Source organism: Salvelinus namaycush, unplaced genomic scaffold (assembly GCF_016432855.1).
Source record: "Salvelinus namaycush isolate Seneca unplaced genomic scaffold, SaNama_1.0 Scaffold7, whole genome shotgun sequence".
Lineage (NCBI taxonomy): Eukaryota > Metazoa > Chordata > Actinopteri > Salmoniformes > Salmonidae > Salvelinus > Salvelinus namaycush.
In genome coordinates, this window is record NW_024061419.1 from 663,583 (window position 1) to 729,539 (window position 65,957).

General features: G+C 42.1%; 3 protein-coding genes across 3 annotated transcripts in view; all 3 read left to right on the plus strand.

Moving 5' to 3' along the window:
• Nucleotides 1-476, plus strand: part of LOC120042513 (gastrula zinc finger protein XlCGF17.1-like) — a gene marked incomplete at its 5' end in the record, with an annotated part of 8,936 nt that extends 8,460 nt beyond the window's left edge. The window contains one exon of the mRNA XM_038987345.1: nt 1-476. This exon is cut by the window's left edge and continues 1,114 nt beyond it.
• A 26,282-nt stretch (nt 477-26,758) lies between these two features.
• Nucleotides 26,759-28,699, plus strand: LOC120042512 (zinc finger protein 135-like; the record flags this gene model as incomplete). The annotated part of the gene is made up of 1 exon (XM_038987344.1): nt 26,759-28,699. A coding segment is annotated over one exon (1,161 nt), but the record flags the coding sequence as incomplete, so codon positions are not given.
• Nucleotides 28,700-37,999: 9,300 nt separating this feature from the next.
• On the plus strand, nt 38,000-56,304 carry LOC120042494 (zinc finger protein 501-like). The gene is made up of 4 exons (XM_038987327.1): nt 38,000-38,005; nt 38,379-39,000; nt 54,324-54,391; nt 54,461-56,304. The coding sequence occupies exons 1-4, from the start codon at nt 38,000-38,002 to the stop codon at nt 55,295-55,297; spliced, it is 1,533 nt and encodes a 510-aa protein (XP_038843255.1). The 3' UTR covers nt 55,298-56,304.
• Nucleotides 56,305-65,957: the final 9,653 nt, after the last annotated feature.

A 65,957-nucleotide genomic window follows, 5' to 3' on the forward strand; every position in this document is an offset into this window, starting at 1 on the left:
AAATTAAATGGTACAAGGTATACTCAAACATATATTTGTTTGTTTTTATTAGAAAACATGACTTTAATATGGAGTCTGTCATTTTGAATATAGAGTAGATCAGATTCCATGTGTTTAAATGGTCCTTTTAAAACTCTGACTGTGTGTTTATCTGGGTGTGTCATTCCTCCAGCACTACAGATAATCCAGTGATATTTGGATGTGATTCTTTTGCTCCATTGTTGACATTTGCATTGTTGGCCCACTGATGATTTAATGACATGAAAATATTCAGACTATAATGGAAAATGTTAATTGTATGTGTCCACATAACTGAGTATGTGACTAACCTTGTGAAACGGTCCTATTATAATCTCCTGTTCTTGGGAGTATCATTCTGTGTTGTAAACCAATTTGCACCTGGGTCCTTGTATGAATAAAGTCCCTCCCAGGAACAGGAAACTATAAAGATATGTGCTCATCACCCAATGCTTCAGGAATTCAGACTGTCTACACTGCGCTGTGTAACTGTTATTCTCTCTGAGCTCAGAAATAAAGAATCTTGGTTTGACTTGGACTCCAGCAGATCCTTATTTTATAATATCCACCTCAACTCTCCCACGGATTGCTGTTTATCATTGTCTCAATGAAGAGTTCCTCGTTCCACTTTCCTGGGGTCAATTACAAGCCTCCCACTGGTTGAATAAACGTTGTTTCCACGTACTTTCAACAAAACAAATCCATGTGATTATGATAGATGTATAAAACTGATTGGATTTGTAAAAAGCCATCAACATCAGTTATTTTTAGTTATTTTTCATCCAACTGGCAACCTAAATCCAATGACAGGTGACATTTTGTGTTGATTTCATGTTGAATTCACTTTAGTTGACGACTCAAAGAAATGTAAATAGAAACTAGATGTTGAACTGACGTATGTGCCCAGTGGGCTGGTTTGAATACGTGGCAGGTGTTGGATCAATATCCACCTTAGTAGCTGAGTTTCCATGTAATTTGCGACAGATTTTCATGTGAATATTCTAAAATCTGCATAAACCAAATATGCATTTTCCCACCAGAAATGTTTCTATCAAACAGACTCATTGCAGATAAAAGGCTTTGCGTGACAAAACTTAAATATAAATATTTGAGCATAAAGGAGTTTCCACGCCATTTCTCGCTTAAACATTTTTACTGACACAAAAAGACCCCACCATGTCAAACGAACTAACATATCGTCTGTCGGCTTTTATAAAATTGTAAAGGCATATCCTGTTTCCATCAGCCTGGTCATTACTTTTGAAATGGTTGGATCAATATCCACCTTCATAATATGGATGAACCTCTGATAATCAAGTGATATTTAGAATGTCTGAGTAGTTCTATATGATGTCATAATACACCCCTCTGACAATAGGTTGACTGGGGAGGTGATGTACCACAGTCAAAGTCCTGCAATAAGAGCTAAGAGACTAATATTTGTGTAAACTATAAACTGTTTACAATTTGGCTCATGCATCCTCCCTTCTCTCCCCTGTAATGATTCCCCAGGTTGTTGCTGTAAATGAGAATGTGTTCTCAGTTGACTTACCTTGTTAAATAAATAATAACCATGTTTCCGTCCAAAGTTTATTCATTAGGATATATACAAATATGATGATGTCATAGTGATTTCATGACATGTGAATGAACAAGCCTTTTCATACTTTATAACATGGCTATATACAATGCCTTCAGAAAGTATTCAGACCCCTTGACTTTTTTCCACATTTTGTTACGTTACAGCCTTATTCTAAAATGTATTAAATCATTTTTTCCCCTCATCAATCTACACACAATATCCCATTATGACATCACAATATCCCATAATGACAAAACAAAAACAGGTCTTTAGAAATTGTTGCAAATTTTATTTTATTTTTTAACAACTGAAAAATAAAATGTTCATAAGTATTCAGACCCTTTACTCAGTACTTTGTTGAAGCACCTTTGGCAGCGATTACAGCATTGAGTCTTCTTGGGTATGACGCTACAAGCTTGGCACACCTGTATTTGGGGAGTTTCTCCCATTCTTCTCTGCAGACTCTCACAAGCTCTGTCAGGTTGGTTGGGGAGCGTCGCTGCACAGCTATTTTCAGGTCTCTCCAGAGATGTTAGACCGGGTTCAAGTCCGGGTTCTGGCTCGGCCACTCAAGGACATTCAGAGACCAGAGACTTGACCCGAAGCCACTACTGCATTGTCTTGGCTGTGTGCTTTGGGTTGTTGTCCTGTTGGAAGGTGAACCTTCGCCCCCAGTCTGAGGTCCTGAGTGCTCTGGAGCAGGTTTTCATCAAGGATCTCTCTGTACTTTGCTCGGTTCATCTTTCCCTTGATCCTGACTAATCTCCTAGTCCCTGCTGCTGAAAAACATCCCCACAGCATGATGCTGCCACCACCATGCTTCACCCTAGGGATGGTGCCCGGTTTCCTCCAGACATGACACTTGGCATTCAGGCCAAAGCGTCAGGCCAAAACCAGATAATCTGGTTTCTCATGGCCTGAAAGTCCTTTTGGTGCCTTTTGGCAAACTCCAAGTGGGCTGTTATGTGCATTTTACTGAGGGGGGGCTTCCGTCAGGCCACTCTACCATAAAGGCTTGATTGGTGGAGAGGTGGAGAGATGGTTGTCCTTCTGGAAGGTTCTCCCATCTCCACAGAAGAACTCTAGAGCTCTGTCAGAGTGACCATCGGGTTCTTGGTCACCTCCCTGAACAAGGCCCTTCTCCCCCGACTGCTCAGTTTGGCTGTGCCGCCAGCTCTAGGAAGGGTCTTGGTGGTTCCAAACTTCTTCCATTTTAGAATGATGGAGGCCACTGTGTTCTTGGGGACCTTCAATGCTGCAGAAATGTGTTGGGACCCTTCCCAAGATCTGTGCCTCGACCTAATCCTGTCTCGGAGCTCTACAGACAATTCCTTCTACCTCATGGCTTGGTTTTTACCCTGACAGTCTCATAATAAAGGGTCTGAATACTTACTGTTTTGTAAAGAAGGTATATTTTTTATCTTTAATAAATGTTTCTAAAAACCTGTTTTTGCTTTGTAATTAGATGTTTTATATTTAACTAGGCAAGTCAGTTAAGAACAATTTCTTATTTACAATGACGGCCTACCGCTGAACAGTGCCTTGTTCAGGGTCAGAACAACAGAGTTTACCTTGTCAGCTCAGGGATTCGATCCATCAACCTTATGGTTACTAGCCCAATGCTCTAACCAATAGGCTACCTGCCACCCCAAATGATGGGCTATTGTGTGTAGATTGCTGAATATATATATATATTTTTAAAATCCATTTTCAAATAAGGCTGTAACGTAACAAAATGTGGAAAAAGTAAAGGGGTCTGAATACTTTCCGAATGCGCTGAACAAACATCACATTGAATATTCACCTCACTTTTGAAAAGCTCCATGAGGAAGAAAGGATTCCCAGATGATCTTTTAGATGTTCTGTCTTCAGGATGTTCTGGGTTGATGGCTGTTGGAGAGGGGAGGGGCAGTTGAGTGAGCTGGGGCCTTTTATGGCCCTGCCTCTGGGAGCCTCTCAGCTGTGACATGATGAGAGAGAGTGAGAGAGGGCCGACTTGTAAGATATTTTGTGCTATAAACGTACTTCTATTTGAAGAGCTTTTTGACCATTCAGGGACCTAATCTCAAGCAGTCATGAAAACATGAAAAAAATATTGTCCACACGAAAGACTGAATTTGGTAATAAAAATGATTTTTGACAAGTTATATGCATGAAAATAAAGATGTTAAAAAAAAATTGACATTTTGGAGAGTTTTTTGCAGACTATATGAGAGGCCTAAGCCTTGTTGTGGATACATGTCTATAAAGATAGACTGGTATTAGATATCTGATCCATTTTTGGGGCACATGTTGACAAGATGTTGGGGAATCACTGGAGGGGAATGTTGACCAACTGAGCATCTCAGTGTACAGCTCAATAAACACAATAGTAGTTTTGTTACATTTCAGTCTTCTGTGATGAAGTGTCATATTGGGATGCAAACTCAAACATGAATACATTTAATCTGTATCTGACATGGTACTGGTGTCTTCTTTTTTAAGCCCATAACCATGTGTGTGATGTGTAAACAACAAAGGGCACCCCCCCATAAAAAGATCCTGCAACAGAAAGCTGCACAATATGTTGAGAGAAGTATTTTGTTAACCAATAGTTAGTGATAGTAATAGTGATAGTGGGAACACATGGAGTAGGGTTTGATATAGTCATGGTAGGATACATGATAGAGGCAACACATGGAGTTGGGTTGGATATAGTCATGGTAGGATACATGATAGTGGGAACACATGGAGTAGGGTTTGATATAGTCATGGTAGGATACATGATAGTGGCAACACATGGAGTTGGGTTTGATATAGTCATGGTAGGATACATGATAGAGGCAACACATGGAGTAGGGTTTGATATAGTCATGGTAGGATACATGATAGTGGCAACACATGGAGTTGGGTTTGATATATTCATGGTAGGATACATGATAGTGGCAACACATGGAGTTGGGTTGGATATAGTCATGGTAGGATACATGATAGTGGCAACACATGGAGTTGGGTTGGATATAGTCATGGTAGGATACATGATAGTGACAACACATGGAGTAGGGTTGGATATAGTCATGGTAGGACACATGATAGTGGCAACACATGGAGTAGGGTTGGATATAGTCATGGTAGGATACATGATAGTGGCAACACATGGAGTTGGGTTGGATGTAGTCATGGTAGGATACATGATAGTGGCAACACATGGAGTTGGGTTAGATATAGTCATGGTACAACAAATATTGTGGTTAAACTCAAATATACTAATCGATAAAAAAATATTTTTTTTCTAAGAAATGTAAATTTAAAAAAAGGTTTAATTTTAATGACTGATATCATAAATAGGACTGGTGGAGTTATATCACACATACAGCTAACACAGACATATGGAAATGTCTGCTCTACCCAAAATTACAACCAACTAATTGCAGCATTACCACACAAATGGTAAAAAAGTAAGGAGTTTGTTTGTCGGTCTCTGTATTAAAGAACATAAATGGTTTAAGAAAAGTATGATAAATAAAAGCATATACCAATTTCATTTCAGGACCAAAAAACGGACAGCTGTGCCATATACATTGCAAAATAGTTGGGAAGAGATTTTCCATGGCACGTGGTTTATGAATTGATACGCAAAACAACGCCGGATTCAAAACTTCAAAGTTTTCAATTTAAAATACTATACAAAATTCCTGCAACCAACAGAATGTTATGTATATATATATATATGTCATCATATATACAATCATACATACATACATACAATCTTTCCAGCTCTGCAGATTTTGCTGTGAGGAGGCAGAGTCATTAGATCATTTATTTTGGTATTGCCTGTTTCTGTTCTCAGGTTCAGGAAACCTATAAATAGTATTGTTGGGAGAATCTGGAGAGAACGGGTATGTCAATTACTAATATCCCATATATACTATATCATTCTTAGTAAAGTAGTTATCTTCAACTCACAATCTGTGGATTCTATTCGATTGTATGAAAAGTTGTAGAAACATCTCAAGGATGATCAATGGAAACAGGATGCACCTGAGCTGAATTTCGAGTCTCATAGCAAAGGGTCTGAATACTTATCTAAACATTTATATTTTCAATATTCAAATTTTTCAATATTCATAAATTCATATCAGAATTGTTTGAATTAAATCAAAATACTACTCGTATTACAGAAAAGGTGGTAATGCTTCATGCCACCCATTGTTGGAGGCCTGTAGCATCTGATGTTTAAACATTATGGAGTCTAATGATTAAAAGGGAAGGGAAAGGGGATACCTAGTCAGTTGTACAACTGAATCCATTCACCCTAAACGTGTCTTCCTCATTGAACCCCTCTGAATCAGGGAGGTGCTGGAGACAGCCTTAATCGACGTCCACGTCATCGGCGCCCAGGGGACCACTTATTGTTGGGGTTATTTGCCTTGCTCAAGGGCAGACCGGCAGATTTTTCCTACTTGCCGGCGTGGGGATTCGAACCGGAGACATTTCAGTTACTGGCCCAACACTCTTAACCGCTAGTCTACAAATGTTCCAACTTTAATTAATTATTTCTCAATGATGCTTTAAAGGAGAAGTTTACCCAACATCCAGAAACTCCTAAGTGATTCCATACTATGAAACTCGTCCAGTGGAGTTTGTCCTCTCCCCCTCTCTCTCCCTGTAGTGTTGTACTGAAACAGCTGCAAAAATGGGACTTGTGACGTTTCTGGGTGCGGCCTTCGCTTTTCTGCTTTGCCAGTTAATTCATGATTCAGAAATCCACAAAGTGTGTGGACAAATTTGTTTTATTAAAGCTATTGGCCTTTGTCTTTCACCTTGAGAAAAAAACACCTTTCAACCCATATGATCTATTACATAATAAAAGAGAATGGCGTCAGAGATGACGGCTGCCGTTTTATGGGCTGCTAATCAACCGTGCTATTTAGTTTTGTTTTTTCACGTTGTTTGTATCTTATTTTGTCCATAATGTTGCTGCTACCATCTCTTATGACCGAAAAGAGCTTCTGGACATCAGAACAGCGATTTCTCACCTTGAACTGGGGGAAGAATTTTTCTTTTTAATGATTCAGACGAGAGGGATTTACTCCAGACACCCGACAAGGCCCTCATCCCCATAATTCGCAGGAGAAAGAGACGGAGATATCGTGGACAGAGGTCGGAGTGCCTTGTAAGGATCTGGGGACGAGTGGGTAATCTGCCTTTACCATCGGTACTATTAGCCAACGTACAATCATTGGATAATAAAATAGACAAACTACGATCACGTATATCCTACCAACGGGACTTTCAAAACTGTAATATGTTCCACCGAGTCGTGGCTGAACGATGACATAACACTGTATCAGCAGGATAGAACAGTAGCCTCTGGTAAGACAAGGGGTGACGGTCTATGTATATTTGTAAACAACAGCTGGTGCACAATATCTAAGGAAGTCTCAAGGTTTTGCTCACCTGAGGTAGAGTATCACATGATAAACTGTAGACCACACCATCTACCAAGAGAGTTTTCATCTACAGTTGAAGTCGGAAGTTTACATACACCTTAGCCAAATACATTTAAACTCAGTTTTTCACAATTCCTGACATTTAATCCTAGTAAAAATGCCCTGTCTTAGGTCAGTTTGTTACTTTATTTTAAGAATGTGAAATGTCAGAATAATAGTTGAGAGAATAATTTATTTCAGTTTCTATTTCTTTCACCACATTCCCAGTGGGTCAGAAGTTTACATACACTCGATTAGTATTTGGTAGCATTGCCTTTAAACTGTTTAACTTGGGTCAAACGTTTTTGGTAGCCTTCCACAAGCTTCCCACAATAAGTTGTAAAATATATTTTGATTTGTTTAACACTTTTTTGGTTACATGATTCCTTATGTTTTTTCATAGCTTTGATGCCTTTACTGTTATTCTACAATGTAGAACATAGTAAAAATAAAGAAAAACCCTTGAATGAGTAGGCGTGTCCAAACTTTTGACTGGTACTGTACATTAAATTCCCTGGCAACAGCTCCAGTGGACATTTCTGCAGTCCCTCTGAGACATCTGTGACATTGTGTTGTGTGGCAAAACGTATTGTCCCCAGCACAAGGTGCACCTGTGTAATAATAATGCCCAATTTGAGAGAAATAAGCTTTTTGGGGCAAAAAACTATTTAGTCAGCCACCAATTGTCCAAGTTCTCCCACTTAAAAAGATGAGAGAGGCCTGTAATTCATCATCATAGGTACACTTCACTACGACAGACAAAATGATAAAATAAAATCCAGAAAATCACATTGTAGCATTTTTAATGAATTTATTTGCAAATTATGGTGGAAAATAAGTATTTGCCTCTTTGATGTCATAACTGTGACCTTTAATTCCGTCAGCTGTTTGTGTCTTAACGACCGTTCCACATCAAAGAGGCCTTTCTACGGACTCTGAAAAACACCAAAGGAAAGATGCCCAGGGTCCCTGCTCATCTGTGTGAATGTGCCTTAGGCATGCTGCAAGGAGGCATGAGGACTGCAGATGTGGCCAGGGCAATAAATTGCAATGTCTGTACTATGAGACGCCTAAGACAGAGCTTCAGGGAGACAGGACGGACAGCTGATCGTCCTCGCAGTGGCAGACCACGTGTAACAACACCTGCACAGGATCGGTACATCCGAACATCACACCTGCGGGACAGGTACAGGATGGCAACAACAACTGCCCGAGTTACACCAGGAATGCACAATCCCTCCATCAGTGCTCAGACAGCCTATGGAGGACAAAGAGAGAGTGGACTGAGGGCTTGTAGGCCTGTTATAAGGCAGGTCATCACCAGACATCACCGGCAACAACGTTGCCTATGGGCACAGACCCACCGTCGCTGGACCAGACTGGACTGGCAAAAAGTGCGCTTCACTGCCGAGTCGCGGTTTTGTCTCACCAGGGGTGATGGTCGGATTCGCGTTTATCGTCGAAGGAATGAGCGTTACACTGAGGCCTATACTCTGGATCGGGATCGATTTGGAGGTGGAGGGTCTGGGGCGGTGTCACAGCATCATCGGACTGAGCTTGTTGTCATTGCAGACAATCTCAACGCTGTGCGTTACTGGGAAGACATCCTCCTCCCTCATGTGGTACCCTTCCTGCAGGCTCATCCTGACACGACCCTCCAGCATGACAATGCCACCAGCCATACTGCTCGTTCTGTGCACGATTTCCTGCAAGACAGGAATGCCAGTGTTCTGCCATGGCCAGCAAAGAGCCCGGATCTCAATCCCATTGAGCACGTCTGGAACCTGTTGGATCGGAGGGTGAGGGCTAGGGCCATTCCCCCCCCAGAAATGTCCGGGAACTTGCAGGTACCTTGATGGAAGAGTGGGGTAACATCTCACAACAAGCACTGGCAAATCTGGTGCAGTCCATGAGGAGGAGATGCACTGCAGTACTTAATGCAGCTGGTGGCCACACCAGATACTGACTTTTGATTTTGAACCCCCCTTTGTTCAGGGGCACATTATTCAATTTCTGTTAGTCACATGTCTGTGAAACTTGTTCAGTTTATGTCTGTTGTTGAATCTTGTGTAAATATTTGTATGAACACATGTTTGCTGAAAATAAACGCAGTTGACAGTGAGAGGACGTTTATTTTTTTTGCTGAGTTTATATATAGTTACTATCAGTTTTAGGAACATCTACCCAAAAAATGTCACCCTATTTTTTACTTTACCCAAAAAGTTCACGACATCAGCGTTTAGTAAAAATGTTGAACATTTGTGAACGTCTAAATAAATTGGACCTTTTAAATAGCGTTTCGAACCCTTTCGACAACGGGGAGATGTTACTGATGTGCTTTGTGTCTTCGACATAAAAACTAGTTTTGGACTTCCACGCAAAATTACTTTACTTATTTTTGGTTCAAGGAAGTGTATAGGTCGGATTCTGTATCATATAGCTATGAAGGTTATATATTTAGAACCACCTGCTCGACTGGATTCCAGCGATGTCTGTCTTGAGTGTCCGAGAACTGTTTATTTTTTGTTTTCTGACTTGTAAAACAGGATGAATAAAATAAGTAATGTAAACATATCAGTAATTACCAGGAAGCTCTACATTTGTTTTAAAATCACACCAAGATTGTTAAAACTGGCCTCAGGTTATTGAGAGATCTGATTTACCCTTGTAGCAAGGCTGTTTTATCATGTGGAGGTTTCATTCAGGTCTCTTTAAATAAACACTCTGTTTGTCTTTGACAGGAGAAAGACCAGACTCCGAGGAACCAGAGCCAGAGACGTCCAAACCAGCAAGAGGACACCACTGCTTCCACTGTGGAAAGGGTTTTAAACAGTTACGGGACCTGAAACAACATGAGAGAATACATACAGGAGAAAAGCCTTACCACTGCGCCCAGTGTGGAAAGAATTTTAACCACAAAGGATACCTGAAACAACACGAGAGAATACACACAGGGGAGAAGCCTTACCACTGCTCCCAGTGTGGAAAGAGCTATAACCAGAGAGGATACCTGAAAAAACATGAGAGAATACACACAGGGAGTTTTAACCAGAAAGGACACCTGATCCAACATGAGAGAATACACCCAGCTGTGAAGCCATACCACTGCTCACAGTGTGCAAAGAGTTTTACAAGGTTAGGGGGCCTGAAGATTCATGAGACAATACATACAGGAGAAAAGCCGTACCACTTCTCCCAGTGTGGAAAGGGTTGTAACCACTTAAGTGGCTTGAAAAGACATGAGAGAATACACACAGGGGAGAAGCCTTACTACTGCTCCCAGTGTGGAAAAAGTTTTACCCAGTTATGTAACCTGAAAACACATGAGAGAATACACACAGGGGAGAAGCCTTACCATTGCTCCCAGTGTGAAAAGAGTTTTAAGGAGTTAGGTAACCTGAGAAGACATGAGATTAACCACACAGGAGGTAAGGATGTAGGCTGTTGAACAGTAGGACATACGAAAGATGTAGGCCTCTGAACAGTAGGACATAGGACAGCAGAATGCCCAATACATTGTGGGAAAGTAGTCCTTCTTTCGTTCTTAATGCGTTTGAGCCAATCGGTTGTGATGTGACAAGGTAGGAGTGTTATACAGAAGATAGCCCTATTTGTTAAAAGGTTAAGTAAATATCATGGCAAGAACAGCTCAAATAAGCAAAGAGAAACGACAGTCCATCATTACTTTAAGACATGAAGTCAGTCAATCCGTTTCATTGTCAAGAACTTTGAAAGTTTTTTTCAAGTACAGTCGCAAAAACCATCAAGCGCTATGATGAAACTGGCTCTCATGAGGACCGCCACAGGAAAGGAAGACCCAGAGTTACTTCTGCTGCAGAGGATAAGTTCATTAGAATTACCAGACTCAGAAATTGCAGCCCAAATAAATGCTTCACAGAGTTCAAGAGACACATCTCAAAATCAACTGTTCAGAGAAGACTGCGTGAATCAGGCCTTCATGGTCGAATTGCTGCAAAGAAATCACTAAAGGGTCACCACTAAGAATAAGAAACGTGCTTGGGCCAAGAAACACGAGCAATGGACATTAGACTGGTGGACATCTGTCCTTTGGTCTAATTAGTCCAAATTTGAGATTTTTAATTCCAACCGACATGTCTTTGTGAGATGCAGAGTAGGTGAACGGATGATCTCCGCATGTGTGGTTCCCACTGTGAAGCATGGAGGAGGAGGTGTGCGGGTGCTTTGCTGTTGACACTGTCAGTGATTTTATTTTGAGTTAATGGCACACTTAACCAGCATGGCTACCACAGCATTCTGCAGCGATATAGCATCTGTTTTGGGCTTAGTGGGACTATCATTTGTTTTTCAACAGGACATTGACCCAACACACCTCCAGGCTGTGTACGGGCTATTTGACCAAGAAGGAGAGTGATGGAGTGCTGCATCAGATGACCTGGCCTCCACAATCACCAGACCTCAATCCAATTGAGATGGTTTGGGATGAATTGGACCGCAGAGGTTAGGAAAAGTGGCCAACAAGTTATCAGCATGTGTTGGAACTCCTACAAGACTGTTGGAAAAGCATTCCAGGTGAAGCTGGTTGAGAGAATGCCAAGAGTGTGCAAAGCTGTCATCAAGGCAAAGGTTGGCAATTTTGAGAAATCAAAAATATTTTTTAATTTGTTTAACACTTTTTTTGGTTACTACATGATTCCATGTGTTATTTCATAGTTTTGATGTCTTCACTATTATTCTACAATGTAGAAAATAGTCAAAATAAAGAAAAACCCTTGAATGAGTAGGTGTGTCCAAACTTTTGACTGGTGCTGTACATAAAATCCCCTGGCAACCGCTCCAATTGACATTCCTGCAGTCAGCATGAGACATCTGTGTTGTGTGACAAAACTGCACATTTTCGAGTGGCCTTTTATTATCCCCAGCACAAGGTGCACCTGTGTAATAATCAAGCTGTTCAATCAGCTTCTTGATATGCCACACCTGTCAGGTGGATGGATTATCTTGGCAAAGGATAAATGTTCACTAACAGGGATGTACCACTGCTCCCATTGTGGAAAGAGTTTTAACATGTTAGGAAACATGAAATATCATGAGCGAAATACACACGGGGAGAAGCCATACCATTGCGTTCAGTGTGGAAGGAGTTTTACGGAGTTAGGGAAGCAGAAAGCTCATGAGCGTATACACAGGGAGAAAGAAGCCTTACAAATTTCCCTTTTCAATCCAAGGTGCTACCCAGAACGAAGGCACCGTCCACCAGACAGACTGGACTTATAAACAAACACAAACAAAAACTAACTGTTCAAGTTCAAATCAAAAGATGCAAAATAACTACAACAAGTTCTGGGACATGTTTCAGTTGTGGTTTGGTTAAAGTCTGATTGAATAAGAGAAGGAATGTAATGTTAATTACTGATGTCCCCTTTAAGAATGGAGCAGCCTTGGTCATGCGCAGTGTTGTTCTATGTTAATCTGGTACTAACTCGTTTTAGTAAATGTGAAGCTGCAGTTCCAATCCTTGTATGCGGAGTCTTATGATATAAATAAGTAATAAGAGCTAAGACAAAGAGACACTACAGTTATTATAGACATATTTGCGCATAAAGCCGTTTCCACAGCCATTTCTCGCTTAGACATGTTTTACTGACACAAAAAGACTACTAACAACTTGTGCAGATCCTGTTTCCATCAGCCCGGTCATTACTTTTGAAATGGTTGGATCAATATCCACCTTCATGATATGGATGAAGCCTGATTTGGAATGTCTGAGTAGTTCTATCTGATGTCATAATACACCCCTCTGATAATCAAGTGATATTTGGAATGTCTGAGTAGTTCTATCTGATGTCATAATACACCCCTCTGATAATCAAGTGATATTTGGAATGTCTGAGTAGTTCTATCTGATGTCATAATACACCCCTCTGATAATCAAGTGATATTTAGAATGTCTGAGTAGTTCTATCTGATGTCATAATACACCCCTCTGATAGTGTTACATTAGTTTCAATGCCATACAACTCTCCTTCCGTGGTCTCCAACTGCTCTTAAATACAAGTAAAACTAAATGCATGCTCTTCAACCGATCGCTGCCTGCACCTGCTCGCCCGTTCAGCATCACTACTCTGGACGGTTCTAACTTAGAATATGTGGAAAACTACAAATACCCAGGTGTCTGGTTAGACTGTAAACTCTCCTTCCAGACTCACATCAAACATCTCCAATCCAAAGTTAAATCTAGAATTGGCTTCCTATTTCGCAACAAAGCATCCTTCACTCATGCTGCCAAACATACCCTCGTAAAACTGACCATCTTACCGATCCTCGACTTTGGCGATGTCATTTACAAAATAGCCTCCAATACCCAACTCAATAAATTGGATGCAGTCTATCACAGTGCCATCCGTTTTGTCACCAAAGCCCCATATACTACCCACCACTGCGACCTGTACACTCTCGTTGGCTGGTTGTATACAGCCTCCACATTGACTCAGTACTGCTACCTCCTGTATATAGCCTCCACATTGACTCTGTATTGGTATCCACTGTATATAGCCTCCACATTGACTCTGTACTGGTACCCCCTGTATATAGCCTCCACATTGACTCTGTACTGGTACCCCCTGTATATAGCCTCCACATTGACTCTGTACCGGTACCCCCTGTATATAGCCTCCACACTGACTCTGAACCGGTACCTCCTGTATATAGCCTCCACATTGACTCTGTACCAGTACCTCCTGTATATAGCCTCCACATTGACTCTGTACCGGTACCCCCTGTATATAGCCTCCACATTGACACTGCACCGGTACCCCCTGTATATAGCCTCCACATTGACACTGTCCTGTCACCGCCTGTATATAGCCTCCACATTGACTCTGTACCGGTACCCTCTGTATTTAGCCTCCACATTCACTCTGTACCGGTTCCCCCTGTATATAGCCTCCACATTGACACTGCACCGGTACCACCTGTATATAGCCTCCACATTGACACTGTACGGGTACCGCCTGTATATAGCCTCCACATTGACTCTGTACCGGTACCCCCTGTATATAGCCTCCACGTTGACCCTGTACTGGTACCCTCTGTATTTAGCCTCCACATTGACTCTGTACCTGTACCCCCTGTATATAGCCTCCACATTGTCTCTGTACCGTTATCCCCTGTATATAGCCTCCACATTAACTCTGTACTGGTACCCCCTGTATATAGCCTCCACATTGACTCCGTACTGGTACCCCCTGTATATAGCCTCCACATTGACTCTGTACCGTTATCCCCTATATACAGCCTCCACATTGACTCTGTACTGGTACCCCCTGTATATAGCCTCCACATTGACTCTGTACTGGTACCCCCTGTATATAGCCTCCACATTGACTCTGTACCGGTACCCCCTGTATATAGCCTCCACATTGACTCTGAATCGGTACCTCCTGTATATAGCCTCCACATTGACTCTGTACCAGTACCTCCTGTATATAGCCTCTACATTGACTCTGTACCGGTACCCCCTGTATATAGCCTCCACATTGACACTGCACCGGTACCCCCTGTATATAGCCTCCACATTGACACTGTCCTGTCACCGCCTGTATATAGCCTCCACATTGACTCTGTACCGGTACCCTCTGTATTTAGCCTCCACATTCACTCTGTACCGGTTCCCCCTGTATATAGCCTCCACATTGACACTGCACCGGTACCACCTGTATATAGCCTCCACATTGACACTGTACGGGTACCGCCTGTATATAGCCTCCACATTGACTCTGTACCGGTACCCCCTGTATATAGCCTCCACGTTGACCCTGTACTGGTACCCTCTGTATTTAGCCTCCACATTGACTCTGTACCTGTACCCCCTGTATATAGCCTCCACATTGTCTCTGTACCGTTATCCCCTGTATATAGCCTCCACATTGACTCTGTACTGGTACCCCCTGTATATAGCCTCCACATTGACTCCGTACTGGTACCCCCTGTATATAGCCTCCACATTGACTCTGTACCGTTATCCCCTATATACAGCCTCCACATTGACTCTGTACTGGTACCCCCTGTATATAGCCCCCACATTGACTCTGTACTGGTCCCCCATGTATATAGCCTGCACATTGACTCTGTACTGGTCCCCCATGTATATAGCCTCCACATTGACTCTGTACCGGTACCCCCTGTATATAGCCTCCACATTGACTCTGTACCGGTACCCCCTGTATATAGCCCCCACATTGACTCTGTACTGGTCCCCCATGTATATAGCCTCCACATTGACACTGTCCTGTCACCGCCTGTATATTGCCTCCACATTGACTCTGTACTGGTACCCCCTGTATATAGCTCCACATTAACTCTGTACTGGTACCCCCTGTATATAGCTCCATATTAACTCTGTACTGGTACCCCATGTATATAGCCTCTACATTGACTCTGTACCGCTACCCCCTGTATATAGCCTCCACACTGACTCTGTACCGGTACCCCCTGTATATAGCCTCCACATTGACTCTGTAACGGTACCCCCTGTATATAGCCTCCACGTTGACACTGCACCGGTACCCCCTGTACATAGCCTCCACATTGACACTGTACGGGTACCGCCTGTATATAGCCTCCGCATTGACTCTGTACTGGTACCCCCTGTATATAGCCTCCACAATTCCTCCTTTGGCCGCCTCTCCTTCCAGTTCTCTGCTGCCAATGACTGGAAAGAACTACAAAAATCTCTGAAACTGGAAACACTTATCTCCCTCACTAGCTTTAAAGCACCAGCTGTCAGAGCAGCTCACAGATCACTGCACTTGTACATAGCCCATCTATAAGTAGCCCAAACCACTACCACTTCCCCTACTGTATTTATTTATTTATTGTGCTCCTTTGCACCCCAGTATTTCTACTTTGCACACTCATCTACTGTCAAATCTACCATTCCAGTGTTTTAATTGCTATATTGTATTTACTTCGCCACCATGGCCTATTTATTGCCTTTACCTCCCTTATCTCACCTCATTTGCTCACATTGAATATAGACTTATTTTTCTACTGTATTATTGACTGTATGTTTGTTTTACTCCATGTGTAACTCTGTGTTGTTATATGTGTCAAACTGCTTTGCTTTATCTTGGCCAGGTCGCAGTTGTAAATGACAACTTGTTCTCAACTTGCCTACCTGGTAAAATAAATGTGAAATAAAAAATTAAATAAATATCCACCTTCATGATATGGATTAAGCCTGATTTGGAATATCTGAGTAGTTCTATATGATGTCATAATACACCCCTCTGATAGTGATACATTTGCTCCATTGTTTCCATGTCAGTTGGTTTCCCACTCTGATGATTTATATCTAACAGAGGGGCTTTAAATGAATAGTATGGTGACATCTTAGTGGGGCTTGAAATGAATAGGATTATTAATCATAAACTCCTATAGCAACAATACACTGCAGCTTTGACATCAAGAATAGAATGGGCTGATGGGTGGTGGTGCCATTACTGGACATAGTAACATATTAACTTTGTGCTGTTGATGTATTGCCACTAATAATATTATTTAAGAGAGTCTGAAACTCTGCTCCTAACAAGGAGATGAAGTACATCATGTTTCAATCACAGCTTCTGGAACTCTTCAGAACTTGTCTGATGTGCAGCGAAGGTGCCATGGACGGTGATGAAGGCTGTGGGAATGAAAATAGTGTTGTCACTATGGAAGAGGGAGCAGGCAGCCGTCATCCAGTCTCTCAGAAACCCATGTTGAGCCATCAGTGTTGTCACTATGGAAGAGGGAGCAGGCAGCCGTCATCCAGTCTCTCAGAAACCCATGTTGAGCCATCAGTGTTGTCACTATGGAAGAGGGAGCAGACAGCCGTCATCCAGTCTCTCAGAAACCCATGTTGAGCCATCAGTGTTGTCACTATGGAAGAGGGAGCAGGAAGCCGTCATCCAGTCTCTCAGAAACCCATGTTGAGCCATCAGTGTTGTCACTATGGAAGAGGGAGCAGGAAGCTGTCATCCAGTCTCTCAGAAACCCATGTTGAACCATCAGTGTTGTCACTATGGAAGAGGGAGCAGGCAGCCGTCATCCAGTCTCTCAAGGACAAAGGTGCAGCACTGGTGTTAGTAGCTGATGACAGAAGTGACAGCCTGGACACACAGCAAAGTTTGACACCGTCAGTGTTGTTGAGCAGAGAATCAACCAGATTGATTCACAGTCAGTGTTGTTGAGCAGAGAATCAACCAGAGAATCAACCAGATTGATTCACAGTCAGTGTTGTTGAGCAGAGAATCAACCAGATTGATTCACAGTCAGTGTTGTTGAGCAGAGAATCAACCAGATTGATTCACAGTCAGTGTTGTTGAGCAGAGAATCAACCAGATTGTCCATGTTGAAGATACTCAGGTATATAATAATTTTATTTGTTTAATTCTGTTTTTTTCTATTAGAAAATGTATGTAAGAATGATGTGTTCTTTGGGACCTTCAATGCTGCAGAAATGTTTTGGTACACTTCCCCAGATCTGTGCCGTGACACAATCCTGTCTCGAAAAGAATATATCACATAGGCTACTTAAAGTTCATTAGAGAACAGGCATAATGCTCGTACACTTGTCTACAAGTCATTAAGCCTCATTAAATCAAACTGTATAAAGCTGTATGTTTTTTATTTCAACACCTGCTCCTAAGCTGTACCTCAGTATATTGACTCTGTACCGTTACCCCCTGTATATAGCCTCCACATTGACTCTGTACTGGTACCCCCTGTATACAGCCTCCACATTGACTCAGTAAAGCTAACTCCTGTATATAGCCTCCACATTGACTCTGTACTGGTACCTCCTGTATATAGCCTCCACATTAACTCTGTACTGGTACCTCCTGTATATAGCCTCCACATTAACTCTGTACTGGTACCCCCTGTATATAGCCTCCACATTGACTCTGTACTGGTACCCCCTGTATATAGCCTCCATATTGACTCTGTACCGGTACCCCCTGTATATAGCCTCCACATTGACTCTGTACTGGTACCCCCTGTATATAGCCTCCAGATTGTCTCTGTACCGTTATCCCCTGTATATAGCCTCCACATTGACTCTGTACTGGTACCCCCTGTATATCGCCTCCACATTGACTCTGTACCGGTACCCCCTGTATATAGCCTCCACATTGACTCTGTACCGTCATCCCCTACATATAGCCTCCACATTGACTCTGTACCGGTACCCCCTGTATATAGCCTCCACATTGACTCTGTACCGGTACCACCTGTATATAGCCTCCACATTGACTCTGTACTGGTACCCCCTGTATATAGCTTCCACATTGACTCTGTACTGGTACGCCCTGTATATAGCCTCCACATTGACTCTGTACTGGTACCCCATGTATATAGCCTCCACATTAACTCTGTACTGGTACCCCGTGTATATAGCCTCCACATTAACTCTGTACTGGTCCCCCTGTATATAGCCTCCACATTGACTCTGTACAGGTACCTCCTGTATTCTTTATTGTGTTACTTTTTTTCTTTCGTTTATTTACTAAATATTTTCTTAACTCTTATTTTTCTTCAATCTGCATTGTTGGTTAAGGGCTTGTAAGTAAGCAATTCACAGTAAGGTTGTATTCAGCATTTCACGGTAAGGTCTACTACACCTGTTGTAATCAGCGCATGTGGGAAATAACAATTTATTTGAACTAAATATGGAGTATGTCAGTTTCAGTTTAGATGTAATTATATTTAGTATACTTTTATCACCAAATAATAATTGAATTAAACATACTACTTTGCATCCTCCTCTGGTTACATTGACTTCAATACAAAACCTAGGAGGATTCTCAAGGCTTCCATAGACTTATTATTATTATGACAACTTCCGGAGGACATCCTCCAACCTATCAGAGCTCTTACAGCATGAACTGACATGATGTCCAACCAATGAAAGGATCAGAGAATGAATCTAGGACTGAAAGCATAAGCTACAGCTAGCTAGCACTGCAGTGCATAACATGTGGTGAGTAGTTGACTCAAAGAGAGAGAAAGACAATAGTTGAACAGTTTTGAACAAATAATTTTATTCCAAAATGAAGGAGAAGCGAGAGAGAGATATTTCGTCACTTATTTTCCACTTTCAGTTTCACTTACTTAGCTAGCAAATGCAGCTATCTAGTTTAGCCTACTCAAACACTTGGCTTAAACAAAGGGATGCTATGTTAGCTAGCTGGCTCTGACTTTCCAACACAACACTGGAACTCTTCCAAGTCAAGGTAAGCTTTTGGTTTAACTAATTTGTTGCCACCGGGGTGTAAGTGCTAAACTGCTACTGACTGTACACTGTAATGTTAATGCATGATTGTAGCATGTTTACTAACGCATTAGTTATATTAGCTATGTTGACTATGAATTTAGCTAATATGGAGACAACGATGTAGGCTGTGTGTAGCAGTTATGGTATGGTTTGACTTGGAAAGGTTTTTTCGCCTGGTCACATACAGCTGATGTGTTGTGCATTGAAGTCCAGAAGCAAAGGGAAAAGGTGAGAGGAGGAGAGAAGGAATACAACGTGGCTGTTATGAAAGTCAACTGTGTTTATTCCTGATCAGGGGTGTATTCATTCCACCGATTCTGTTGATAAATGTTTCTTAAACGGAACAAAACTTGGATAAACATACCTGAATTTGTCCAGTAATATCTCTATTTCAGCTAGATGCAGGCGAGAGTGTGCAAGGCGATATTGAATGTGTCACTGTCTGTCCATGTGTCACTGTCTGTCACCGCAAAATTTGCTCTCGACCTGTGTGAACCTACATTCTAAACTTTCATTCATAGGCTAGGTTGCTACCTCATGATGGGTATAGGGGAAATGTTAGTATCATGTAGTAGCCTAAACCTATTGCTGTTACATTGAACAGGGTGAGTGAAATATGAATGACAGTCATCCAATATGCTGTAATAGAATTAAGGCCATGCTCATGAAAAAAACAATCGTCCTGCCTCATCTTAAACGGCACTGACCACCACTGTTTGGGTGGTGGACCATTCTTGGTAAACATGGGAAACTGTTGAGCTGAAAAACCCAGCAGCGTTGCAGTTCTTGACACAAACCGATGCGCTTGGCACCTACTACCATACCCCGTTCAAAGTAAATAAATATTTTGTCTTCCACATTCACTCTCTAAATGGCACACATGCACAATCCATGTATCATGTCTCAAGGCTTAAAAATCCTTATTTAATCTGTTTCCCCCCTTCATCTCCACTGATTGAAGTGGATTTAACTAGTGACATCAATAAGGGATCATAGCTTTAGTCTGGATTCACCTGGTCAGTCTAAATCATGGAAGGAGCAGGTGTTCTTAATGTTTTGTAGACTCAGTGTATAGCACTACAGATAATCAAGTGCTATTTGCATGTGATGCATTTGCTCTGTTGTTTACAGGATGATTTGTATCTTATAGAGCGTGGCTTTAAGGGAATAGTATGGTCACATCTAGATAAAAACGAATGTGAAAAATAAACAGAGAAAATGTGTATTAATAACACACTACCTATTCATATAAGTATTTATTCATCATCTACATATTCATATTGAGCTTCTACGTCTGTGTACAGGAACGTATTATTTGGAAGAGAAAATATATCAGCTTATTGTTAAATTATTATGACGTTCTTTCCAATACAAAAGTGTAGTAACTATTGTTTCCAAACTGCGTTACCCACTCCAGTCAGCAGATGGCGATGTGCGTCTTTCAGGTGTTGCTTCTTGCTTGACGTATCATTTACTGGACGGGACGCTTCTTCAGGAACAACAACGCGGATACTCTTTCAACCACCTCGGTAGCTTGCTAGCCAACATAAAACTGAAAGGTTTACGTTTTAGACCATGTTTGTGTACATTAGCTAATCCCAGTGTTTTAAACAAATTTCGGTTGACGTATCAACTGCTTAACTTTAACCTAATTTGCTTGTTCAATTTGCAAACTTGTTAAAGATTGATACTTAGCCTAGCACTAGGCTAGTCGCTAATGCTACCTATCTAGCTAGCTAACGTCCCTGACCATGAGCTCACCAAACTACTCCTCCCTTGCTAATGAAGAGGGGGTCTGCTGTATGGAGAAAGAATCTTTCAGAATGAAAAAGGAGGAAGAGGAGGCTGTTATAGTGAAAGAAGAGAAAGAACCTTTTAGAGAGGAAGAGGATGCTATCTCAATAAAGGTGAAGGAGGAAGACGTTTTGGGAGTGAAAGAGGAGGAGACAGAAGATCCGATTAACACCAGTGAGTACTTTCTTAAAAACAGGGGCACAAACTATGCAGTTGTTGAACTGTGGGGGCGTTCTACTGAAGTTCTATATTTTAATATGTTGTTCAGTACTGTATAAATTGTTAAAGGTTCGATCTGCCATTGGTACATTTTTTGTTGGGACTTCTCAATTAGATGTATTGAATTCTCCATGTGGTCTATATTAAAGTTCCCCTCATCTAATATAACAGGCTTTTAAAATTCAATATTGGTGCATATTTTCTACTTAAAATATCAAAGGGATGCAAAAGTCACCCATTTTGTGGAACGACCCTTTTACATTTGCATCACAAAGAACATTTTAGGAAATCGTGATGAAAGTGGCCATTTTAGACATATGCATGCCTCTTGTAAGACTCTAAGATTGCAATAGATGGTCATAAGTTTACGATCTGTTTGATGTCCTCGTTAACACAGGAGAGAGACATGACTATTGTGGATCCTCTGGGGAGCCTCAACAACATCCTGCTGACGAGGAAGAGAAGAGTCTCTCCAGATCAGAACACCAGATGGTACAGCTCGGTCTGGTCTAGCATACAGCTTGCTCTATCTGGGGCTGGGCTGGGCTTCTGTAAAGCACTTTATGACAACAGTGACATCAGCATCCATAATGATATGTGTCTGTGTCCCCTCTTTATGGTTACCAGGACAATGCTAGCCCGTCCTCCCTCCCGGAGCCCCTGTGTCGTGCCTCTCCCGGTAGCACCTTACTGCTGGGTATGAAGAGGTTGTCTGTGCTGCTGGTGGACTGCAGGAAAACAACGGGGCTGAGTGGAACTGTGAGAGGAGGAGAAGAGAAGAAAGGATCAGATTTGACTCATCAAAGTAAGTGCTGTAGTTCAGTTTGAACAATTAAATAGATCTGTTCACTGGTATCTGTTACCAGGACAACCAGCAGAGTTCTGTTAGTTGACAGGAAGATAGACTGGTATCTGTTACCAGGACAACCAGCAGAGTTCTGTTAGTTGACGGGAAGATAGACTGGTATCTGTTACCAGGACAACCAGCAGAGTTATGTTAGTTGACAGGAATATGGACTGGTGGATATGGATGTTATGAATATCATAACACTGAAAAAGGATTGTGCCAATGAAGAGAGAAACCAATAGACCATATAAAACCTTGATGGAAGTTAGCTTTGGAGAGAAAGTTTCAATGATCTGTTGTAAGGTGCAAATTTTACAAAAACTTTTCCTAAAAACATTATGGATGTTACATTGCCTGTCCCAGTCAACCCCCCTATCTTTACAAGACTGTAGAACAGGCAAACTAAACTCCAGACACTGTTAATTAATTAACTAATACTGGAGGAAAGCTGTGATCAGGCTGCCCACTCAAGAGAAAGCTTTGATCTGTAACCAGTGCCTGCAACCTTGTTCAGGTTATCAATCAAACTACCAGGGTAGTTACAAACAGTAAAGAAATTAAATCATCCACATATTTTGATCATATCTTTACTAATGCTGCAGAAATTTGTTTGAAAGCAGTATCCAAATTCATCGGATGTAGTGATCACAATATAGTAGCCATGTCTAGGAAAACCACAGTTCCAAAAGGCTGGGCCTACTGTTCTATATAAGAGGTCATACAATTGTTTGTAGTGATTCCTATGTTGTTGATGTTGTTAGGTTATTTTTTTTCACAGTAAATAACTCACGGACACGAGAGAAGCTTTAACCAAGTTTAATTATTCCCAAAGGTTATGTACAGCTGTAATTCAGACATCCCAACATTTGTTCCATCCAGATATATATCTCACTTATGACACTCCTCCTTCTCTCCAATCCTTACATCTTATGGTTCCACAGGAAGAGAGTAAAGAGGGTAACAGGATACCACACCTTTATCTCCCTGATGAGAATCTGTCCTGACCTCAACCCCTCCTTCATCTAATCCACAGATGTCCATCTGTTTCCTCTGTTTCACACTTTGCTCTCCTCTCGTCACCCAACACATTCCGAAGCCATCTGTCTTTCTTCAGAGAACCATTAACTTCTGACATAACACCCAGTCTCTTTCACTTCCTATCACTTCTTTAATGTCTCTTTAATGTCACAAAGTTTAGCCGATTCCAACAATGGAAATAATATCTGTTGATCCGTGGTGTGTAATGATGAGCCACCAGACGCTGCCCTTGACACATTTATGAAATTGCTTATCCCAGTTACTAATAAGCATTAAGAAAAATGACTGTAAAAACTGTTAAATCCACGTGGATTGATGAGGAATTTAAAAATGGTATAATGAAGGGGGAGGCAAAAGAGATGGCAAATAGGTCTGGCTGTATAACTGATTGGCAAACCTATTGCAAATTGAGAAATGATGTGACTAAACTGAATAAAAAGAACTACTACACTATAAAACAAAGATAAATGACATGAAGAATGATAGTAAAAATCTTTGGAGCATCTTCACTGACATTTTGGGCAAAAAAATCAACAATGTCATGTCACCGGTGTCTGACAACGTGGATGGAAAATGATTGAGGATAATAGCGGCCGATATTGCCACTCCTATTTGCCTTATCTTCAATTTAAGCCTACTAGAAAGTGTGTTCCCTCAGGCTTGGAGGGAAGCTAAAGTCATTCCACTACCCAAGAATAGTAAAGCTCCCTTTACTGGCTTAAATAGCCGACCAATCAACCTGTTACCAACCCTTACATTTAAAAATAATAAATGGTGTTTGGACAGATACAATGCTATTTTACAGTAAACAAATTGAGACTTTCAGCTTATAGGGAAGGACATTCAACAAGCACAGCACTTACAAATGACTGATTGGCTGAGAGAAGTTGATGACGATAGAAATATTGTTGGGGCTGTTTTGTTAGACTTCAGTGCGGCTTTTGACAGTATCGATCATAGTCTGCTGCTGAAAAAAACGTATGGCTTTACACCCCCTGCTATATTGTGGATAAAGAGCTTTTTTTTTTTAAATGTAAACTTTATTTAACTAGGCAAGTCAGTTAAGAACAAATAATTTTTTTCAATGACGGCCTAGGACTGCCTTGTTCAGGGACAGAACGACAGAGTTTTACCTTGTCAGCTCGGGGATTCGATCCAGCAATGTTTCGGTTACTGGCCTACCGCTCTAACCACTAGGCTACCTGCCGCCCCAGAGCTACCTGTCTAACAGAACACAGTGTTCTTTAATGGAAGCCTGTACAACAAAATCAAGGTAGAATCAGGAATTCCCCAGGGCAGCTGTTTGGCACCTTCTTTTTTCAATCTTTACCAACAACATGCCAATGACATTTGAGTTAAGCCAGTGTGTCTATGTATGCGGATGACTCAACACTGTACACGTCAGCTACTACAGCGACTGAAATGACTGCAACACTTAACATAGAGCTGCAGTTAGTTTCAGAATGGGTGGCAAGGAATAAGTTAGTCCTAAATATTTCAGATTACCTTAAGATACATGGCCTACTATGCTAATTCTGTAGCAGTATTGTTAGATGGGGGTAAAGATAAAGATTTTGTTGGGGCGCCAGGCAGGTATTAACCCTAGTTATTAAAGTTAGTTATTAGCTATTATAACATTATTATTATAAATATGATTAAAACCGAAAGGATGAGAGTAGAGTAGATAGAGTAGTGCTTCCAGACACATTCTAAACATGATGGAGTCTTAAAGGAGGACTGTAGAATGGAGTCTTAACCTGTTTGGGATAGGGGGCAGTATTTTCACGTCTGGATGAAAAGCGTGCCCAAAGTAAACTGCCTGCTACTCAGGCCCAGAAGCTAGGATATGCATATAATTGGTAGATTTGGATAGAAAACACTCAAAAGTTTCTAAAACTGTTAAAATAATGTCTGTGAGTATAACAGAACTTATTTGGCAGGTGAAACCCCGAGGACAAACCATCCAGGAGGAATTTTTTGTTGTTGAGGTGACTCTGTTTTCAAATGGCTTTGTGTGGCACTTTTCTGTGGCACTTGGTTGCAGTTCCTATTGCTTCCACTAGATGTCAACAGTCTTTAGAAATTGGTTGATGTTTTTCTTTAGAGAAATGAAGAAGTACGGCTATTCAGAACGAGGGTCCAGCCTAGTGCTCTCTAATGTTTTGATCCGCGCTCCAGGTCACACGCTTCACGTTGTTTTTATCCTGTATTGAACACAGTTTATCCCGTCTTAAATTTTCTCGATTATTTACATTTTAAAATACCTAAAGTTGGATTAGGAAAGTTGTTTGAAATGTTTGGACAGCGTTTACAGGTAACTTAACTTATTAGATATTTGTAGTCATGCTGGGTGAGTTGGAACCGTTTTTTTAAATTATTAAACGCGCCAAATAAATTGACATTTTGGAGATATAATGACGGAATTAATTGAACAAAAGGACCATTTGTGATGTTTATGGGACATATTGGAGTGCCAACAGAAGAAGCTCTTCAAACTAAAGGCACAAATTATATACTTATTTCTGAGTTTTGTATCGCACCTGGCGGGTTGAAATATGATTGTCATGTGTTTGTTTGATGGGGTGCTGTCCTCAGATAATTGCATGGTTTGCTTTTGCCGTAAAGCCTTTTTGAAATCTGACATGGTGGCTAGATTAACAAGAAGTTAAGCTTTAATTTGGTGTATTGCACTTGTGAATAAAAAAATATTTTGTGCTCTGCAATTTCACCGGATGTTGTCGAAACGTTCCGCTAGCGGAACCCCTAGCCATAACAGGTTTTAATGTGTTTGAGCCAATCAGTTGTGTTGTGACAAGGTAGGGGTGGTATACAGAAGATAGCCCTATTGGGTAAAAGACGAAGTCCATATTATGTCAAGAACAGCTCAAATAAGCAAAGAGAAACAACAGTCCATCATTACTTTAAGGACCATCACAGGAATGGAAAGCCCAGAGTTACTTCTGATGCATAAGTTCATTAGAGTTACCAGCCTTAGAAATTGCAGCCCAAATAAACGCTTCACAAAGTTCAAGTGCTTTGTATCTTGTGCTTTGTATTTTCAACGTATTTTCGACGTAAAAACAAGTTTTGGACTTCCACACAAAATATTTAGAACCACCTGCTTGATTGGAATCTAGCGACGTCTGTGTCTTCAGTGTCCTAGAACTGTCTAGTTTGTGTTCTGACTTGTAAAACAGGATGAATAAAATAAGTAATGTAAACGTAGCAGTAATTGCCAGGAAGCTCTACATTTGTTTTAAAATCACACTATAATTGTTAAAACTGGCCTCAGGTTATTGAGAGATCTGATTTAGGATTTACCCTCGTAGCAAGGTTGTTTTATCATGTGGAGGTTTCATTCGGGTCTCTAATTTAAAAATAACACAGTGTCTTTGGCAGGAGAAAGACCAGACTCAGAGGAACCAGAGCCAGGGACGTCCGAACCAGCAAGACGACACCAGTGCTCCCACTTTAGAAAGGGTTGTAACCGGTTATGGAACCTGAAACAACACGAGAAAATACACACAAGGGAGAAGCCTTACCACTGCTCCCAGTGTGGAAAGAGTTTTAAGCTTTTAGGAACCCTTAAAGCTCACGAGAAAATACACACAGGGGAGAAGCCTTACCACTGCTCCCAGTGTGGAAAGAGTTTTAAGCTTTTAGGAACCCTTAAAGCCCATGAGAGAATACACACAGGGGAGAAGCCTTACCACTGCTCCCAGTGTGGAAAGAGTTTCAAACGGCCTTGTCATCTGAAACAACATGACAGAATACACACAGGGGAGAAGCCTTACCACTGCTCCCAGTGTGGAAAGAGTTTTAAGCTGTTAGGAACCCTTAAAGCCCATGAGAGAATACACACAGGGGAGAAGCCTTATCGCTGCTTCCAGTGTGGAAAGTGTTTCAGCCGTTCAGGGGAGCTGAAACGACATGAGAGAATACACACAGTAGAGAAGCCTTACCACTGCTCCCAGTGTGGAAAGTGTTTCAAACGGCCTTGGCATCTGAAACGACATGAGAGAATACACACAGGGGAGAAGCCTTACCACTGCTCCCAGTGTGGACAGTGTTTCAACCAGAAAGGACACCTGAACCAACACGAGAGAAGACACACAGGGGAGAAGCCTTATCACTGCTCCCAGTGTGGAAAGAGCTACAAACGGCCTTGTCATCTGAAACAACACGAGAGAATACACACAGGGGAGAAGCCTTACCACTGCTCCCAGTGTGGAAAGTGTTTCAGCTGTTCAGGGGAGCTGAAACGACATGAGAGAATACACACAGGGGAGAAGCCTTACCAATGCTCCCAGTGTGCACAGTGTTTCAGCCAGAAAGGAAGCCTGACCCAACACGAGAGAATACACACAGGGGAGAAGCCTTACCACTGCTCCCAGTGTGGAAAGAGTTTTAAGGTGTTAGGAAACCTTAAAGCTCATGAGAGAATACACACATGGGAGAAGCCTTACCACTGCTCCCAGTGTGGAAAGTGTTTCCGCCGTTCAGGGGAGCTGAAACAACATGAGAGAATACACACAGGGGAGAAGCCTTACCACTGCTCCCAGTGTGGAAACAGTTTCAAACGGCCTTGTCATCTGAAACGGCACGAGAGAATACACACAGTAGAGAAGCCTTACCCAGTGTCGAAAGAGTTTTAAGGGTTTAGGAAACCTTAAAGCACATGAGAGAATACACACAGGGGAGAAGCCTTACCACTGCTCCCAGTGTGGACAGTGTTTCAGCCAGAAAGGACACCTGAACCAACACGAGAGAATACACACAGGGGAGAAGCCTTACCACTGCTCCCAGTGTGGAAAGTGTTTCAGCCAGTCAGGGGAGCTGAAACAACATGAGAGACTACACACAGGGGAGAAGAAACAGCATGAGAAAATACACAGAGGGGAGAAGCCTTACCACTCCTCCCAGGGTGCAACGTTTTTGCCCATTTAGGAAGCCTGAAAGAACACAGGTGAATTCACCAATTTGTAAGTCGCTCTGGATAAGAGCGTCTGCTAAATGACTTAAATGTAAAAATGTAAAAACACATGAGACTACACACAGAGGAGAAGGCTTAGAAATTGCTCAGACTGGGAAAACATATTACTCATCACAGTCACTTGAACGTCATGAGAGAATCCACACAGAAGAGAAGAATTACTTGTATATTGATATTTCACATCTCATTGACTTAAAATTCATCAGAGAACATACACAGTGCTCTCATTGTCTTATATTGTTGACTGATAATGTGTTTACTTGTTTTTACCGTATGAAATTAAATGGTACAAGGTATACTCAAACATATATTTGTTTGTTTTTATTAGAAAACATGACTTTAATATGGAGTCTGTCATTTTGAATATAGAGTAGATCAGATTCCATGTGTTTAAATGGTCCTTTTAAAACTCTGACTGTGTGTTTATCTGGGTGTGTCATTCCTCCAGCACTACAGATAATACAGTGATATTTGGATGTGATGCATTTGCTCCATTGTTGACATTTGCATTGTTGGCCCACTGATGATTTAATGAAATTAAAATGTTCAGACTCTGTAATGGAAAATGTTAATTGTATGTGTCCACATAACTGATTATGTGACTAACCTTGTGAAACGGTCCTATTATAATCTCCTGTTCTTGGGAGTATCATTCTGTGTTGTAAACCAATTTGCACCTGGGTCCTTGTATGAATAAAGTCCCGCCCAGGAACAGGAAACTATAAAGATATGTGCTCATCACCCAATGCTTCAGGAATTCAGACTGTCTACACTGCGCTGTGTAACTGTTATTCTCTCTGAGCTCAGAAATAAAGAATCTTGGTTTGACTTGGACTCCAGCAGATCCTTATTTTATAATATCCACCTCAACTCTGCCACGGATTGCTGTTTATTATTGTCTCAATGAAGAGTTCCTCGTTCCACTTTCCTGGGGTCAATTACAAGCCTCCCTCTGGTTCAATAAACGTTGTTTTCACGTACTTTCAACAAAACAAATCCATGTGATGATGATAGATGTAGAAAACTGATTGGATTTGTAAAAAGCCATCAACATCAGTTATTTTTAGTTATTTTTCATCCAACTGGCAACCTAAATCCAATGACAGGTGACATTTTGTGTTGATTTCATGTTGAATTCACTTTAGTTGACGACTCAAAGAAATGTAAATAGAAACTAGATGTTGAACTGACGTCTGTGCCCAGTGGGCTGGTTTGAATACGTGGCAGGTGTTGGATCAATATCCACCTTAGTAGCTAAGTTTCCATGCAATTTGCGACAGATTTTCATGTGAATATTCTAAAATCTGCATAAAACAATATACACATTTTCCCACCAGAAATGTTTCTATCAAACATACTCATTGCAGATAAAAGGCTTTGCGTGACAAAACTTAAATATAAATATTTGAGCATAAAGGAGTTTCCACGCCATTTCTCGCTTAAACATTTTTACTGACACAAAAAGACCCCACCATGTCAAACGAACTAACATATCGTCTGTCGGCTTTTATAAAATTGTAAAGGCATATCCTGTTTCCATCAGCCTGGTCATTACTTTTGAAATGGTTGGATCAATATCCACCTTCATAATATGGATGAACCTCTGATAATCAAGTGATATTTAGAATGTCTGAGTAGTTCTATATGATGTCATAATACACCCCTCTGACAATAGGTTGACTGGGGAGGTGATGTACCACAGTCAAAGTCCTGCAATAAGAGCTAAGAGACTAATATTTGTGTAAACTATAAACTGTTTACAATTTGGCTCATGCATCCTCCCTTCTCTCCCCTGTAATGATTCCCCAGGTTGTTGCTGTAAATGAGAATGTGTTCTCAGTTGACTTACCTTGTTAAATAAATAATAACCATGTTTCCGTCCAAAGTTTATTCATTAGGATATATACAAATATGATGATGTCATAGTGATTTCATGACATGTGAATGAACAAGCCTTTTCATACTTTATAACATGGCTATATACAATGCCTTCAGAAAGTATTCAGACCCCTTGACTTTTTTCCACATTTTGTTACGTTACAGCCTTATTCTAAAATGTATTAAATCATTTTTTCCCCTCATCAATCTACACACAATATCCCATTATGACATCACAATATCCCATAATGACAAAACAAAAACAGGTCTTTAGAAATTGTTGCAAATTTTATTTTATTTTTTAACAACTGAAAAATAAAATGTTCATAAGTATTCAGACCCTTTACTCAGTACTTTGTTGAAGCACCTTTGGCAGCGATTACAGCATTGAGTCTTCTTGGGTATGACGCTACAAGCTTGGCACACCTGTATTTGGGGAGTTTCTCCCATTCTTCTCTGCAGACTCTCACAAGCTCTGTCAGGTTGGTTGGGGAGCGTCGCTGCATAGCTATTTTCAGGTCTCTCCAGAGATGTTAGACCGGGTTCAAGTCCGGGTTCTGGCTCGGCCACTCAAGGACATTCAGAGACCAGAGACTTGACCCGAAGCCACTACTGCATTGTCTTGGCTGTGTGCTTTGGGTTGTTGTCCTGTTGGAAGGTGAACCTTCGCCCCCAGTCTGAGGTCCTGAGTGCTCTGGAGCAGGTTTTCATCAAGGATCTCTCTGTACTTTGCTCGGTTCATCTTTCCCTTGATCCTGACTAATCTCCTAGTCCCTGCTGCTGAAAAACATCCCCACAGCATGATGCTGCCACCACCATGCTTCACCCTAGGGATGGTGCCAGGTTTCCTCCAGACGTGACGCTTGGCATTCAGGCCAAAGCGTCAGGCCAAAACCAGATAATCTGGTTTCTCATGGTCTGAAAGTCCTTTTGGTGCCTTTTGGCAAACTCCAAGTGGGCTGTTATGTGCATTTTACTGAGGGGGGGCTTCCGTCAGGCCACTCTACCATAAAGGCTTGATTGGTGGAGAGGTGGAGAGATGGTTGTCCTTCTGGAAGGTTCTCCCATCTCCACAGAAGAACTCTAGAGCTCTGTCAGAGTGACCATCGGGTTCTTGGTCACCTCCCTGAACAAGGCCCTTCTCCCCCGACTGCTCAGTTTGGCTGTGCCGCCAGCTCTAGGAAGGGTCTTGGTGGTTCCAAACTTCTTCCATTTTAGAATGATGGAGGCCACTGTGTTCTTGGGGACCTTCAATGCTGCAGAAATGTGTTGGGACCCTTCCCAAGATCTGTGCCTCGACCTAATCCTGTCTCGGAGCTCTACAGACAATTCCTTCTACCTCATGGCTTGGTTTTTACCCTGACAGTCTCATAATAAAGGGTCTGAATACTTACTGTTTTGTAAAGAAGGTATATTTTTTATCTTTAATAAATGTTTCTAAAAACCTGTTTTTGCTTTGTAATTAGATGTTTTATATTTAACTAGGCAAGTCAGTTAAGAACAATTTCTTATTTACAATGACGGCCTACCGCTGAACAGTGCCTTGTTCAGGGTCAGAACAACAGAGTTTTACCTTGTCAGCTCAGGGATTCGATCCATCAACCTTATGGTTACTAGCCCAATGCTCTAACCAATAGGCTACCTGCCACCCCAAATGATGGGCTATTGTGTGTAGATTGCTGAATATATATATATATTTTTTAAATCCATTTTCAAATAAGGCTGTAACGTAACAAAATGTGGAAAAAGTAAAGGGGTCTGAATACTTCCGAATGCGCTGAACAAACATCACATTGAATATTCACCTCACTTTTGAAAAGCTCCATGAGGAAGAAAGGATTCCCAGATGATCTTTTAGATGTTCTGTCTTCAGGATGTTCTGGGTTGATGTCTGTTGGAGAGGGGAGGGGCAGTTGAGTGAGCTGGGGCCTTTTATGGCCCTTCCTCTGGGAGCCTCTCAGCTGTGACATGATGAGAGAGAGTGAGAGAGGGCCGACTTGTAAGATATTTTGTGCTATAAACGTACTTCTATTTGAAGAGCTTTTTGACCATTCAGGGACCTAATCTCAAGCAGTCATGAAAACATGAAAAAAATATTGTCCACACGAAAGACTGAATTTGGTAATAAAAATGATTTTTGACAAGTTATATGCATGAAAATAAAGATGTTAAAAAAAAATTGACATTTTGGAGAGTTTTTTGCAGACTATATGAGAGGCCTAAGCCTTGTTGTGGATACATGTCTATAAAGATAGACTGGTATTAGATATCTGATCCATTTTTGGGGCACATGTTGACAAGATGTTGGGGAATCACTGGAGGGGAATGTTGACCAACTGAGCATCTCAGTGTACAGCTCAATAAACACAATAGTAGTTTTGTTACATTTCAGTCTTCTGTGATGAAGTGTCATATTGGGATGCAAACTCAAACATGAATACATTTAATCTGTATCTGACATGGTACTGGTGTCTTCTTTTTTAAGCCCATAACCATGTGTGTGATGTGTAAACAACAAAGGGCACCCCCCCATAAAAAGATCCTGCAACAGAAAGCTGCACAATATGTTGAGAGAAGTATTTTGTTAACCAATAGTTAGTGATAGTAATAGTGATAGTGGGAACACATGGAGTAGGGTTTGATATAGTCATGGTAGGATACATGATAGTGGCAACACATGGAGTTGGGTTTGATATAGTCATGGTAGGATACATGATAGTGGCAACACATGGAGTTGGGTTTGATATAGTCATGGTAGGATACATGATAGAGGCAACACATGGAGTAGGGTTTGATATAGTCATGGTAGGATACATGATAGTGGCAACACATGGAGTTGGGTTTGATATATTCATGGTAGGATACATGATAGTGGCAACACATGGAGTTGGGTTGGATATAGTCATGGTAGGATACATGATAGTGGCAACACATGGAGTTGGGTTGGATATAGTCATGGTAGGATACATGATAGTGACAACACATGGAGTAGGGTTGGATATAGTCATGGTAGGACACATGATAGTGGCAACACATGGAGTAGGGTTGGATATAGTCATGGTAGGATACATGATAGTGGCAACACATGGAGTTGGGTTGGATGTAGTCATGGTAGGATACATGATAGTGGCAACACATGGAGTTGGGTTAGATATAGTCATGGTACAACAAATATTGTGGTTAAACTCAAATATACTAATCGATAAAAAAATATTTTTTTTCTAAGAAATGTAAATTTTAAAAAAGGTAAAATTTTAATGAATGATATCATAAATAGGACTGGTGGAGTTATATCACACATACAGCTAACACGGACATATGGAAATGTCTGCTCTACCCAAAATTACAACCAACTAATTGCAGCATTACCACAAAAATGGGAAAAAAGTAAGGAGTTTGTTTGTCGGTCTCTGTATTAAAGAACATAAATGGTTTAAGAAAAGTATGATAAATAAAAGCATATACCAATTTCATTTCAGGACCAAAAAACGGACAGCTGTGCCATATACATTGCAAAATAGTTGGGAAGAGATTTTCCATGGCACGTGGTTTATGAATTGATACGCAAAACAACGCCGGATTCAAAACTTCAAAGTTTTCAATTTAAAATACTATACAAAATTCCTGCAACCAACAGAATGTTATGTATATATATATATATGTCATCATATATACAATCATACATACATACATACAATCTTTCCAGCTCTGCAGATTTTGCTGTGAGGAGGCAGAGTCATTAGATCATTTATTTTGGTATTGCCTGTTTCTGTTCTCAGGTTCAGGAAACCTATAAATAGTATTGTTGGGAGAATCTGGAGAGAACGGGTATGTCAATTACTAATATCCCATATATACTATATCATTCTTAGTAAAGTAGTTATCTTCAACTCACAATCTGTGGATTCTATTCGATTGTATGAAAAGTTGTAGAAACATCTCAAGGATGATCAATGGAAACAGGATGCACCTGAGCTAAATTTCGAGTCTCATAGCAAAGGGTCTGAATACTTATCTAAACATTTATATTTTCAATATTCAAATTTTTCAATATTCATAAATTCATATCAGAATTGTTTGAATTAAATCAAAATACTACTCGTATTACAGAAAAGGTGGTAATGCTTCATGCCACCCATTGTTGGAGGCCTGTAGCATCTGATGTTTAAACATTATGGAGTCTAATGATTAAAAGGGAAGGGAAAGGGGATACCTAGTCAGTTGTACAACTGAATCCATTCACCCTAAACGTGTCTTCCTCATTGAACCCCTCTGAATCAGGGAGGTGCTGGAGACAGCCTTAATCGACGTCCACGTCATCGGCGCCCAGGGGACCACTTATTGTTGGGGTTATTTGCCTTGCTCAAGGGCAGACCGGCAGATTTTTCCTACTTGCCGGCGTGGGGATTCGAACCGGAGACATTTCAGTTACTGGCCCAACACTCTTAACCGCTAGTCTACAAATGTTCCAACTTTAATTAATTATTTCTCAATGATGCTTTAAAGGAGAAGTTTACCCAACATCCAGAAACTCCTAAGTGATTCCATACTATGAAACTAGTCCAGTGGAGTTTGTCCTCTCCCCCTCTCTCTCCCTGTAGTGTTGTACTGAAACAGCTGCAAAAATGGGACTTGTGACGTTTCTGGGTGCGGCCTTCGCTTTTCTGCTTTGCCAGTTAATTCATGATTCAGAAATCCACAAAGTGTGTGGACAAATTTGTTTTATTAAAGCTATTGGCCTTTGTCTTTCACCTTGAGAAAAAAACACCTTTCAACCCATATGATCTATTACATAATAAAAGAGAATGGCGTCAGAGATGACGGCTGCCGTTTTATGGGCTGCTAATCAACCGTGCTATTTAGTTTTGTTTTTTCACGTTGTTTGTATCTTATTTTGTCCATAATGTTGCTGCTACCATCTCTTATGACCGAAAAGAGCTTCTGGACATCAGAACAGCGATTTCTCACCTTGAACTGGGGGAAGAATTTTTCTTTTTAATGATTCAGACGAGAGGGATTTACTCCAGACACCCGACAAGGCCCTCATCCCCATAATTCGCAGGAGAAAGAGACGGAGATATCGTGGACAGAGGTCGGAGTGCCTTGTAAGGATCTGGGGACGAGTGGGTAATCTGCCTTTACCATCGGTACTATTAGCCAACCTACAATCATTGGATAATAAAATAGACAAACTACGATCACGTATATCCTACCAACGGGACTTTCAAAACTGTAATATGTTCCACCGAGTCGTGGCTGAACGATGACATAACACTGTATCAGCAGGATAGAACAGTAGCCTCTGGTAAGACAAGGGGTGACGGTCTATGTATATTTGTAAACAACAGCTGGTGCACAATATCTAAGGAAGTCTCAAGGTTTTGCTCACCTGAGGTAGAGTATCACATGATAAACTGTAGACCACACCATCTACCAAGAGAGTTTTCATCTACAGTTGAAGTCGGAAGTTTACATACACCTTAGCCAAATACATTTAAACTCAGTTTTTCACAATTCCTGACATTTAATCCTAGTAAAAATGCCCTGTCTTAGGTCAGTTTGTTACTTTATTTTAAGAATGTGAAATGTCAGAATAATAGTTGAGAGAATAATTTATTTCAGTTTCTATTTCTTTCACCACATTCCCAGTGGGTCAGAAGTTTACATACACTCGATTAGTATTTGGTAGCATTGCCTTTAAACTGTTTAACTTGGGTCAAACGTTTTTGGTAGCCTTCCACAAGCTTCCCACAATAAGTTGTAAAATATATTTTGATTTGTTTAACACTTTTTTGGTTACATGATTCCTTATGTTTTTTCATAGCTTTGATGTCTTTACTGTTATTCTACAATGTAGAACATAGTAAAAATAAAGAAAAACCCTTGAATGAGTAGGCGTGTCCAAACTTTTGACTGGTACTGTACATTAAATTCCCTGGCAACAGCTCCAGTGGACATTTCTGCAGTCCCTCTGAGACATCTGTGACATTGTGTTGTGTGGCAAAACGTATTGTCCCCAGCACAAGGTGCACCTGTGTAATAATAATGCCCAATTTGAGAGAAATAAGCTTTTTGGGGCAAAAAACTATTTAGTCAGCCACCAATTGTCCAAGTTCTCCCACTTAAAAAGATGAGAGAGGCCTGTAATTCATCATCATAGGTACACTTCACTATGACAGACAAAATGATAAAATAAAATCCAGAAAATCACATTGTAGCATTTTTAATGAATTTATTTGCAAATTATGGTGGAAAATAAGTATTTGCCTCTTTGATGTCATAACTGTGACCTTTAATTCCGTCAGCTGTTTGTGTCTTAACGACCGTTCCACATCAAAGAGGCCTTTCTACGGACTCTGAAAAACACCAAAGGAAAGATGCCCAGGGTCCCTGCTTATCTGTGTGAATGTGCCTTAGGCATGCTGCAAGGAGGCATGAGGACTGCAGATGTGGCCAGGGCAATAAATTGCAATGTCTGTACTATGAGACGCCTAAGACAGAGCTTCAGGGAGACAGGACGGACAGCTGATCGTCCTCGCAGTGGCAGACCACGTGTAACAACACCTGCACAGGATCGGTACATCCGAACATCACACCTGCGGGACAGGTACAGGATGGCAACAACAACTGCCCGAGTTACACCAGGAATGCACAATCCCTTCATTCAGTGCTCAGACAGCCTATGGAGGACAAAGAGAGAGTGGACTGAGGGCTTGTAGGCCTGTTATAAGGCAGGTCATCACCAGACATCACCGGCAACAACGTTGCCTATGGGCACAGACCCACCGTCGCTGGACCAGACTGGACTGGCAAAAAGTGCGCTTCACTGCCGAGTCGCGGTTTTGTCTCACCAGGGGTGATGGTCGGATTCGCGTTTATCGTCGAAGGAATGAGCGTTACACTGAGGCCTATACTCTGGATCGGGATCGATTTGGAGGTGGAGGGTCTGGGGCGGTGTCACAGCATCATCGGACTGAGCTTGTTGTCATTGCAGACAATCTCAACGCTGTGCGTTACTGGGAAGACATCCTCCTCCCTCATGTGGTACCCTTCCTGCAGGCTCATCCTGACACGACCCTCCAGCATGACAATGCCACCAGCCATACTGCTCGTTCTGTGCACGATTTCCTGCAAGACAGGAATGCCAGTGTTCTGCCATGGCCAGCAAAGAGCCCGGATCTCAATCCCATTGAGCACGTCTGGAACCTGTTGGATCGGAGGGTGAGGGCTAGGGCCATTCCCCCCCCAGAAATGTCCGGGAACTTGCAGGTGCCTTGGTGGAAGAGTGGGGTAACATCTCACAACAAGCACTGGCAAATCTGGTGCAGTCCATGAGGAGGAGATGCACTGCAGTACTTAATGCAGCTGGTGGCCACACCAGATACTGACTTTTGATTTTGAACCCCCCTTTGTTCAGGGGCACATTATTCAATTTCTGTTAGTCACATGTCTGTGAAACGTGTTCAGTTTATGTCTGTTGTTGAATCTTGTGTAAATATTTGTATGAACACATGTTTGCTGAAAATAAACGCAGTTGACAGTGAGAGGACGTTTATTTTTTTTGCTGAGTTTATATATAGTTACTATCAGTTTTAGGAACATCTACCCAAAAAATGTCACCCTATTTTTTACTTTACCCAAAAAGTTCACGACATCAGCGTTTAGTAAAAATGTTGAACATTTGTGAACGTCTAAATAAATTGGACCTTTTAAATAGCGTTTCGAACCCTTTCGACAACGGGGAGATGTTACTGATGTGCTTTGTGTCTTCGACATAAAAACTAGTTTTGGACTTCCACGCAAAATTACTTTACTTATTTTTGGTTCAAGGAAGTGTATAGGTCGGATTCTGTATCATATAGCTATGAAGGTTATATATTTAGAACCACCTGCTCGACTGGATTCCAGCGATGTCTGTCTTGAGTGTCCGAGAACTGTTTATTTTTTGTTTTCTGACTTGTAAAACAGGATGAATAAAATAAGTAATGTAAACATATCAGTAATTACCAGGAAGCTCTACATTTGTTTTAAAATCACACCAAGATTGTTAAAACTGGCCTCAGGTTATTGAGAGATCTGATTTACCCTTGTAGCAAGGCTGTTTTATCATGTGGAGGTTTCATTCAGGTCTCTTTAAATAAACACTCTGTTTGTCTTTGACAGGAGAAAGACCAGACTCCGAGGAACCAGAGCCAGAGACGTCCAAACCAGCAAGAGGACACCACTGCTTCCACTGTGGAAAGGGTTTTAAACAGTTACGGGACCTGAAACAACATGAGAGAATACATACAGGAGAAAAGCCTTACCACTGCGCCCAGTGTGGAAAGAATTTTAACCACAAAGGATACCTGAAACAACACGAGAGAATACACACAGGGGAGAAGCCTTACCACTGCTCCCAGTGTGGAAAGAGCTATAACCAGAGAGGATACCTGAAAAAACATGAGAGAATACACACAGGGAGTTTTAACCAGAAAGGACACCTGATCCAACATGAGAGAATACACCCAGCTGTGAAGCCATACCACTGCTCACAGTGTGCAAAGAGTTTTACAAGGTTAGGGGGCCTGAAGATTCATGAGACAATACATACAGGAGAAAAGCCGTACCACTTCTCCCAGTGTGGAAAGGGTTGTAACCACTTAAGTGGCTTGAAAAGACATGAGAGAATACACACAGGGGAGAAGCCTTACTACTGCTCCCAGTGTGGAAAAAGTTTTACCCAGTTATGTAACCTGAAAACACATGAGAGAATACACACAGGGGAGAAGCCTTACCATTGCTCCCAGTGTGAAAAGAGTTTTAAGGAGTTAGGTAACCTGAGAAGACATGAGATTAACCACACAGGAGGTAAGGATGTAGGCTGTTGAACAGTAGGACATACGAAAGATGTAGGCCTCTGAACAGTAGGACATAGGACAGCAGAATGCCCAATACATTGTGGGAAAGTAGTCCTTCTTTCGTTCTTAATGCGTTTGAGCCAATCGGTTGTGATGTGACAAGGTAGGGGTGTTATACAGAAGATAGCCCTATTTGTTAAAAGGTTAAGTAAATATCATGGCAAGAACAGCTCAAATAAGCAAAGAGAAACGACAGTCCATCATTACTTTAAGACATGAAGTCAGTCAATCCGTTTCATTGTCAAGAACTTTGAAAGTTTTTTTCAAGTACAGTCGCAAAAACCATCAAGCGCTATGATGAAACTGGCGCTCATGAGGACCGCCACAGGAAAGGAAGACCCAGAGTTACTTCTGCTGCAGAGGATAAGTTCATTAGAATTACCAGACTCAGAAATTGCAGCCCAAATAAATGCTTCACAGAGTTCAAGAGACACATCTCAAAATCAACTGTTCAGAGAAGACTGCGTGAATCAGGCCTTCATGGTCGAATTGCTGCAAAGAAATCACTAAAGGGTCACCACTAAGAATAAGAAACGTGCTTGGGCCAAGAAACACGAGCAATGGACATTAGACTGGTGGACATCTGTCCTTTGGTCTAATTAGTCCAAATTTGAGATGTTTAATTCCAACCACCATGTCTTTGTGAGATGCAGAGTAGGTGAACGGATGATCTCCGCATGTGTGGTTCCCACTGTGAAGCATGGAGGAGGAGGTGTGCGGGTGCTTTGCTGTTGACACTGTCAGTGATTTTATTTTGAGTTAATGGCACACTTAACCAGCATGGCTACCACAGCATTCTGCAGCGATATAGCATCTGTTTTGGGCTTAGTGGGACTATCATTTGTTTTTCAACAGGACATTGACCCAACACACCTCCAGGCTGTGTACGGGCTATTTGACCAAGAAGGAGAGTGATGGAGTGCTGCATCAGATGACCTGGCCTCCACAATCACCAGACCTCAATCCAATTGAGATGGTTTGGGATGAATTGGACCGCAGAGGTTAGGAAAAGTGGCCAACAAGTTATCAGCATGTGTTGGAACTCCTACAAGACTGTTGGAAAAGCATTCCAGGTGAAGCTGGTTGAGAGAATGCCAAGAGTGTGCAAAGCTGTCATCAAGGCAAAGGTTGGCAATTTTGAGAAATCAAAAATATTTTTTAATTTGTTTAACACTTTTTTTGGTTACTACATGATTCCATGTGTTATTTCATAGTTTTGATGTCTTCACTATTATTCTACAATGTAGAAAATAGTCAAAATAAAGAAAAACCCTTGAATGAGTAGGTGTGTCCAAACTTTTGACTGGTGCTGTACATAAAATCCCCTGGCAACCGCTCCAATTGACATTCCTGCAGTCAGCATGAGACATCTGTGTTGTGTGACAAAACTGCACATTTTCGAGTGGCCTTTTATTATCCCCAGCACAAGGTGCACCTGTGTAATAATCAAGCTGTTCAATCAGCTTCTTGATATGCCACACCTGTCAGGTGGATGGATTATCTTGGCAAAGGATAAATGTTCACTAACAGGGATGTACCACTGCTCCCATTGTGGAAAGAGTTTTAACATGTTAGGAAACATGAAATATCATGAGCGAAATACACACGGGGAGAAGCCATACCATTGCGTTCAGTGTGGAAGGAGTTTTACGGAGTTAGGGAAGCAGAAAGCTCATGAGCGTATACACAGGGAGAAAGAAGCCTTACAAATTTCCCTTTTCAATCCAAGGTGCTACCCAGAACGAAGGCACCGTCCACCAGACAGACTGGACTTATAAATAAACACAAACAAAAACTAACTGTTCAAGTTCAAATTAAAGGATGCAAAATAACAACAAGTTCTGGGACATGTTTCAGTTGTGGTTTGGTTAAAGTCTGATTGAATAAGAGAAGGAATGTTCTGTTAATTACTGATGTCCCCTTTAAGAACGGAGCACCCTTGGTCATGCGCAGTGTTGTTCTATGTTAATCTGGTACTAACTCGTTTTAGTAAATGTGAAGCTGCAGTTCCATTCCTTGTATGCGGAGTCTTATGATATAAATAAGTAATAAGAGCTAAGACAAAGAGACACTACAGTTATTATAGAAATATTTGCTTATAAAGCCGTTTCCACAGCCATTTCTCGCTTAGACATGTTTTACTGACACAAAAAGACTACTAACAACTTGTGCAGATCCTGTTTCCGTCAGCCCGGTCATTACTTTTGAAATGGTTGGATCAATGTCCACCTTCATGATATGGATGAAGCCTGATTTGGAATGTCTGAGTAGTTCTATCTGATGTCATAATACACCCCTCTGATAATCAAGTGATATTTGGAATGTCTGAGTAGTTCTATCTGATGTCATAATACACCCCTCTGATAATCAAGTGATATTTGGAATGTCTGAGTAGTTCTATCTGATGTCATAATACACCCCTCTGATAATCAAGTGATATTTGGAATGTCTGAGTAGTTCTATCTGATGTCATAATACACCCCTCTGATAATCAAGTGATATTTGGAATGTCTGAGTAGTTCTATCTGATGTCATAATACACCCCTCTGATAATCAAGTGATATTTAGAATGTCTGAGTAGTTCTATCTGATGTCATAATACACCCCTCTGATAGTGTTACATTAGTTTCAATGCCATACAACTCTCCTTCCGTGGTCTCCAACTGCTCTTAAATACAAGTAAAACTAAATGCATGCTCTTCAACCGATCGCTGCCTGCACCTGCTCGCCCGTTCAGCATCACTACTCTGGACGGTTCTAACTTAGAATATGTGGAAAACTACAAATACCCAGGTGTCTGGTTAGACTGTAAACTCTCCTTCCAGACTCACATAAAACATCTCCAATCCAAAGTTAAATCTAGAATTGTCTTCCTATTTCGCAACAAAGCATCCTTGCTGCCAAACATACCCTTGTAAAACTGACCATCTTACCGATCCTCGACTTTGGCGATGTCATTTACAAAATAGCCTCCAATACCCAACTCAATAAATTGGATGCAGTCTATCACAGTGCCATCCGTTTTGTCACCAAAGCCCCATATACTACCCACCACTGCGACCTGTACACTCTCGTTGGCTGGTTGTATACAGCCTCCACATTGACTCAGTACTGCTACCTCCTGTATATAGCCTCCACATTGACTCTGTATTGGTATCCACTGTATATAGCCTCCACATTGACTCTGTACTGGTACCCCCTGTATATAGCCTCCACATTGACTCTGTACTGGTACCCCCTGTATATAGCCTCCACATTGACTCTGTACCGGTACCCCCTGTATATAGCCTCCACACTGACTCTGAACCGGTACCTCCTGTATATAGCCTCCACATTGACTCTGTACCAGTACCTCCTGTATATAGCCTCCACATTGACTCTGTACCGGTACCCCCTGTATATAGCCTCCACATTGACACTGTCCTGTCACCGCCTGTATATAGCCTCCACATTGACTCTGTACCGGTACCCTCTGTATTTAGCCTCCACATTCACTCTGTACCGGTTCCCCCTGTATATAGCCTCCACATTGACACTGCACCGGTACCACCTGTATATAGCCTCCACATTGACACTGTACGGGTACCGCCTGTATATAGCCTCCACATTGACTCTGTACCGGTACCCCCTGTATATAGCCTCCACGTTGACCCTGTACTGGTACCCTCTGTATTTAGCCTCCACATTGACTCTGTACCTGTACCCCCTGTATATAGCCTCCACATTGTCTCTGTACCGTTATCCCCTGTATATAGCCTCCACATTGACTCTGTACTGGTACCCCCTGTATATAGCCTCCACATTGACTCCGTACTGGTACCCCCTGTATATAGCCTCCACATTGACTCTGTACCGTTATCCCCTATATACAGCCTCCACATTGACTCTGTACTGGTACCCCCTGTATATAGCCCCCACATTGACTCTGTACTGGTCCCCCATGTATATAGCCTCCACATTGACTCTGTACTGGTCCCCCATGTATATAGCCTCCACATTGACTCTGTACCGGTACCCCCTGTATATAGCCTCCACATTGACTCTGTACCGGTACCCCCTGTATATAGCCCCCACATTGACTCTGTACTGGTCCCCCATGTATATAGCCTCCACATTGACACTGTCCTGTCACCGCCTGTATATAGCCTCCACATTGACTCTGTACTGGTACCCCCTGTATATAGCTCCACATTAACTCTGTACTGGTACCCCCTGTATATAGCTCCATATTAACTCTGTACTGGTACCCCATGTATATAGCCTCTACATTGACTCTGTACCGCTACCCCCTGTATATAGCCTCCACACTGACTCTGTACCGGTACCCCCTGTATATAGCCTCCACATTGACTCTGTAACGGTACCCCCTGTATATAGCCTCCACGTTGACACTGCACCGGTACCCCCTGTACATAGCCTCCACATTGACACTGTACGGGTACCGCCTGTATATAGCCTCCGCATTGACTCTGTACTGGTACCCCCTGTATATAGCCTCCACAATTCCTCCTTTGGCCGCCTCTCCTTCCAGTTCTCTGCTGCCAATGACTGGAAAGAACTACAAAAATCTCTGAAACTGGAAACACTTATCTCCCTCACTAGCTTTAAAGCACCAGCTGTCAGAGCAGCTCACAGATCACTGCACTTGTACATAGCCCATCTATAAATAGCCCAAACCACTACCACTTCCCCTACTGTATTTATTTATTTATTGTGCTCCTTTGCACCCCAGTATTTCTACTTTGCACACTCATCTACTGTCAAATCTACCATTCCAGTGTTTTAATTGCTATATTGTATTTACTTCGCCACCATGGCCTATTTATTGCCTTTACCTCCCTTATCTCACCTCATTTGCTCACATTGAATATAGACTTATTTTTCTACTGTATTATTGACTGTATGTTTGTTTTACTCCATGTGTCACTCTGTGTTGTTATATGTGTCGAACTGCTTTGCTTTATCTTGGCCAGGTCGCAGTTGTAAATGACAACTTGTTCTCAACTTGCCTACCTGGTAAAATAGAGGTGAAATAAAAAATTAAATAAATATCCACCTTCATGATATGGATTAAGCCTGATTTGGAATGTCTGAGTAGTTCTATATGATGTCATAATACACCCCTCTGATAGTGATACATTTGCTCCATTGTTTCCATTTCAGTTGGTTTCCCACTCTGATGATTTATATCTGACAGAGGGGCTTTAAATGAATAGTATGGTGACATCTTAGTGGGGCTTGAAATGAATAGGATTATTAATCATAAACTCCTATAGCAATAATACACTGCAGCTTTGACATCAAGAAGAGAATGGGCTGATGGGTGGTGGTGCCATTACTGGACATAGTAACATATTAACTTTGTGCTGTTGATGTATTGCCACTAATAATATTATTTAAGAGAGTCTGAAACTCTGCTCCTAACAAGGAGATGAAGTACATCATGTTTCAATCACAGCTTCTGGAACTCTTCAGAACTTGTCTGATGTGCAGCGAAGGTGCCATGGACGGTGATGAAGGCTGTGGGAATGAACATAGTGTTGTCACTATGGAAGAGGGAGCAGGAAGCTGTCATCCAGTCTCTCAGAAACCCATGTTGATCCATCAGTGTTGTCACTATGGAAGAGGGAGCAGGCAGCCGTCATCCAGTCTCTCAGAAACCCATGTTGAGCCATCAGTGTTGTCACTATGGAAGAGGGAGCAGGCAGCCGTCATCCAGCCTCTCAGAAACCCATGTTGAGCCATCAGTGTTGTCACTATGGAAGAGGGAGCAGACAGCCATCATCCAGTCTCTCAAGGACAAAGGTGCAGCACTGGTGTTAGTAGCTGATGACAGAAGTGACAGCCTGGACACACAGCAAAGTTTGACTCGATCAGTGTTGTTGAGCAGAGAATCAACCAGGTTGTCCATGTCGAAAGTTATTCAGGTGTATAATAAAATATTTTTCTTCTATTCTGTTATTCAATTAGAAAATGTACTCTGAATGAGAACAAGCACATCTGTGAGCGTTATACATTATAACATCGATTGACTAAATGATGACGTTGACAGCTTTGCAATAAAACCAGGATCGGAGTCAATTCCATTTTAATTCCAGTCAATTCAGAAAGTAAACCAAATTCCACATTTTCCTCATTGAAAACCATAGAAGAGAATTGGCATTTTCAGTTTACTTCCTGAATGCAGAATGGCAGTGAGATGCCATCCTCCTCCTCACATCCAGCCTGTTCCTGATATTCTGGTCTACATACACCAATGCAGAATGGCAGTGAGATGCCACCCTCCTTCTCACATCCAGCCTGTTCCTGATATTCTGGTCTACATACAGCACCACAATCACTTACATTGCATTCGGGAGGTATTCAGACCTCTTGACTTTTTCCACATTTTGTTATGTTACAGCCATATTCTAAAATTGATTAAATTGGGATGTGTTCCTCTTCAATCTACACACAACACCCCTTAATGATAAAGCAAAGACAGGGTTTTAGACATTTTTGCAAATGTATTTTATAATTAAAAACTGAAATATAACATTTACATAAGTATTCAGACCCTTTACTCAGTACTTTGTTGAAGCACCTTTGGCAGCAATTACAGGCTCGAGTATTCTTGGGTACACCTGTATTTTTCTCACATTCTTCTCTGCAGATCCTCTCAAGCTCTGTCAGGTTGGATGGGGAGCGTCGCTGCACAGCTATTTTCAGGTCTCTCCAGAGACGTTCGATCGGGTTCAAGTCCGGGCTCTGGCTGGGCCACTCAAGGACATTCAGAGACTTGTCCCGAAGCCACTTCTGCGTTGTCTTGTCTGTGTGCTTAGGGTTGTTGTTCTGTTGGAAGGTGAACCTTTGTCCCAGTCTGAGGTCCTGAGTGCTCTGGAGCAGGTTTTCATCAATGATCTCTCTGTATTTTATTTATTTATTATTTATCCTTTATTTAACTAGGCAAGTCAGTTAAGAACAAATTCTTATTTACAATGACGGCCTACTAAAAGGCAAAAGGCCTCCTACGGCGGCTGGGATTCAAAATAAGAATACATCTGCTCTGTTCATCTTTCCATTCGATCCTGACTAGTCTCCCAGTCCCTGCCGCTGAAAAACAACCCCACAGCATGATGCTGCCACCACCATGCTTCACCGTATTTGCTCTGTTGTTTACAGGATGATTTGTATCTTATAGAGCGTGGCTTTAAGGGAAAAGTACCGTCACATCTAGATAAAAACGAATGTGAAAAATAAACAGAGAAAATGTGTGTTAACACACTACCTATTCATATAAGTATTTATTCATCATCTACATATTCATATTACGCATCTACGTTTGTGTACAGGAACGTATTATTTGTAAGACGTAAGAGAAAAAACATCAGCTTATTGTTAAATTATTATGACGTTCTTTCCAGTACAAAAAGTGTAGTAATTATTGTTTCCAAACTGCGTTACCCACTCCAGCCAGCAGATGGCGGATGTGCGTCTTTCAGTTGATGCTTCTTGCGTGACGTATAATTTACTGGACAGGATTCTTCTTCAGCAACAACAACGCGGCTACTCTTTCAACCACCTACGTAGCTTGCTAGCCAACATAAAACTGAAAGATTGACGCTTTAGACCATGTTAATGTACATTAGCTAATCTCAGTGTTGTAAACACAATTCTGTTGACGTATTAACTGGTTAATTTTAACCTAATTTGCCTGTTCAATTTGCAAACTTGTTAAAGATTGATGCTGAGCCTAGCACTAGGCTAGTCGCTAATGCTAACTAGCTACCTAACATCCCCGACCATGAGTTCACTAAACTACTCATCCCCTGCTAAAGAAGAGGAGGTCTGCTGTACGGAGAAAGAAGCCCTGGCGCTGAACAATGTTGTGGAAGAAGAAGAGGAGGGTATTACAGTGAAAGGAGAGAAAGAACCTTTCAGAATGAAAAAGGAGGAAGAAGAGGTTGTTATAGTGAAGGAAGAAGAGGCTGTTATAGTGAAGGAAGAAGAGGCTGTTATAGTGAAGGAAGAAGAGGTTGTTATAGTGAAGGAAGAAGAGAAAGAACCTTTCAGAATGAAAAAGGAGGAAGAAGAGGTTGTTATAGTGAAGGAAGAAGAGGCTGTTATAGTGAAGGAAGAAGAGGTTGTTATAGTGAAGGAAGAAGAGGCTGTTATAGTGAAGGAAGAAGAGGCTGTTATAGTGAAGGAAGAAGAGAAAGAACCTTTCAGGATGAAAAAGGAGGAAGAGGAGGCTATCACAATAAAGGTGAAGATGGAAGACGTTTTTGGAGTGAAAGAGGAGGAGACAGATTATCTCATTATCACCAGTGAGTACTGTCTTAAAAGCAGGGGCACAAACTATGCAGTTGTTGAACTGTGGGGCATTCTACTGAAGTTCTACACTTGAATATGTTTTGAGCAAGGATGCCAACAAACAACGCATACACAGTTGTATAGCGGCAGAATAGGATACCGGGTAGGGAGTGGGCTATTTCATTAGGTTTTTCACTCACCACGTTTATTCTGAAAAATGTCTGTCCTCACTCACTTATTAAGAATAAGCTACATGGTGAGTTGATGCCCTTTTGGCAGCTAGTTAGCTAGGTGAATTGATCATGCTACTTTGTATGCGTTGTTTGTTGGCATCCTTGTCATTTACAAAGTTTTTGGAATAGATTCGTGTTTGAACGATCCACAAATTATACCCACCCGTTTCCTACTGTATACATTCTTAAAGGTTCAATCTGCCATTGGTACATTTATTTTGGGGACTTTTAAATTAGATTTAATTAATTAAATAGACGGTTATAAGTTGACTGTCTGTTTGATGTTGTCATTCAAGCAGGAGAGAGATGTGACGATGGTGGATCCTCTGGGGAGCCTCAACAACATCCTGATGCTGACGAGGCAGAGAAGAGTCTCTCCAGATCAGAACACCAGATGGTACAGCTTGGTCTGGTCTAGCATACAGCCTGCTCTATCGGGGGCTGGGTTTCTGTAAAGACACTTTATGACAACAGTTACATCAGCATCCATAATGATATGTATCTGTGTCCCCTCCTTATGGTTACCAGGACAACGCTAGCCCTTCCCCCCTCCCAGAGTCCCCGTTTCGTGTCTCTCCCGGTAGCGCCTTACTGCTGGGTATGAAGAGGTTGTCTGTGCTGCTGGTGGACTGCAGGAAAACAACGGTGCTGAGTGGAACCGTGAGAGGAGGAGAAGAGAAGAAAGGATCAGATTTGACTCAACAAAGTAAGGGTTGTAGTTCAGTTTGAACAAATAAAATAGATCTGCCCACTGGTATCTGTTACCAGGACAACCAGCAGAGTTCTGTTAGTTGACAGGAAGATATACTGGTATCTGTTACCAGGACAACCAGCAGAGTTCTGTTAGTTGACAGGAAAATAGACTGGTATCTGTTACCAGGACAACCAGCAGAGTTCTGTTAGTTGACAGGAAGATAGACTGGTATCTGTTACCAGGACAACCAGCAGAGTTCTGTTAGTTGACAGGAAGATAGACTGGTGGATATGGATGTTATGAATATCATAACACTGAAAAAGGATTCTGCCAATGAAAAGAGAGAAACCAATAGACCATATAAAACCTTGATGAAAGTTAGCTTTGGAGAAAAAGTTTCAATGATCCGTTGTAAGGTGCTTGTTTTACAAAAACTTTTCCTTAAAACATTATGGATGTTACATTGCCTGTCCCAGTCAACTCCCCTATCTTTATAAGACTGTATAACAGGCAAACTAAACTCAAGACACTGTTAATTAATTAACTAATACTGGAGGAAAGCTGTGATCAGGCTGCCCACTCAAGAGAAAGCTTTGAACTGTAACCAGTGCCGGCAACCTTGTTCAGGTTATCAATCAACCTACCAGGGTAGTTACAAACAGTAAAGAAATTAAATCATCAACATATTTTGATCATATCTTTACTGATGCTGCAGAAATTTGTTTGGTTTGTTAGGTTATTTTTTTTCACAGTAAATAACTCACGGACACTAGAGAAGCTTTAACCAAGTTTAATTATTTCCAAAGGTTATGTACAGCTGTAATTCAGACAACCCAACATTTGTTCCATCCAGATATATATCTCACTTAAGACACTCCTCCTTCTCTCCAATCCTTACATCTTATGGTTCCACAGGAAGAGAGTAAAGAGGGTAACAGGATACCAAACCTTTATCTCCCTGATGAGAATCTGTCCTGACCTCAACCCCTCCTTCATCTAATCCACAGATGGCTGTAAAAACTGTTAAATCCACATGGATTGATGAGGAATTTAAAAATGGTATTTACATTTACATTTAAGTCATTTAGCAGACGCTCTTATCCAGAGCGACTTACAAATTGGTGGATTTACCTTATGATATCCAGTGGAACAGCCGCTTTACAATAGTGCATCTAAATCTTTTAGGGGGGGGGGGGGGGGGGGGGTTAGAAGGATTACTTTATCCTATCCTAGGTATTCCTTCAAGAGGTGGGGTTTCAGGTGTCTCCGGAAGGTGGTGATTGACTCCGCTGACCTGGCGTCGTGAGGGAGTTTGTTCCACCATTGGGGTGCCAGAGCAGCGAACAGTTTTGACTGGGCTGAGCGGGAACTGTACTTCCTCAGTGGTAGGGAGGCGAGCAGGCCAGAGGTGGATGAACGCCGTGCCCTTGTTTGGGTGTAGGGCCTGATCAGAGCCTGAAGGTACTGAGGTGCCGTTCCCCTCACAGCTCCGTAGGCAAGCACCATGGTCTTGTAGCGGATGCGAGCTTCAACTGGAAGCCAGTGGAGAGAGCGGAGGAGCGGGGTGACGTGAGAGAACTTGGGAAGGTTGAACACCAGACGGGCTGCGGCGTTCTGGATGAGTTGTAGGGGTTTAATGGCACAGGCAGGGAGCCCAGCCAACAGCGAGTTGCAGTAATCCAGACGGGAGATGACAAGTGCCTGGATTAGGACCTGCGCCGCTTCCTGTGTGAGGCAGGGTCGTACTCTGCGAATGTTGTAGAGCATGAACCTACAGGAACGAGTCACCGCCTTGATGTTAGTTGAGAACGACAGGGTGTTGTCCAGGATCACGCCAATGTTCTTAGCGCTCTGGGAGGAGGACACAATGGAGTTGTCGGTATGATGAAGAGGGAGGCAAAAGAGATGGCAAATAGGTCTGGCTGTATAACTGATTGGCAAACGTATTGCAAATTGAGAAATCATGTGACTAAACTGAATAAAAAGAAGAAACTACACTATGAAACAAAGATAAATGACATGAAGAATGATTTTAAAAAGCTTTGGAGCACCTTAAATGAAATTTTGGGCAAAAAAATCAACAATGACATGTCACTGGTGTCTGAGAACGTGGATGGAAAATGATTGAGGATAATCGCGGCCGATATTGCCACTTCTATTCGCATTATCTTCAATTTAAGCCTACTAGAAAGTGTGTTCCCTCAGGCTTGGAGGGAAGCTAAAGTCATTCCACTACCCAAGAATAGTAAAGCTCCCTTTACTGGCTTAAATAGCCGACCAATCAACCTGTTACCAACCCTTACATTTAAAAAAAATAAATGTTGTTTGGCCAGATACAATGCTATTTTACAGTAAACAAATTGAGACTTTCAGCTTATAGGGAAGTTCATTCAACAAGCACAGCACTTACAAATGACTGATTGGCTGAGAGAAATTGATGATAAAAATATTGTTGGGGCTGTTTTGTTAGACTTCAGTGCGGCTTTTGACATTATCGATCGTAGTCTGCTGCTGAAAAAAACATATGGCTTTACACCCCCTGCTATATTGTGGATAAAGAGTTTTTTTATTTCAAAGTAAACTTTATTTAACTAGGCAAGTCAGTTAAGAACAAATTATTTTTTTCAATGACGGCCTAGGACTGCCTTGTTCAGGGGCAGAACGACAGAGTTTGACCTTGTCAGCTCGGGGATTCGATCCAGCAATGTTTCGGTTACTGGCCTACCGCTCTAACCACTAGGCTACCTGCCGCCCCAGAGCTACCTGTCTAACAGAACACAGTGTTCTTTAATGGAAGCCTGTACAACAAAATCAAGGTAGAATCAGGAATTCCCCAGGGCAGCTGTTTGGCACCTTCTTTTTTCAATCTTTACCAACAACATGCCAATGACATTTGAGTTAAGCCAGTGTGTCTATGTATGCGGATGACTCAACACTGTACACGTCAGCTACTACAGCGACTGAAATGACTGCAACACTTAACATAGAGCTGCAGTTAGTTTCAGAATGGGTGGCAAGGAATAAGTTAGTCCTAAATATTTCAGATTACCTTAAGTTACATGGCCTACTATGCTAATTCTGTAGCGGTATTGTTAGAGGGGGGTAAAGATAAAGATTTTGTTGGGGCGCCAGGCAGGTATTAACCCTAGTTATTAAAGTTAGTTATTACCTATTATAACATTATTATTATAAATATGATTAAAACCGAAAGGATGAGAGTAGAATAGATAGAGTAGCGCTTCCAGACACATTCTAAACATGATGGAGTCTTAAAGGAGGACTGTAGCATCATGAGGTGGTCACCTGAAATGCATTTCAATTAACATGTGTGCCTTTTTAGAAGTTAAGTTGTGGAATTTCTATCCTTAATAACTTCTTATTGTAACGGCAGTCCTCCTCCTCTTCATCAGACGAGGAGGAGTATTGAGGGAACCAAGGCGCAGCGTAGTGAAAAGACATATTTTATTAACGAAACACGAACTTGATTAAACTAACAAAAACAACAAACGGTGTAGACAGACCTAGACGACGTACTTACATCAAATAAGAAAAACGCACGAATAGGAACATAGGCTACACAAACCGAACAAACCGTAAACAGTCCCGCGTGGTGTACAGACACAGACACGGAAGACAATCACCCACAACGAACACTGTGACAACGCCTACCTAAATATGACTCTTAATTAGAGGAACGCCAAACACCTGCCTCTAATTAGGGGCTATACCAGGCAACCCAAAACCAACACAGAAACAGAAAACATAGAATGCCCACCCAACCTCACGTCCTGACCAACTAACACACATAACAAACTAACAGAAATAGGTCAGGAACGTGACACTTATGGCTGCAAGGCAAAGTGTTGAGTAGCCAGTGAAATCGTGCCCATTTCAAACGGCCTCCTACTCAAATCTTGCTCGTACAATATGAATATTATTATTCTTTTTGGATAGAAAACACTTTCTAGTTTCTAAAAGAGTTGGAATTATTTCTCTGAGTGAAACAGAAGTCCTTCTGCAGCACTTTTCCTGACCAGGAAGTAAAATGTCAGAAATCGATGCTCTTTTCAATTTGATGCCTATACATGGTCTTAACACTTAGGAGTCTGCTGACAATCTATACGCCTTCCTATTGGTGTAAAGAGGATGTCAGAGAATAAATTTTTCTGCTCATCTTGTTCTGTGGTGGAAAAAAAACTATTTCTTTGTCCTGACCGTCCACTTCCGGTACTCTGGAGGAAGTGGGATGGACTTCTGTTTTGCCTTGGTAAAGAACGGCTAACGTCTCCGGCTCGAATTCTTTTTGCTACATGTGACCATATCATCGTAATGTATGTTTTTTCAATATAGTTTAATCAGATTATTGAAACTTTATTCGGGAGTTTTGCCGTGTTCCGTCCTCTGACTGTGTTTACGTTGGAGAAATTTATGCCACTACGCTAGTGCCAATGCTAATTGAAGAGGGACATTTGCCATTCTGAATCGAAACAACAACTCATCTGGACAGAGTACACGTTCTTCAACATTCTGATGAAAGATCAGCAAAAGTAAGACCCATTTTATGATGTTATTTCATATATCTGTCGTGCATGTGAATTGGCCGTGGGCGCCCAATTATTTATGTCTATTGTAGCTACGCTAATATAGCGATACATTTTGTTTGCGCTGTAAAACATTTAATAAATCGGAAATATTGTTTGGAATCACAAGATGCCTGTCTTTCAATTGCTGCAGACTATGTATTTTTCAGAAATGTTTTATGATGAGTAATTAGCTATTTGACGTTGGTGTCTGTAAATATTATGGCTGCTTTTGGTGCAATTTCGGATTGTAGCTGAAATGTAAACTATGGTTTATACATGAAATATGCAAATTTTTCGAACAAAACATATGCTATACAATAAATATGTTATCAGACTGTCATCTGATGAATTTGTTTCTTGGTTAGTGGCTATTTATATCTTTATTTGGTCGAATTTGTGATAGCACCTGATGGAGTAAGAAACTGATGGAGTTAGAAAAAGTTGTGTCTTTTGCTAACGTGGTTAGCTAATAGATTTACATATTTTGTCTTCCCTGTAAAACATTTAAAAAATCGGACATGTTGGCTTGATTCACAAGATGTGCACCTTTCATCTGGTGTCTTGGACTTGTTAATGTGTGAAAGTTAAATATTTAAAAAAAATAGATTTTGAATTTCGCGCCGTGCACTTTGAGCTGGATGTTGTCATAAGTGTACCGGTGTCGGGCTGCCCCCGTAAAAGGTTAAGCTTTAATTTGGTGTATTGCACTTGTGAATGCATGGAAGTTAAATTTTTCTAATAAATAAATATATATTTTGCGCTCTGCAATTTCACCGGATGTTGTCGAAACGTTCCACTAGCGGAACCCCTAGCCATAACAGGTTTTAATGTGTTTGAGCCAATCAGTTGTGTTGTGACAAGGTAGGGGTGGTATACAGAAGATAGCCCTATTGGGTAAAAGACGAAGTTCATATTATGTCAAGAACAGCTCAAATAAGCAAAGAGAAACAACAGTCCATCATTACTTTAAGGACCACCACAGGAATGGGAGACCCAGAGTTACTTCTGATGCATAAGTTCATTAGAGTTACCAGCCTTAGAAATTGCAGCCCAAATAAATGCTTCACAAAGTTCAAGTTCTTTGTATCTTGTGCTTTGTATCTTCGACGTAAAAACAAGTTTTGGACTTCCACACAAAATTACTTCTTTAGTTATTTTATGTTCAAGGAAGTGTGTAGGTCACATTCTGTATCATACAGCTATGAAGTTATATATTTAGAATCACCTACTCGATTGGATTCTAGTGACGTCTGTGTCTTCAGTGTCCTAGAACTGTCTAGTTTTTTGTGTTCTGACTTGTAAAACAAGATGAATAAATAAGTAATGTAAACATAGCAGTAATTGCCAGGAAGCTCTACATTTGTTTTAAAATCACACTATAATTGTTAAAACTGGCCTCAGGTTATTGAGAGATCTGATTTAGGATTTACCCTCGTAGCAAGGTTGTTTTATCATGTGGAGTTTTCATTCGGGTCTCTATTTAAAGATAACACAGTGTCTTTGGCAGGAGAAAGACCAGACTCGGAGGAACCAAAGCCAGGGACGTCCAAACCAGCAAGACGGTACCAGTGCTCCCACTGTAGAAAGGGTTGTAACCGTTTATGGGACCTGAAACAACATGAGAAAATACATACAAGGGATAAGCCTTACCACTGCTCCCAGTGTGGAAAGAGTTTTAAGCTTTTAGGAACCCTTAAAGCTCATGAGAGAATACACACAGGGGATAAAATACACACAATGGAGAAGCCTTACCACTGCTCCCAGTGTGGGAAGTGTTTCAAACAGCCAGGGCATCTGAAACGGCATGAGAGAATACACACAGGGGAGAAGCCTTACCACTGCTCCCAGTGTGGAAAGTGTTTCAACCAGTCAGGGGAGCTGAAACAACATGAGAGAATACACACAGGGGAGAAGCCTTACCACTGCTCCCAGTGTGGGAAGTGTTTCAAACAACTAGGGCATCTGAAACGGCATGAGATAATACACACAGGGGAGAAGCCTTACCACTGCTCCCAGTGTGGAAAGTGTTTTAGCCAGTCAGGGGAGCTGAAACGGCACGAGAGAATACACACAGGGGAGAAGCCTTACCACTGCTCCCAGTGTGGAAAGTGTTTTAGCCAGTCAGGGGAGCTGAAACAACATGAGAGAATACACACAGGGGAGAAGCCTTACCACTGCTCCCAGTGTGGAAAGTGGTTCAGCCAGTCATGGGAGCTGAAACGGCACGAGAGAATACACACAGGGGAGAAGCCTTACCACTGCTCCCAGTGTGGAAAGTGTTTCAAGCAGTCAGGGGAGCTGAAACAACATGAGATAATACACACAGGGGAGAAGCCTTACCACTGCTCCCAGTGTGGACAGTATTTCAAGCAGTCAAGGGAGCTGAAACAACATGAGAGAATACACACAGGGGATAAGCCTTACCACTCATCCCAGGGTGCAAAGCTTTTGCCCATTTAGGAAGCCTGAAAGAACACATTAGACTGCACACAGAGCGGAGAATGCTTACAGAAGCCCAGACTGTGGGAAAACATATTACTCATAACAGTCACTTAAACGTCATTAGATAATCCACACAGGAGAGAGAAATTACTTCTCTTAGCGTGTATATTGATATTTCACATCACATTGACTTAAAATTCCTCAGAGAACATACGCAGTGCTCCTGTTGTATTATTGTTGACTGATAATGTTTTTACCTGTTTTCACCATATGAAATTGTTTCTTCCAATTATTGATAATACCTGTTAAGAAACTGATTGTTAGAACTGTTAAGGCTCCATGATGAGGAATTTAAAAACTGTATGGTCATTGGCAAAAATAGAAAAGAGTAGAGGGCCTGGAAAGAGTTTTAACCAGAAAGGACACCCAATCCAACACCTGAAAATACACACAGGGGTGAAGCCTTACCACTGCTCCCAGTGTGGAAAGGGTTGTAACCAGTTAAGGGACCTGAAAACACATGAAAGAATACACATAGGGGAGATGTCCTACCATTGCTCCCAGTTTGGAAAGCGGTTTACAATGTTAGGGACTCTGAGAATACATGAGAGAATACCTACAGGAGAAAAGCTGTACCACTGTTACCAGTGTGGAAAGAGTTTTTCCCACTTATGTCAACTGAAAACACATAAGTGAATACACACAGTCGAGAAGCCTTACCATTGCTCCCAGTGTTCAAAGCATTTTAACAAATTAGGAAGCCTTAAAAAACACACAAGACTGCACACAGAGGAGAAGGCTTACAAAATGCTCAGAATGGGAAAACATATTACTCATCACAGTCACTTAAACATCATGAGAGAATCCACGCAGAAGAGAAGAATTACTTGTATATTGATATTTCACATCACATTGACTTAAAATTCATCAGAGAACATACACAGTGCTCCCATTGTCTTATATTGTTGACTGATAATGTGTTTACTTGTTTTTACCATATGAAATTAAATGGTACAAGGTATACTTTTTTTTTAACGTTTGTTTTTATTAGAAAACATGAATTTAATATGGAGTATGTCAGTTTGAATATAAAGTAGATCAGGTTCCTTGTTTTAAATGGTCCTTTTTTTAAACTCTTTGTGTGTTTATCTGGGCGTGTCATTCCTCCAGCACTACAGATAATACAGTGATATTTGGATGTGATGCATTTGTTCCATTGTAAATACATTTGCATTGTTGGCCCACTGATGATTTAATGACATGAAAATATTCAGACTGTAATGGGAAATGTTAATTGTATGTGTGTCCACATAACTGATTATGTGACTAACCTTGTGAAACTGTCCTATTATAATCTCCTGTTCCTGGGAGTATCATTCTGTGTTGCAAACCAGCTGCACCTGTGTCCTTGTATGAATAAAGTCCCTCCCAGGAACAGGAAACTATAAAGATATGTGCTCATCACCCAATGCTTCAGGAATTCAGACTGTCTACACTGCGGTGTGTAACTCTGTTATTCTCTCTGAGCTCAGAAATAAAGAATCTTGGTTTGACTTGGACTCCAGCAGATCCTTATTTTATAATATCCACCACAACTCTCCCACGGATTGCTGTTTATCATTGTCTCAATGAAGACTTCTTTGTTTTACTTTCCTGAGGGCATTTACGAGCCTCCCACTGGTTGAATAAACGTTGTTACCCGAATGATGAGATTATTATTTTATTTGTCAAATGGCAACCAACCATCAATCATCATGTCACCAATATAAGACCATCAACAAGTATTGGAAAGGAGCATCAAGCTCATCACATGCTCTTTCACCACCCCGTGAAGTTCATAACTTATTTCATCTGTAGCCTAATAAACTACATGGGTTCCCAATTCTTAGTGGGAGGACCACACAACATATCATCACGTGACTCCAAGTTAACTAAGATGTGATTGTTATTATATAAATATTTGAGCATTAAGGAGTTTCCACAGTCATTTCTCGCTTAGACATTTTTACTGACACAAATATACAAACAAATTGTCAAACAAAGTAACAAATCGTCTGTCGGCATTTATAAAAGTGTAAAGGCATATCCTGTTTCCATCAGCCCAGACATTACTTTTGAAATGGTTGGATCAATATCCACCTTCATGATATGGATGAAGCCTGATTTGGAATGTCTGAGTAGTTCTATCTGATGTCATAATACACCCCTCTGATAATCAAGTGATATTTGGAATGTCTGAGTAGTTCTATATGATGTCATAATACACCCCTCTGATAATCAAGTGATATTTGGAATGTCTGAGTAGTTCTATATGATGTCATAATACACCCCTCTGATAGTGATACATTTGCTCCATTGTTTCCATGTCAGTTGGTTTCCCACTCTGATGATTTATATCTGACAGAGGGGCTTTAAAGGAATAGTATGGTGACATCTTAGCGGGGCTTTAAATAAATAGGATTATTCATTAATTTAATACTCCTATACCAACAATACACTGCAGCTTTGACATCAAGAAGAGAATGGGCTGATGGGTGGTGGTGCTACTATATAGGTAAGGCTGTCCAATATGAATGTTCAATACACACACTAGGTTGATCAGTAGCCAGTTAGCTAGCTGCTACAGTCCAATATAAATGTTCAATACACACCATAGGTTGATCAGTAGCCAGTTAGCTAGCTGCTACAGTCCAATATGAATGTTCAATACACACAATAGGTTGATCAGTAGCCAGTTAGCTAGCTGCTACAGTCCAATATGAATGTTCAATACACACAATAGGTTGGTTATGGAGGTGATGTACCACAGTCAAAGTTCTGCAATAAGAGCTAAGATGCTAATATTTGTGTAAACTATACATAGTTGTGTTCTGTGGTTGTCAGTGAGTTGGCTGATATCCCATTTTATGGGGTCACTCCACAGTTAAGGCTGTACAGTGACTATACAAAGTCTACACTCTACACTTTGTGTTAGTAGCTGATGACAGAAGTGACAGCCTGGACACACATCAACGTTTGACGCCGTCAGTGTTGTTGAGCAGAGAATCAACCAGATTGATTCACAGTCAGTGTTGTTGAGCAGAGAATCAACCAGATTGATTCACAATCAGTGTTGTTGAGCAGAGAATCAACCAGATTGATTCACAGTCAGTGTTGTTGAGCAGAGAATCAACCAGATTGTCCATGTTGAAGATACTCAGGTGCATAATACATTTTATTTGTTTAATTCTGTTTTTTTCTATTAGAAAATGTACTCTGATTGAGAACAAGCACATCTGTGAGCGTTATGCATTATAACATCGATTGACTAAATGATGACGTTGACAGCTTTGTAGTAAAACCAGGGTTGGAGTCAATTCCATTTCAATTCCAGTCAATTCAGAAAGTAAACCAAATTCCACATTTTCCTCATTGAAAACCATAGAAGAGAATTGGAATTTTCAGTTTACTTCCTGAATTTACTGGAATATTCTAAAATTGATTAAATTGGGAGGTGTTCCTCATGAATCTGCACAACAATTGTGACTCTGTAATGACGAAGCAAAAACAGGATTTTAGAAATGTTTGCAAATGCATTTTAAAATTAAAACTGAAATATCACATTTAAATAAGTATTCAGAACCTTTACTCAGTGCTTTGTTGAAGCACCTTTGGCAGCGATTACAGCCTCAAGCCGCCTTGGGTATGACACTACAATCTTGGCACACCTGTATTTGTGGAGTTTCTCCCATTCTTCTCTGCAGATCCTCTCAAGATCTGTCAGGTTGGATGGAGAGCGTCGCTGCGCAGCTATTTTCAGGATTTCTTCAGAGTTGTTCGATCGGGTTCAAATCCGGGTTCTGGCTGGGCCATTCAAGGACATTCTAGAGACTTTTCCCAAAGCCACTTCTATGTTGTTCTACTGTGTGCTTAGGGTTGTTTTCCTGTTGGAAGGTGAACCTTTGCCCCAGTCTGAGGTCCTGAGTGCTCTTGAGCAGGTTTTCATCAATTATCTCTCTGTACTTTGCTCCGTTCATCTTTCCCTCGATCCTGACTAGTCTCCCAGTCCCTGCTACTGAGAAGTGGCTTCCGTCTGGCCACTCTACCAAAAAGGACAAATTGGTGGAGTGGTGCAGAGATGGTTGTCCTTCTGGAAGGTTCTCCAATCTCCACTGAGGAACTCTTGAGCCCTGTCAGAGGGACCATCGGGTTCTTGGTAACCTCCCTGGCCAAGGCCCTTCTCCCCCAATTGTTCAGTTTGGCCGGGCGGCCAGCAATAGGAAGAGTCTTGGTGGTTCCAAACTTCCAAACTTTCCATTTAAGAATGATGGCGGCCACTGTGTTCTTTGGGACCTTCAATGCTGCAGAAATGCCTTGGTACACTTCCCCAGACCTGTGCCGTGACACAATCCTGTCTCGAAAAGAATATATCACATCAAATGTAGGCTATTTAAAGTTCATTAGAGAACAGGCATAATGCTTGTACACTTGTCTCATGTTTTTCTACAAAAATATAATTGTGCTTTTGGTCATTAAGCCTCATTAAATCAAACTGTATAAAGCTGTATGTTTTTTATTTCAACACCTGCTCCTAAGCTGTACCTCAGTATATTGACTCTGTACCGTTACCCCCTGTATATAGCCTCCACATTGACTCTGTACTGGTACCCCTGTATACAGCCTCCACATTGACTCAGTACTGCTACCTCCTGTATATAGCCTCCACATTGACTCTGTACTGGTACCTCCTGTATATAGCCTCCACATTAACTCTGTACTGGTACCTCCTGTATATAGCCTCCACATTAACTCTGTACTGGTACCCCCTGTATATAGCCTCCACATTGACTCTGTACTGGTACCCCCTGTATATAGCCTCCACATTGACTCTGTACTGGTACCCCCTGTATATAGCCTCCACATTGACTCTGTACCGGTACCCCCTGTATATAGCCTCCACACTGACTCTGTACCGGTACCTCCTGTATATAGCCTCCACATTGACTCTGTACCAGTACCTCCTGTATATAGCCTCCACATTGACTCTGTACTGGTACCCCCTGTATATAGCCTCCACATTGACTCTGTAACGGTACCCCCTGTATATAGCCTCCACTTTGACTCTGTACCGGTACCCCCTGTATATAGCCTCCACATTGACTCTGTACTGGTCCCCCATGTATATCCATGTATATAGCCTCCACATTGACTCTGTACCGCTACCCCCTGTATATAGCCTCCACATTGACTCTGTACCGGTACCCCCTGTATATAGCTCCACATTAACTCTGTACTGGTACCCCATGTATATAGCCTCCACATTGACTCTGTACCGCTACCCCCTGTATATAGCCGCCACATTGACTCTGTACCGGTACCCCCTGTATATAGCCTCCACATTGACTCTGTACTGGTACCTCCTGTATATAGCCTCCACATTGACTCTGTACTGGTACCCCCTGTATATAGCCTCCACATTGACTCTGTACTGGTACCCCATGTATATAGCCTCCACATTAACTCTGTAAATGGTACCCCATGTATATAGCCTCCACATTAACTCTGTACTGGTACCCCATGTATATAGCCTCCACATTAACTCTGTACTGGTACCCCCTGTATATAGCCTCCACATTAACTCTGTACTGGTACCCCCTGTATATAGCCTCCACATTGCATCTGTACAGGTACCTCCTGTATTCTTTATTGTGTTACTTTTTTTCTTTCGTTTATTTACTAAATATTTTCTTAACTCTTATTTTTCTTAAATCTGCATTGTTGGTTAAGGGCTTGTAAGTAAGCAATTCACAGTAAGGTTGTATTCAGCATTTCACGGTAAGGTCTACTACACCTGTTGTAATCAGCGCATGTGGGAAATAACAATTTATTTGAACTAAATATGGACTATGTCAGTTTCAGTTTAGATGTAATTATATTTAGTATACTTTTATCACCAAATAATAATTGATTAAAACATACTACTTTGCATCTGCCTCTGGTTACATTGACTTCAATACAAAACCTAGGAGGATTCTCAAGGCTTCCATAGACTTATTATTATTATGACAACTTCCGGAGGACGTCCTCCAACCTATCAGAGCTCTTACAGCATGAACTGACATGATGTCCAACCAATGAAAGGATCAGAGAATGAATCTAGGACTGAAAGCATAAGCTACAGCTAGCTAGCACTGCAGTGCATAACATGTGGTGAGTAGTTGACTCAAAGAGAGAGAAAGACAATAGTTGAACAGTTTTGAACAAATTATTTTATTCCAAAATGAAGGAGAAGCGAGAGAGAGATATTTCGTCACTTATTTTCCACTTTCAGTTTCACTTACTTAGCTAGCAAATGCAGCTATCTAGTTTAGCCTACTCAAACACTTGGCTCAAACAAAGGGATGCTATGTTAGCTAGCTGGCTATGACTATCCAACACAACACTGGAACTCTTCCAAGTCAAGGCAAGCTTTTGGTTTTACTAATTTATTGCCACTGGGACCCGCCAATGTAAGTGCTAAACTGCTTACTGACTGTACACTGTAACGTTACTGCATGATTGTAGCAGGTTTACTAACGCGTTAGTTCTATTAGCTATGTTGACTATGACATTACTTTAGCTAATATGGTGACAACGATGTAGGCTGTGTGTAGCAGTTATGATATGGTTTGGCTTGGAAATGTTTTTTTTGCCCGGTTACATACAGCTGATGTGTTGTGCATTGAAGTCCAGAAGCGAAGGGAGAAGGTGAGAGGAGGAGAGAAGGAATACAACGTGGCTGTTATGAAAGTTAACTGTGTTACGACTGATCAGGGGTGTATTCATTCCGCCGATTCTGTTGACAAATGTTTCATAAACGGAACAAGACCAGGATAAACATACCTGAATTTGTCCAGTAATATCTCTATTTCAGCTAGATGCAGGCGAGAGTGTGCAAGGCGATATTGAATGTGTCACTGTCTGTCCATGTGTCACTGTCTGTCACCGCAAAATTTGCTCTCGACCTGTGTGACCTACATTCTAAACTTTCATTCATAGGCTAGGCTGCTACCTCATGGGCCGCGGCTTTTGTGGAGCGATGGGTAACGATGCTTCGTGGGTGACTGTTGTTGATGTGTGCAGAGGGTCCCTGGTTCGCGCCCGGGTATGGGCGAGGGGACGGTCTAAAGTTTACATTTACATTTAAGTCATTTAGCAGACGCTCTTATCCAGAGCGACTTACAAATTGGTGCATTCACCTTATGACATCCAGTGGAACAGCCACTTTACAACAGTGCATCTAAATCTTTTAAGGGGGGGGGGGGGGTCAGAAGGATTACTTTATCCTATCCTAGGTATTCCTTAAAGAGGTGGGGTTTCAGGTGTCTCCGGAAGGTGGTGATTGACTCCGCTGTCCTGGCGTCGTGAGGGAGTTTGTTCCACCATTGGGGGGCCAGAGCAGCGAACAGTTTTGACTGGGCTGAGCGGGAGCTGTACTTCCTCAGTGGTAGGGAGGCGAGCAGGCCAGAGGTGGATGAACGCAGTGCCCTTGTTTGGGTGTAGGGCCTGATCAGAGCCTGGAGGTACTGAGGTGCCGTTCCCCTCACAGCTCCGTAGGCAAGCACCATGGTCTTGTAGCGGATGCGAGCTTCAACTGGAAGCCAGTGGAGAGAGCGGAGGAGCGGGGTGACGTGAGAGAACTTGGGAAGGTTGAACACCAGACGGGCTGCGGCGTTCTGGATGAGTTGTAGGGGTTTAATGGCACAGGCAGGGAGCCCAGCCAACAGCGAGTTGCAGTAATCCAGACGGGAGATGACAAGTGCCTGGATTAGGACCTGCGCCGCTTCCTGTGTGAGGCAGGGTCGTACTCTGCGGATGTTGTAGAGCATGAACCTACAGGAACGGGCCACCGCCTTGATGTTAGTTGAGAACGACAGGGTGTTGTCCAGGATCACGCCAAGGTTCTTAGCGCTCTGGGAGGATGACACAATGGAGTTGTCAACCGTGATGGCGAGATCATGGAACGGGCAGTCCTTCCCCGGGAGGAAGAGCAGCTCCGTCTTGCCGAGGTTCAGCTTGAGGTGGTGATCCGTCATCCACACTGATATGTCTGCCAGACATGCAGAGATGCGATTCGCCACCTGGTCATCAGAAGGGGGAAAGGAGAAGATTAATTGTGTGTCGTCTGCATAGCAATGATAGGAGAGACCATGTGAGGTTATGACAGAGCCAAGTGACTTGGTGTATAGCGAGAATAGGAGAGGGCCTAGAACAGAGCCCTGGGGGACACCAGTGGTGAGAGCACGTGGTGAGGAGACAGATTCTCGCCACGCCACCTGGTAGGAGCGACCTGTCAGGTAGGACGCAATCCAAGCGTGGGCCGCGCCGGAGATGCCCAACTCGGAGAGGGTGGAGAGGAGGATCTGATGGTTCACAGTGTCGAAGGCAGCCGATAGGTCTAGAAGGATGAGAGCAGAGGAGAGAGAGTTAGCTTTAGCAGTGCGGAGCGCCTCCGTGATACAGAGAAGAGCAGTCTCAGTTGAATGACTAGTCTTGAAACCTGACTGATTTGGATCAAGAAGGTCATTCTGAGAGAGATAGCAGGAGAGCTGGCCAAGGAAGGCACGTTCAAGAGTTTTGGAGAGAAAAGAAAGAAGGGATACTGGTCTGTAGTTGTTGACATCGGAGGGATCGAGTGTAGGTTTTTTCAGAAGGGGTGCAACTCTCGCTCTCTTGAAGACGGAAGGGACGTAGCCAGCGGTCAGGGATGAGTTGATGAGCGAGGTGAGGTAAGGGAGAAGGTCTCCGGAAATGGTCTGGAGAAGAGAGGAGGGGATAGGGTCAAGCGGGCAGGTTGTTGGGCGGCCGGCCGTCACAAGACGCGAGATTTCATCTGGAGAGAGAGGGGAGAAAGAGGTCAGAGCACAGGGTAGGGCAGTGTGAGCAGAACCAGCAGTGTCGTTTGACTTAGCAAACGAGGATCGGATGTCGTCGACCTTCTTTTCAAAATGGTTGACGAAGTCATCTGCAGAGAGGGAGGAGGGGGGGGGGGAGGGGGAGGAGGATTCAGGAGGGAGGAGAAGGTGGCAAAGAGCTTCCTAGGGTTAGAGGCAGATGCTTGGAATTTAGAGTGGTAGAAAGTGGCTTTAGCAGCAGAGACAGAAGAGGAAAATGTAGAGAGGAGGGAGTGAAAGGATGCCAGGTCCGCAGGGAGGCGAGTTTTCCTCCATTTCCGCTCGGCTGCCCGGAGCCCTGTTCTGTGAGCTCGCAATGAGTCGTCGAGCCACGGAGCGGGAGGGGAGGACCGAGCCGGCCTGGAGGATAGGGGACATAGAGAGTCAAAGGATGCAGAAAGGGAGGTGAGGAGGGTTGAGGAGGCAGAATCAGGAGATAGGTTGGAGAAGGTTTGAGCAGAGGGGAGAGATGATAGGATGGAAGAGGAGAGAGTAGCGGGGGAGAGAGAGCGAAGGTTGGGACGGCGCGATACCATCCGAGTAGGGGCAGTGTGGGAAGTGTTGGATGAGAGCGAGAGGGAAAAGGATACAAGGTAGTGGTCGGAGACTTGGAGGGGAGTTGCAATGTGGTTAGTGGAAGAACAGGATCTAGTAAAGATGAGGTCAAGCGTATTGCCTGCCTTGTGAGTAGGGGGGGAAGGTGAGAGGGTGAGGTCAAAAGAGGAGAGGAGTGGAAAGAAGGAGGCAGAGAGGAATGAGTCAAAGGTAGACGTGGGGAGGTTAAAGTCGCCCAGAACTGTGAGAGGTGAGCCGTCCTCAGGAAAGGAGCTTATCAAGGCATCAAGCTCATTGATGAACTCTCCGAGGGAACCTGGAGGGCGATAAATGATAAGGATGTTAAGCTTGAAAGGGCTGGTAACTGTGACAGCATGGAATTCAAAGGAGGCGATAGACAGATGGGTAAGGGGAGAAAGAGAGAATGACCACTTGGGAGAGATGAGGATCCCGGTGCCACCACCCCGCTGACCAGCTGCTCTCGGGGTGTGCGAGAACACGTGGGCGGACGAAGAGAGAGCAGTAGGAGTAGCAGTGTTATCTGTGGTGATCCATGTTTCCGTCAGTGCCAAGAAGTCGAGGGACTGGAGGGAGGCATAGGCTGAGATGAACTCTGCCTTGTTGGCCGCAGATCGGCAGTTCCAGAGGCTACCGGAGACCTGGAACTCCACGTGGGTCGTGCGCGCTGAGACCACCAGATTAGGGTGGCCGCGGCCACGCGGTGTGAAGCGCTTGTATGGTCTGTGCAGAGAGGAGAGAACAGGGATAGACAGACACATAGTTGACAGGCTACAGAAGAGGCTACGCTAATGCAAAGGAGATTGGAATGACAAGTGGACTACACGTCTCGAATGTTCAGAAAGTTAAGCTTACGTAGCAAGAATCTTATTGACTAAAATGATTAAAATGATACAGTACTGCTGAAGTAGGCTAGCTGGCAGTGGCTGCGTTGTTGACTTTGTAGGCTAGCTGGCAGTGGCTGCGTTGTTGACACTACACTAATCAAGTCGTTCCGTTGAGTGTAATAGTTTCTACAGTGCTGCTACAGTGCTGCTATTCGGTGGCTAGCTGGCTAGCTAGCAGTGTTGATTACGTTACGTTGCGTTAAAAGAACGACAATAGCTGGCTAGCTAACCTAGAAAATCGCTCTAGACTACACAATTATCTTTGATACAAAGACGGCTATGTAGCTAGCTATGTAGCTAGCTACG

Coding starts and splice junctions, on each gene's coding strand:
- LOC120042494 (XM_038987327.1), top strand. Junction 39,001..54,323: donor AGGAGGTAAGGATGTAGGCT/GTTGAACAGTAG, acceptor CTCTATTTAAAG/ATAACACAGTGTCTTTGGCA. Junction 54,392..54,460: donor AGCCAGGGACGTCCAAACCA/GCAAGACGGTAC, acceptor AAACAACATGAG/AAAATACATACAAGGGATAA.